This window comes from Peromyscus californicus, unplaced genomic scaffold (genome assembly GCF_007827085.1).
Source record: "Peromyscus californicus insignis strain IS unplaced genomic scaffold, ASM782708v3 Scaffold_11__1_contigs__length_118956290, whole genome shotgun sequence".
NCBI classification, from domain to species: domain Eukaryota; kingdom Metazoa; phylum Chordata; class Mammalia; order Rodentia; family Cricetidae; genus Peromyscus; species Peromyscus californicus.
The window spans coordinates 108,820,300-108,889,701 of record NW_026294402.1 but is presented as its reverse complement, the minus strand read 5'-3'; the positions used below and the strand labels follow the sequence as shown (position 1 = coordinate 108,889,701).

Here is a 69,402-nt window from a genome sequence, read left to right as displayed (position 1 = left end):
TTCAAGTCTACATAGTGAGTTTGAAGCCAGCCTGGGCTACATGAGCCCCATCTCAAAAAAAAAAAAAAAAAAAAAAAAGGGAAAGGAGAAGTGGGAAAGAGAAAGGGGAAAGAGGAGGCAAAAGGGATTTAAAGCCATTCAGTGTAGAACATTCTTTGATAACTCATCCCATGTGATGGCCTAAAAATATTTTTGTGTTCATTTGTTTATTTGGCTGGCCTGGAACTCACTATGCAGCCCAGATTGGCCTTGAACTTACAGAGATCTGCCTCCACCACAGCTGGTCCTAAGAATATTTTCACTACCATGTAGACCAGGTCGGCCTGAAGCGGGCGATCTTCCTGCCTCAGCCCCAAGTGCTGGCGCTAGAGGCCTGCACTGCCACAGTCAGCAAGCATGGTGTTTAAATCTATCCTCTACCTCTCCAGAGGGCAAGCACACTGTTTAAACATATCCTCTACCTCTCCAGAGGGCAAACACGCTGTTTAAACACATCCTCTACCTCTCCGGAGGGCAGCCATGGAAAGGAGCAGGTTTGTTCTTCCAGACTCCTCCGACCACACCGCCCAAGGGACAGCGAGCTCCTCCAATGAGGGCTTATCTAAACAAGTCTATGCAATGAACAACTGTGAATGCATCAACACTAGACTTAAGAGGATTTATTTAAAAGATTATAAAAGTTGACATTAAGAGTGATAAAAAAAAGACCCATAGGCTTTAAATCAACAAATACAAAAGTGATTGGATATAAGCAATGTAAAAATACATTTCCCAGTCCCCACATAAAGCATAATTTAAGTATAGTAATTATAAAAGTCTTGTTCTGTAAGTATATTTCCCTTCTAAGTCTTAAAAACCATTCTAAACATCTGTATAAAATACAGCAAATCCAATTTGCCACAGCTGTGAATAAAGACATCTTTTCTGTGCTGACGGTCTCTGATCCCAGTTCTTCTTGAGCTGATTTGGTGTCACAGTCTTTAACCCCATCTGCCCCCGAGAATGCAGAAGCCAAGCAGCCACAGGTTCCCCAAGAGAGAAAGTTCTAAGAGTGACCACAGACAAAAGTGACCAGTGTACCTTCTTAAAGGGAAGAAGTAGCCGAGTCAGAGTATGTCTGTCCATCTTGATCAAGCCAAACATGGGCAGAGGTGCACACTGAGATGAGTTGTCCCCAAGGGCTCTCCAGGATGGCACTATTGAGAGGTGGCAGCAACCTTTAGAGGTGGGGCCTAGTGTGAGGTCTTAGGTCGGCGGGGCGTACCCTCCAAAGGGAACACAGGACCTCCAGTCACGCCCACGCTTTTCTTGCTTCCTGGAGGCACAGGACCAGCAGCCTGCTCTACCAACCCCCACCATGATGTGCTGCCGTCTAAGACAACAGGACTGACCGGGGGCTGAAGCATACAAAAATGCATGCCACATAAACCCTCTTTTCCTTTTACAATTTACTTTATGTGTGGATGTGCAAATGGAATGGATGTCATGCATGTCTGGGTGACAGAGACCAAAGGCGTTAGAGCACCAGGCAGTCACATGCCATCCCATGTGGGTGCTGGAGAACAGAATTCAGGTCCTCTGAAGAGAAGGAAGAAGCACTCTTAACCTCTGAGCCATCTCTCAAGCTCCAATCCTTCCTCTTTTTAAGTTGTCTCGGTATTTTGTTACCATGACAGACACTAAGTTGGTAACACTGAAGTTGCCCTGATTGGCTGTCAATTCTCAGCAGGTCTAGATGGTACTTACTGTGACTACAGCACAGCCTGATGTACAATCTAAACTGTCTGCCATAAGCTGGTTATTTTGAAGTATTCTGTCCCTGGTTTAGGAGCTACGGTCCATTCCCCTAGGCGGCACGCCCTACAGGAAGGCAACATCCATGATTGGTTCACGGTCTCCCAAGCAAGTGTGATGCTGTCACTAGCATGTAACCTCGATGCCAGCAGGTCAGGCAGTGAGTCGGTAACAGCAGAAGCTGTGTGCCCAGACTTCTCCACTTCCGAGAAGGAAGGTAAGAAAGGTCCCCTTTGGGCACAAAGGTCCCCAGTGGCTCTAAGATAGCCACACAGAAACAAGCAACCCTTCCCAAGTGTCAGGAACAGCCTGTGGCCTCCTTAACCACCAACAGTATTCACTAGCAGGGATTCTCGGATTTGCTTTCTCCAGACACCTCCCCTGGAGAGAAACTCAAGCAGAGGCCTATGGGAAGAAGAACCTGACATTCCTGCCTCAGACTTTTGGTGACAGGAAGGGCACAAGTGTCTGGATGGTCTGGAGACAGTTGAAATGAACCTGACTGAGAAGAGAAGGGAAGAGCAAGAGTGAAGGGTCCCATAGCAGATGGTGATGCGGCACAGGGACCTTCCAGAAGGTCAGAACGGAGGCGTCTCAGGTGGGTGAGCAACCTCAGCCCAGGACTCGAAAGAGAAGCCTGCAGAGCTGTGTCACTTGAGTGGGAATAACCATCTGCCAGGAGGGAGACCCTTCACATCTCGGCCAAGTGGTCCAGGCCTATCTGGGCAATCAGGTCTGCTGGACAGGACAGAGTCTAATCTACCTTTGGTCTTCAGATGTAGGATCAGTTTCTACAACTTTCTGCATTTCATAACAATCCTTCCTTTTTCTTTTAAATGTAACCTCAACAACCAGAGTGCAATGTAAAAACCACAAGGCTGCTGATGTTGTTTTTATATCATATAAAACACCACCAGCCCACGCACTTTCTGTTAGGCAATGCATGGGTCAGGAATAATTGCCTTTAAAGGTTAGCACTTAAGTGTAAAGCTGAGTGAGATACAGTAAAGACAAGGATCATATATTAAGGAAAGAGGCCTACGCCAGCATTTTAAATAAAAATTAAATCTCCAACAACAGAACAGAATTTAACTATCAAAAACTAACAGCGAAGCAAATGATTTTAAAATGAAACGGTTCCTAAAAAGGACAGAGAATGCATGGTCTGGAAGCTAAGCCTGGTGATGGGTGTCCTGTAGCAAATGACAGACATGCAATTCAAAGACAATGGTCCTCATCTTTAAAAACAAACAAACAAACAAAGCCTCCTCCATTTGAGACAAGTTCCTACAGTATTAAAAAAAACCCTCTGAGCTAACTGACGGGCCGCCATCCAGCCCAGCACTGAGAAGCTGCCCTCCTCTTCTCTCCAAAAGACAGGTGCACACAGGTCACACGGGAGGAGCCTCTCCTAACCATTCAGTGGCTCTGTGAGGGTTCCAGCCCTGGTGTTGTTCTCAGGTTTTCTCAGCTGGCTCTCCTGCCGTTTCTCATACAGCATGAGGCCAAAGTCAAACAGGAACATCAGACTTGCCATAAAGCCAAACACCTAAGGAAGAAAAGAGGGATTATATGAGGACCTGCGGGTTATAATCATGTGTGCCTGAGAGTTCATATCCATTCTACCTTATAACTACTTTCTAAAAAAAGTTTTAATTGTACCTATGTATATGTGTTTGTTTGTAGGAGTGAATGCCACATGTATGTGGGTTCTTTTGTAGGCCTAAAGAGATCACAGCATTCCCTGGAGATGGGAAAGAGCCATCTGATGTGGGTGTGGTAGGAACCGAACTCTGATCCTCTAAAAGAGGAACAAGTGTTCTAACTGCTGAGCCATCCCTCCAGCCCCATACTTACTATTCTTTAACAGAATATAAAAGTCATTGAAAGAGGAAAGTAACAAAAGAAAAATTTCCAGGGGCTGGAGAGAGGGCTCAGGGGTTAAGAGAGCACTGTCTACTCTTCCAGAGGACCCGGGTTCAATTGCCAGCACCTACACAGCAGCTCACAAGTGTCTGTAACTCCAGGTCCAGGGGATCTGACACCTTTACATATATGCAGGCAAAACACCAATGTACATAAAATAAAAATAAATAATTCTAAAAAAGGAAAGAAAAATGTCTGGACTACAGGTGCTACTCAAAGTCCCCCAAGACACAGACGCCAGTTCTGCTGTGGTGAGGGGCCAGGTCCAGAGCCCAGTGCTACTGCACACCAAGACACAGACGCCAGTTCTGCTGTGGTGAGGGGGCCAGGTCCAGAGCCCAGTGCTACTGCACACCAAGACACAGACGCCAGTTCTGCTGTGGGTGAGGGGCCAGGTCCAGAGCCCAGTGCTACTGCACACCAAGCGAAGCACTCTCCATCCCACAGAGTGGCAGAGCCAGGCCCAGGCTTAGTTAGGTGCTGCCACTAACGGAAGAGATGGCAGCCCAGGAGAGATCTAGATCCCTGCTCCTCTATCTCCATAGCTACCGGAGAAGTCCCCAATCCCACCGCTCTACCTGACACCTCCAAGCCATAGTCCCTGTAGGATAGCATGAGTCACCTTGGCACACTACCTCCTCTGGAAACTTATGACAGGAATTCCCTTCATTCCCAACTGACTTCCGGTTGGGATTTGGAGACTAGTCCCTACAATGGTTATTTAAGAACCAGATTTCCCATCCCTGCTTCCCAGCTGACCCCCAGTGCATGGTGGATAAGCTGCCTCCAAACATACTTTCCATGTGGCAGGAAGGAGGGAGGGTTTCTAACCACCAAGAGATCACCTGTCACTCAGAAGCTCCTAATCTAACTAACTGATGCAGACTGCTTCCACCTCAACCAGCAGCTACAATCCACTACAAGAGACACTAAAACTCCCTATTAGCCTAGGAAATCACAAGGCTGATGTGAAGGCCGAACTTCAAACCAGATACCTCTCTCCCTTCCCAGTTGCTCTGCTTCTGAATCCTTTCCTGAAGAAGAAAAGCTGCCAGGAGGGGCCCACCCAAAAGGTCTCAGATACTGGGGTCCACGTTGACACTGAGGTGGGGTTTATTATGAGTTATGAATGCCATGGAAAATGGGGGCTCTGAGAAGAGTGGAGTCCTACAAGGCAGAGAGAGTGTGGGTACCTCGCTACAGGTTTCAGAAGGGGGAAGTTCTATGCCATGTGGGTGAATAATAGGCCATAGTACGTGCTTAGAGTCCATCAGTCTCTTATTCTTGTGTAGCAGGGAGAGAGGAAGGGAGAGCTGTATGACCTTGAGGATGTGGGAAAGTAGAAGGAGGGGCTCCCAGAGAACAAACCTCTGGCCCAGACTGGCAGGTGTTACCCATGTGGCATCTATTAAAAAGACCAAACATGTACTGGTCCTGACCCTTCTGAATGGGTCACATCCAAGGCAGCTGGCACAGTAATGGATATCTTAAAATAGTATCCAAATTTGGGCCCCCCTGCCTCCATACAAACTGGCAATGGCCCTGCACACATATCTAAAGTCAGACAGGGAGCCTGCCAAGCTCTCCACACGACCCGGAAGTCCCATATCCTGGACAGGCCTCCGTCGTCATCACGCAGAGCAGAGATGAACGGCCTTCTACAGAAGCATCGTACTAACAGTCCAGGGTCAAGTGTCTGGAGCAGCTCCACATGGCCTAAGTCCTTCCGCACTGGCACACGGAAGGCTCCTGTGTTAGATGACCCTGCCTTCCCCACACACCCCAGGTGATTACATCCACGCTCTCGCCCACCTGACATTTCTAAGGCACACACACTGCTGCCAACCGTTCTACCAAGCCTTCCTTTGACCCACCGTCTCTCCCCATCCACTTGAGGGAACAAATTCTACTTAAAAATCCTCACCTCTGAGCCCCCCTACCCCTTCTGGCCCTTCTCACCTCAACTGCTGCTGAATCATTGGGTCTTAGCTCTTGTTCATTTTTCCAGGTTAAAGCGGCTCACAGGCCACAAAAGCAAACACCCTGTGTTAAAACCAGACACCAGCCCAACTCTTGGCTCCACACCTGAGGAATACCTCTCACAAGTCCCCCACATCTAGTCCTCTGACCTCCTGGAGGACCTCAAACTCTTAATCAAACTCTTAATCTCAAAAATCAACCAGACGAGGCCATTTCCTCCCATAGCCTCACCTGCCTCTGTAACACAGGAAAGAATTCCTCCCAACCTCTCCTCACTGAGCTCTGGTGACCAGCCACATTGCCCACAGAGCTGTCTCTGACATTATAGCTGACTGCTGATTACAAGAGAACTTGATAAACGTCACTAGATGAAACTGTGTTCTCTATGTGTCCTTGGAACCTTGGCCTACTCTCACAAACAACAAGCACCTCCCCTTCCTATACACTCTTTTTGCTTCCCATGCCTGTGAAGTCTCTATTAAACAGGTACTTCTTTTATTCCGGCCCCAGTGCTGACCTAGGGATATCCACTCGGGTTCCAGATGCTGCTCTTCTGACAGAAGACCTCAGATTATATATAGGATACATATATCCAAAACATGTCCTAATTTTCCAAACTTACAACTCAAGAGTCCCCATCGTCAGGTCCATCTACCACAGTACTTCTTTGGTGGCCCATGTATCCCTCTGCTTTACCAGACAAGCCTTTCAAGGGGCACCAACGCAGGACATCCAGATCCCTCATTGTGTAAGCTCACCATAACTCTCAACATTTCACTGGCTGTGAGTAAGATGGTCGGTCCTTCTACCAAGTCTCCTCTCCCCCCTGGGCTGAATATATACCTCTTATCTCTTGGCTCAGAGGCTGGCTGAGCCATACTGTCAGGGATACCCAAAGCCACACAGCTGTCTCTTTCTAAAGCTGCCTCAAGATGAGAAATCCATCTAGCTATTAAGAAGGTCCCCCCTTGCCAGGCATGGTGGGTGACACATGCCTTTAATCCCAGCACTTGGGAGGCAGAGGCAGGTGGATGGATCTCCGTGAGTTTGAGGCAACTACCTGGGCTACCAAAGAAACCCTGTCTCAGGGGAAAAAAACAAACCACCACCACCACCACCACCACCACCACCACCACCACCACCCACACACACCCACACACCCACACCCACACACACACACACACACACACACACACACACACACACGATCCCCTGCTTCATTCTGTTATCCACAGACACATCAACACTTCCTATTCTCTCAAGAGGTCTCAACCCTACTAGCTGTATCTGACAGAGCAGGACAGACCCGGGGCAACATCTCAATCCCCTGCGCCCCACCCCTCCACCTGTCCTGTAAAGCCATGTCTTTCACACAAAAGGCTGGAAAGGCTACATCTTGGACCTGCTGTTTTAAGATCTGGCCACTTTAGGAGTCAAGGTAGCATGGAAGGGATCTAGACACACCACTCTGCAGCCCTGCCAGCCCAAGCTGGCCTTGAAGTGTGGTCAGACTTCTCTCTGTCCTACAAACCCCACATTCCTCGAGTGGAGCCCTATTTTCTCTTACAGCATCCTACTCTGAAACCTGGAAAAGGAAGGCAACCCCCGTTCCCTATCTTTTCGGTGGATTCCAGGTCAGGTCTCCGAGTCCTATGGGGAGGCCAGCGTTACTAGCTGCAATGTCGCAGCCTCTGCTCCATCTAACATCGACGCAGGAGTCTATGTGGGATGTCAATCAATGAGACTAAGGCCTGTAGATAAATGAGATTCCACAAAATGGTATCAAACACATGATTATTAGCAATGGTTTGACTGACCCACAGATGTGATAAGGGAAATGTGATTTACAACTCAGGTTAGGTGAAGACAGATGAAGTTATTCATATCAAAACAAAAACTCCATTTTAAAAAAAACACTACTCGGTTAAATTACCTAAAATACATTTTCTAGTTACTTGCCACACTGTAGTAACACAGTGTTACTTCCTCTTCCTTAAATCACTTCCTCGTTGTATTATTCTAACAGATGACTAAACATTCTGAGAATTCTGTCAAGAGACAAAAGACCACGCTTCAAATTTAGCTTCCTCACCAGCAAAACCATGGAGGAAGTGGAGACCAAACAGGAAGGAAAGAACACCAAGTCTCTTGCACCTCCAGCCTGCCTCCCCCATGACTTTGTGCTCTCTGGGGGGGAGGAGTGCGGCGGCGGGGGTGGGGGTGGGGTGGGGTGGGGGTGGGGTGGCTTCCTAGGTAGCTGGCCTCAGACTCAATCTCTGCCTGAGTTTCTAAAATGCTAGGGCTGAAGGCAGGACCACAGCTGGCTCACACTCCCATGATGACCGGGCCATCTCTTGTGGTCTCTGGCTTCTTTCTCTGCTCAGCTCCTCCACTCTGAAGGACACACTGTTCATCTCACCACAGCAAACCGAGCTTGGCATTATTCACTTGATGTCCCCAGCAGAGCAAGACAAACTAATTTATAACTCACTGCCATAGGCAGGTCGGTCCCCTTTTGGAGTCTGCTGTGGCTTGACTGTACCTGTCTGTCCCTTACCAACCAGGCTGGCGAGGCACCATCTGCAACTCTCTCAACGCTTTCTTTTTTAAGGTTTTACTTCTGTTTCTTTTCTGTGTCTGAGAATTTTGCCTGCATGGATGTCTGTGCACCATATGGAGTAGTAGTTTCAGGGACAAGGTAATAGCTCACTCAATTAAATTCTTGCCTCGCAAGCATGAACACCTGAATTCAGTCTCCTCAAACCTGAATTTTAAAAAGGGGGCCATCGCCTGATGACACACGCCTTTAATCCCAGCACTTGAGAAATAGAAGCAGGCAGATCTCTGAGTTCAAGGCCAGCCTGGGCTACAGAGTAACCTCCAGGACAGCCAGGGCTACACAAAGAAACTTTGTCTTGAAAACCCAAAAATAAATAAATAAATAAAAATGAAAAAGGGGGCCAGCAAGATGGCTTCATGGGTAAACGTACCTGCTGCTCTAAGCCTGATGACCTAAGTACGAGCCCACATAAAGATGGAAGGAGAGAACTGACTCCCAAAGTCTTCTGACCACCACATGTATGTTATGGCGTGCAAACACACACACACACACACACACACTTCAAAAGCTAGATGTTGTGATACATATTTATAATCCCAATACTGAGGAGGCAGAGAAAGACAGATTGGCAGGGCTTGCTGGCCAGCCAGCCTAATCTACTTGGCCAATTCCCAGTGAGAAACTCTGTCTCCAAAAACAAGGCTGTGGGCTAGAGAGGCAGCTCTAGTAAAGAAGATATGCTGCTGCTCTTGCAAAGGCCCCACGGTCAGGTCTCAGCACTATGCTGTGAGGCTGACAACCTCCTCTAACTCTGGCTCCCCGGGATCTGACACCCCGGCCTGAGGGCACCTGCACACACATGTACACACACCCACACACAGATGGAACAGTTTTTAAATATTAAAAAAAAAAAAATGCCGAGTGGTGGTGGCACACACCTTTAATCCCAGCACTCGGGAGGCAGAGCCAGGCGGATCTCTGTGACTTCGAGGCCAGCCTGGGCTACCAAGTGAGTTCCAGGAAAGGCGCAAAGCTACACAGAGAAACCCTGTCTCGAAAAACCAAAAAAAAAAAAACCACCCACATTGTCCTCTGACCTACACACCACACACACACACACACACAAAACACCCCAAGGCTTAACAGCCGACAGCTGCCCTAGCTGAAGTCCCCTTGTTTACAAAGCACTGGAAGCTGCTGACTTGCAGGAGGTCTGTCAGCCTGTGTCAGTCAGTCATTCACACTAGCCACATTGCTACCAGTCAGTACAGCCCACTACCCTTCATTCACAATTCTGACCTGTAAAGCTACAAAACTCAGCTTTCCTGATTTGCTTGGCTCAAAATTCACACAAAGACTATTTAGTCTTCACTTACAGATGTTCATGTGTTTCCCTTCATAAATATTAAAATTGGATTATAGAGTTCTGCCCCAGGCCTTCTAAAGGTGTTGGATAATACAGAACATACAAAGTACTACCTTTCTAAAATCTAGAATAATACAAATTAAAAAAAATAAATAAATAACCTTGGAGCCAGGTAGCACATGCCTTTAATCTCAGCACTCAGGAAGCAGAGGCCTGAGTATCTCAGAGTTTGAGGCCAGTCTGGTCTATAGAGTGAGTTCCAGGACAGCCAAGGCTACACAGAGAAACAAACAAACAAAAAACCCCACAACACTTGGCCCAAAGGATTCCAATGAAATTAGCTCTTCCCCGAACCCCTCCTTTGTCAAGGCGTCGTCACACAGCAGCAGGATTTGGGACAGGCAAGTGTACCTGTCACTTTACAGTGGTGAGGAGGATTAGCAGTGCTATGGGGAAGGAAATGGGAGAGAACTGGTCAAACTCCTCCACCGGAAGAACTGTCACGGTACTAGTTTCAAGAATGATTGATTATGCTGGGCATGATGGTGCCCACCTTTAATCCCAGCACTCAGATGGCAGAGGCAAGCAGATCTCTGAGTTTGAGGCCAGCCTAGTCCACAGTGTGTGTTCCAGGACAGCCAGGGCTATACAGAGAAACCCTGTCTCAAAAAAAAAAAAAAAAAAAATTGATTCCATGTAAAGGTTAAAAACCTAAAAATGGACTGACTTCCTCAAAAATTATTTCTGCCTAGCACAAAGTCTTGATTAGACTTTAAAGATATGTGTAGCCTGCTAAAGATTGCTCCAGATGGCCTTAGCAGCATATGCCTGGAATCACTGTACTCAGGAGGCTGAGGCAAGAGACTTCTGAGTTTGAGACCAAAAATAAATAGTGAGTTCAGGGCTAGCCTAGACTATAGAGCAAGACTCTATCTCAAAGTCCAAGACATAATTCTGGGGTTGTAGCGCAGAGGTAGAATACTTTCCTAGTATATATAAGGTCCTAAATTCAATCCCCGGTATTGCAACAAACAAACAAGAAAAGGGGGGGAGGAGGGAGGGAGGGAGGGAGGGAGGGAGGGAGAGAGAGAGAAAAGAAAGAAAGAAAGAAAGAAAGAAAGAAAGAAAGAAAGAAAGAAAGAAAGAAAGAAAGAAAGAAGAAAGAAAGAAAGAAAGAAAGAAAGAAAAACAAAATCTAAAGAAGCAGTCAAGGAAGACTGAAGCGCACGCAGACAAGCTTCTCCAACAGTCCATCCCAAGGTGCCTGGCTAACCCCACAAGCCTCTGCCCCGGAGTGCCTCTGCACCGCACCTAACGCAGTACTAAAGGGCAAAAAAAGTGTCTGACGACAAAGGCCACCTTGCCATTTGCATTAGCAGACACTTGTCTCTATGCAGCGTAAAGAAACTTTGTAACAAAACTCAGTCAAATTGCAGGCAGGTTCCTAGGTTCCGAAGACTACCGAATTGGTTACTTCAAGGTCTTCTAGTCAGTATTACATTTGAAGTAGAAAAAAAAACTACTCTCGGGCTGGGGAGATGGCTGGGGGGGGGGGGGGGGGGGGGGGCGCTTGGCACACAAGCCTGAAGATCTGAGTTCAGGTCCCCGAAGTCAGACACAGTATCAAAAGCAGATCCCAGAACACCTACAGGAAATGGGAAGTGGAAACTGGACATTCCAAGAAGCTAATGGGGCCAGGTGAGCTGACTCATGCCACTGATACCAGCACTTAGATCTCCGTGAGTTCTAGGCCAGCCAGGGCTACACAGTGAGACCTATCTCAAAAGGAGGGCTGGTTGGCTACACAGTGAAAAGACCGTCTCAAACAAGTTAAAAAGACAGGACCAACCTGAAGCTCATCCCTTACCTGCACACAGATCATGGCATACAGGTGCCTACCCCACACAAACACACACATCATGAATATAAACAAATAAGTAAAAATTATACTCCTATATATAACTTACCAAGAACTTTCTAAATTCACTATTTCTAAGGAAACAAACATAGTAAGGTTAAAAATGCGAAGTACTTACAATTGCAGCAATTTCAGGTGAGGTCCCAGTATGGGTAGAAACAAAAATGATAGACGCCAATAGAAATACACACCCTGTTCCCAGGGTGATGTAAAAATCCTGCACATGTAGAGAAACCAAGAACACAATAGGTTAGAAAAGCAGACACAAAGTTTAACATTTTTAATTCCAAAAACCCTTGAACGACTTACATTTTCTTGGTGCAACCCAAATTTAAACATGCTAGCCAGGTACCTTTTCAACAAGACTGCATGCAAACACTATCCACTTTAAGTTGAACATAATAGTATATTACAAAAAAAAATTTTTTTTTTGAGGGTTGGGATTTAGCTCAGTGGTAGAGAGCTTGCCTAGCAACGCAAGGCCCTGGGTTCAGTGGGGGGGAGAGGGGGAGGTATTGAGCCAGGCTCTCACCATGTAGCCCTGGCTGTTCTGTAACTTAATATGTGAACCAGGTTGGCCTTGAACTCACAGAGCTCTAACCACTTGCCTCTGCTTCCTGAGTGCTAGGTGCATATGCCACCATACCTAGTCCATTTTCATTTTTGAATAGGTTTTTCTTTTCTTTTATGGTGTTACTAGGGAGTGAACCTATGGTCTTGTGAATGCTAGGCAAACACTGCCACTTAGCTAAACTTTTGTTTGGTGGTTTTATGCTTATTTCTCACAAGTTCTCATGTAGCCCAGATTAGCCATTAACTTCTGATCCTCCTGCCTCCACCTTCCAAATGCTGGGATTACCATGTCTACCTAGGACAAACATCTTGATAAAGAAAAATGCACTATTGGGGCTGGAAAGATGTCTCTCCAGCCTCCTATTTTTTTTAAAAAAAAGATGCAGTGTTCAATTAAACATAGCTTCTAAAGGCAGACTACCTCAGTTCAAATCCAAGCTATACCACTTTCTAATCACCTAACTTCTTGTTTCTTTTTATTTATTTATTTATTTTTTTTTTTTTATTTTTTTTGTTCGTTTCTTGTTTCTTCAAGACAGGGTTTCTCTGTGTAGCCCTGGCTGGCCTGGAACTCACAGATCCACCTGCCTCTACCTCCCAAGTGCTGGGATTAAAGGTGTGCACCACCAAGAAGCACTGCCTGGCTTCTTGTTTGTTTCTTATTGTTAGTGTGGGGGGGGGGGGGGGGCAGAGCATGCCATTGCCTGTGTGTGGAGGCCAGAGGGCAACCTTGTGGATTAAGTTCTCTCTAGAACCTGACTGCTAGGATTACAGACATGTAAAACCACACCAATTCATAAAGCTCAGGCTTCACTGCAAACCCAGGTAAGTATTCTATCAACTCAATTATATTGAGTCAGTTGGGGGGGGGGAGGGTGTTGCTGTTGTTGTTTGTTTTGCATGTATATGTGTGCGTATGTTGAGGCGGAGGTAGATGTCTTTCCCAGATGTTCTTCACCTAATATCAAGGTAGCATCTCTCACCGGAACACAGCTCACTGACTTGGCTAGTCCAGTCTGTCTCCAGCACTGGGGGAAAAGATGTGGTCATGCGTGAGTGCTGAGGACGCACATCCCTGTCCTAACATCTGTGAACTGAGTGTTTTACCTGCCGAGCCATCTTCCCAGCCCCATTTCCCAACCTTTTTAAGACAACAGATTCCTACAGAATAAAATTTGTGAGGTACAAAAAGGAATTCAATTTAAATAGTTCTCCAGCACCACAAAGAAGACAGAAAAAAGTATATTAAGCATATGATCAATTCCTGACCTTATGCCAACGTCTCATCAATTTAAAATATAAGAATCATATGGCTTCTTTTTATACTGCTCTCTCCTGTTAATGGTTAAAAATATAATAAACTTTTTCATCCTTGCCTGGAGATGTCAACTCTTTAATTATGTCAATCCTGACAACACATTCTCCACAAGCGACTGCTGACAACCCAAACACTGCCTAAGAAATCAACTGTGCAAGTGTGCCCTAAATAAATGAATATAAAGGGGATAAATGAATTATTTCATCTGTCAGCCATCAAATCTAAATCATATGCAAGCACCATGGGTCAGCAGATTGCCACTAGAAAGCTTAGCACCTCTAATGTGAAAATGAAGCTTTCCCAGCATTATAAGGAAAATATATTTTTTCTTTTCTTTTCCTTTCTTTCTTTCGTTTTGTTTTGTTTGTTTGTTTGTTTTAGATAGTCTCTTTACAAAGCTGTCCTGGTTTGTTTGTTTGTTTCTTTGTTTGAGATATTTGTTTTAGATAGAGTCTCTCTACAAAGCTGTCCTGGAACTCACTGTGTAGACCAGGCTGACCTCGAACTCACAGAGATCTACCTGCTGAGATTAAAGATGTGTGCCACCATGCCCAACCTAGGAAACATCTTAACAGTGAACCAACAAATACATTCTATTTATTTATTTATTTATTTATTTATTTATTTATTTATTTATTTATTTTATTGTGAACTAGAGAGACAGCTCAGCAGTCTTTTCTCCCCTGGAAATGGGACAGTTGTGAACTGCCATGTGGGTACTGGGAATTGAACCCAGGTCTACCAGAAGAGCAGCCACTGCTCCCAAGCAGTGAGCCATCCCTCCAGCCCCAAATATCTTCTTTATTTACCTAAAGACACCCTTTTTTATATAAAATTAAATGAAAGCAAAATACAGACCGAATCACTGTTGCTCTGTTTAAAAGCCTGTGGTGTTCATTTATTCATCACTACGTCCCGGACACAGTGTGATGTCTGGAAGGAAGTAGGCACACAACTCCTAACTAGAGAGTGCATGAGCGACACCCCAAAATGTAAGGAACAAAAAGTGACAAAAATCAAACTTCTAAGAAATGTTCAGGTAAGGCATGAGAGCCCAAGCCTACAATGCCAGCACTCAGGAAGCTGAGGCAGGAGGATCACAAGTTCAAGTCTAGTCTGGGCTAGTGAGACCCTGTCTTAAAGAACAACAAAATGTCTAACATGAATTATGTGAAGGCACCAATAACCACACATCACTGGTGATTTCTGGCTCTCATTCTAGACTCACTTCCCATCTCCATCTTTGAAGGGGAGCCCGAGTTGCTAGGGCGCAGAGTGCTAAACACGGACAGTGCTCTTCCCAGAGCTTTGCTCTGAAACATGACTACTGCAGCACTAAACAGGTGTGACGACAAGCCAGAGGCCTGACCGGGGCCGTGTCTCCCCACTTACCGATGATTTGACTTTTCCAGCATCAACCCTGTCATACAGTGGGGTGCAGTACACAATCAGCAGGAGGAGGCTCAGGAGGAAGGCGCTACAGCTCACAAATTCAAAGAAGTACAAGCCTCCACACAGCGTGCACTCGAACACAACCTCTTCACAGATGAAGGCCAGCAGGGACAGCAGCTGCAGAAGGAAACATGTGACCTCAGGGAGGCAGATAACCCATGACAGTCACAACCACATGGACGCTGTGCCTGGTGGCACGTGCCTGTAAACTCAGACACTTGGGAGGCTGACACAGGAAGATCAAAAGTTCAAGGCCAGCCTTGCCAAGACAGTGAGGCCATCCCCTTCTAAAAAAAAATTAAACTCACTATCTGTTCAGTCAAATATTTGTAAAGTAGAGACTGGGGCAAACAAGATTGGCGGACACACTTGATCAAGAGAATTTACAGTCTGCATACACTAGTTAACTACTGTGTGTCAAACACAGAGACTCATAAATGAGAGCATTGTAACAGCCAAAAAAGGGGACTTCAGGAGAGAAGGCTGAGCGCCACCATGCACAGCAAATCTTTTTTTTTTTATGTGCTGTAATGAAGGAATCAGTGGGAGAGTTAGGCAGAGGTATAGTGGAAGGCAAATGGTGAGACTAGTCTAGAGCTCAGTGGAAGTGTGGCTACAGAGAGAGAGAGAAATCTCAGCATTTGGGAGGTCAAGAATCAAGAGTTCAAGGACAGCTTCGGCCTATAAGAGACTCTGTCTCAAAAAACAAGTTATATCCAAAAAAGAAAAAAGCCCTGTGAAAGTTGTTCAACTCCCAAAAGGGTTTGCAACCCACAGGTTGAGAACAACTGTTCAAAGGGAAACTTCCCACCTCACAACTAAAAAGATTTTACGCCAGAACAAAAACAGACATCTTTGCTCTGGTTTCCTGTGAAGTTAACCAGACATAAAGTTGTTATGTGATATTTTGATTGTGTTCTGTCAAATAAAGCTCGCCTGAAGTCAGAGGGTGGAGCTAGCCACTAGCTGATCATAGAGGTTTGGAGGACTATAGACAGAGAGGAAACGGGAAGTAGTAAGGCACGGCAGAGAGAGTATCTTGGCCTTTTTGGACAGAGGAACAGTAGAGACAGGAAGCAACTGGCAGCTGCTCCCTGTTTCTCTGATCTTTCAGGTTCTTACACAGATATTTGACTCCCAATTTTTTTATTGATAAAGATTAATTAGATTAACACTTCATAAAGTAGACACCCCATCACGAACAATGTTGATGGAGTCATTCCCTACCATCACATCACAGGATACGGAGTGACACACTGAGACAAATCACACGTAACTGTTTCCTTAACCTCCTGTGCTGGTAGCAACAGTATGAAATTTCAGGATGAGAGTCCAATGAATCCTAATGGCTAAGGTTCTACTTGCTGTATTTGTATATGTTAAGTTTATCCAAGTTTAAGAGTCTAGGAAATATCTGAAAAACATACCTACATGGGAGTGGAGAGATGTCTCAGAGTTAAGAGCACAGACTGCTCTTTCAGAGGACCCAAGTTCAATTCCCAGCACCCATACTGAGGCTCACAACTGTCTATAACTCCAGTTCCAAGGGATCCAACACTCCCTTCTGGCTGCCCTGAGTACCAAGCATGCAAAAAGTACAGACATATATGCAAACAAAAAACTCATATATATAAAACAAAAATACACCTATGTGTATAAAAGTCAGTTGAAGCCAGGTTGGTGAGAACTCCTGTAATCCCAGCACCTGAGAAGCAGAAGCAGGAAGATCAAGAGTTCGAGGTAATTCTTGGCTAGAGTTCTAAGCCAGATGACTGAGTAAACTTTCACTTGAGGATTCTGTTTGGCTGCTCTTGACACACTCCTGTGAGAGCTGCAAGACAGTGATGCCTGACCTGCAGCACAGACACAGGGTGCCTGTCTGGAAAGAGGGCAGGACTGCTCCCCAGAAGCAGAGGGTCCCAGGCCACCAGGAGCCCTGCTCTATGTACTAACAAGAGGCATTCTTACTGACAAGAGGCAGGCTCTGCCTGGCCATCCTAGAAGAATGATGGGGTTCAACATCCAGGCTGAACACTTACTAGTTCTATCTCTAGGTTTTAAAGGCCAAGAACTTAACATCACACACTACTGTCAATGTGAAACTCTCCTCCCTCTACAGTTCTTTTATAACCCCCTCAGCATTATTCCCTCTTTAGTACTGAGTGTGCTTTAATACTATGCAACAACAATGGGTTTGTATATGAGCTGTAATGATAGAGCAACACAAGAAACAATAAGCAACAATGCTTTATACCACACAACTGAGCAGTCCTTGTGAAGTTGAGAAATTTTCAGGGAAATGCCCAGAGTAGCTAGAGAAGGATGGATGAACACACAGGACTCAAACCAGGGTTGAGACACACATGAGTAGGAGAAGACATTCCCAGTTGGAGGAGAAAGGACAGACTCATGAGGGCAAGAACTTGCCCGGTGAGTCCAGAGAGGTACTGACCTAACTAAATGGGAATGGCAAGAAATTTGAAAGGAGTGGGTGTGGCTATGTGATGAGAAATACAGGACTCTGGGAATTAAGGGAGTCCCCCAGTTCAAGAGTAGGAGTTAAAGGGGCTGGTAGTGGCGCATGCCTTTAGTCCCAGCAGGGGTAGAGGCAGGCAAATCTCTGCGAGTTCAAGGCCAGCCTGGTCTACAAAGCCAGTGCAGGACAGCCAGGGCTGTTACACAGAGAAATCCTGTCTTGAAAAACAAAAAACAAACAAACAAAAAAGGGTAGGAGGTAAAAGCTGAAGAGCACAGAATAAGTAAGTCAGGATATGTTGGTTTGGTTTTGTTTTTAAAATAAAAAGGGAAACTTGTAAAGCAAGTAAAAACACTCCAAACAATTTACCCAACAGTGATGCCTAAGAGTGAGTCTGATGGGGATGTTTTATTTTATTTTAATCATATTTTAGTTGTTTGTTTTGGTAAACAGATACCTTCTGTATTAAATAAAGAAAAAGAATGTGCTCAATCAGAGAAGGAAGAATTTCAAGAAATAGTGGTCACCAGCATTTCACAAGTGGTCAGAGGCAGGAAGTAAGAGTCCCCTATACAGCAAAGAAACAAATTCGATTAAAGGCTCCTCGCTGTTCTCTTGGTAAACACATCCATTACTAACAGCAAGCACTTATCATACTAGAGACTGTTTAGTGAGCGCTGAGCCAAGGCCCAATGCAGCTAGCTCTCTAAGTCTCTCTACCTGGGCATGACTAGAGGAAACAGCATTCAGAGCAAGGATCGTCGGGAGAACAGTTTCCCATCTGGGCTTACAGTAGAACCTGAGCTAGTCCTGTACGGTGTAAGTCTGTCCCCTTAAACATCTTTAAGTGTCTGGCACTAGTTAGAAGGCATCATCCTCTATAAATTACATGTACTTAGAGAAGAACACACTATTAAAAAATAGTTTTAAGAAGCTGGGAAGAAAAGCCGGGCGGTGGTGACGCCCTTTAATCCCAGCACTCGGGAGGCAGAGCCAGGCGGATCTCTGTGAGTTCGAGGCCAGCCTGGGCTACCAAGTGAGTTCCAGGAAAAGGCGCAAAGCTACACAGAGAAACCCTGTCTCGAAAAACAAAAAAAAAAAAAAGAAGCAGCTGGGAAGAAGGCTCAGTAGTTAAGAGCACTTACTGCTCTTGGCAAAGGATGTATCTGAGCTCAATTCCCAGCATCCACACAGGGTGACCTACAATCACCTGCAACTCCAGACTCATGGGAGCTGACATCTCTGACCTCTGCAGGTACCTGCATTCATATGCACATAGCCTCACAAAACACACAAACACACACACACACACACACACACACACACACACACACACACAGAATAGATCTAAAAAGAAAAAAAAATTAATAACATATAACTGAAGCCAGGCACAGTGGACATGCCTATAATCCTAGCACTCAGAAGACCAAGGTGGGAGGACACTGTAAACCTGAGCTACACAGCAAGCCTCAGACTAGCCTGGGCTACACTGTGAGATCCTCTCTCAAACAAAACAAAAGCTGGACATGGTGGTACACCCTACAATCCCAGGGCTTGGGAGATAGAAGAAGAAGGATCCTGAGTTCAGGGACACCTTCAGCTATTTTCTGAATTAAGGTCAATCATTTAAACAGGGCTACCTGAGACCCTGTCTCAAAACAAGAAAAACCAGTAAGGCTGTGCAATTACAAAGACCTAAGTTTGATTCCCTAGAATCCACATTAATAAAAAAAAGAAAAAAAAGCTGCAAGCTGAATGTGAACAACTATAATCCCAGCACTCAGGAGGCAGAGGCAGAATTTAAGACTGTTTCCCAGTTACATGGGGAATTCAAGGCCAGTTAGGGCTACACAAGACTTCGCCACCAAAAAAAAAAAGAGGAAAAGGGGGTGCAGCTACACCACCCAAGACCAGAGCCTGGGGAGGTAGAAAAAAGCCAGCCAGTACAACCCAATCAGCAAACTTCAACTTCCAGAAGAGACCTGTCTCCTTGAGGCAGACACCCAGCATTGACTTCTGCCTTCCACACACACAGCACATGTGGGCGCACACACAAACCAATATAGTTCACACAGCTCACAACCACCTGTAACTCTAATTCCAAAGGACCTGTCTCAAAAAACAAAACACAACAACAAAAAAAGATGTGTTTAAAGTTCTGTGTTAAAAAAAGCATGCCTGTAACATTACAAGTTACCCATAACGAATGAATTTAACGGAGACAGTGTTTTGTGCTATCCCCATTTCTCCTTAGGAATGATGGCAAATAGCTAACAACCTTTTCAAGGCAAACTGACTTCTGTGGTCCAACTGTAAAGTTCGGGCAAAACTTCTGGTTGGGTCTCTTCTGAAGACAAAGAACTAAGGCCTGCTGAGTTAATAAAGTAATGAGAACTTTTACTTTGGCTTTAGCATTTTTTATTAGAAAGAAAAATAAAAGCAACTGAAAATAAGAGATTTAATGGACAGCAGACTCATAGGGATGATTTCCTTGGAGCAGCGAGAATGCTTCGGCGGTACAGTAATTTCTCTCTGTCCAAAAAGTCTCATTAGAAACATGTGTTTTCCTGCAGAGAAGCACAGCAGGTATCTAGAAAATATGTGAGGACTACATAGAGGAAGAGAAAAAGAAAGTGAACCTGGATCTATGGGAATGGCTCAGTTGGTAGAGTGCTTGCCTAGCACACACAAGGTTCTGGGTTCAATTCTCAGCACCACATAAACTGCATGGAGCACACCTGTCATCCCAGCACTGAGAGGTAGAGGCAGGAAGATCAGAAGTTCAAGATCATCCTCTACAATATAGGAATAAGTGTGAAGCTAATCTGTACTACTAAGACTCTATGAAGAAAGTGTGGGACAGATGGAGTGGAAAGAGGGAGAGAGGAGGAAGGGAGAGAGCAGGGAGGGAGAGAGGGAGACAGGGAGAGAGGATGAGGGAGAGAGGAAAGAGGAGGGAGGGAGAGAAGGGTAAAGGGAGAGGGAGAGGGGAAGGAGAGAAGGGGAGGTGGAGGGAGGGGAACAAAACCACACCCATCCGTGTAAAAGGAACTGGTTCTGTAAAGGAGCAATGCCAGGAGGGAACCCGGGTGCCTAGGAACCTAAAGGTGCCCACTGTGGCCATTCCAGGAGGGCGTGGAGGGACACACAGGACCAGATCCTCTAGGGTTGCACACACCATTTTATCCCCCACTGTGGCCATTCCAGGAGGGCGCGGAGGGACACACAGGACCAGATCCTCTAGGGTTGCACACACCATTTTATCTAACTTGTCTCCACATGATTTCCTCCTCTCCCCAGCTTCGATCCCTCTCGCAACTAAAAGCAGTGCCAGTTTTCTAACTGCTGTTTTTCTACTCCAGGAAAGTAGGTCAGCTGAGTTCCAAGAATGTTGAGTTCTGGTTATCAGAGTTTTAAGAATTTCAAATCTTCCCAAGGAAACCCATGGGCTGGTTTTTTGTTTGTTCGGCAAAAACGGTTCAGAAAACAAAGCAAAAACCATAAACATTCTAAACAGTCTAGCTTTTCCTAGAATTGTCTTCTTGAAAAAGGTAATATCCATTGGCAGCTGAGTTAGAACCCTGAAACGCCACATGAGTATCAATTAGATCATAATTTAAATATCAAAGATGTCTATTTTCACACCTTGGCTTAACTGCCAAAAATAAAGAGAAGCATGCTGTAATCTAGTTCTGTCCCCGGCACACGCGAACCAGAAAAGATGCCCTTTTGACTCTACCTCGAACCCACTGTACAAGTTAAACCCAAACACAAATTGTCCGACAAGTTAAACTGGGCGAGCACCCGGAAAACCGCAAAAGCCAAAAAAGATAAACAGAAAGCACTTCGTTGTCTAAAACACAGGCTCTCACGGAGACAATGAAAGAGTGTTAGCCGAGAGAAGGGAAAGGAGGTTTCGGTGGATGGGGGAGATGAACTAGGGCCCGGCTACGGGAAGGAGGCGGACGGCAACGCCCCCTTCCCTACTGGAAAGGGAAGGAACTGCGGTGTGGAAACGGCTGCTTCCAGAACGACGAGGCCGAGCAGCAGCCTCGAGGCATCCTCCCTAGCCCACAGGTCCCGGCCCTGGTTCGGGCCCTGGCCCTGACCCGACCCCCGACCCAGCGCCCGCTCGTCCTCCGCCGCTGTTGACCTCACCAGCTGCAAGCCCTTGAGAACGCGCTGAGACTTTGGGAGCCGGCCCAGGGTGAAGCAGGCGGCCAGGCCGCTGAGCGCGCCCCTGCCGGCACCCGGGGCCGCCTCGGTTGTGGGACCGTACACCGCTCGGTTCTCCATCGCCGGCTAAAGGTCGCCCGCTTAGCCAAAGTCTCCGCGCCGCAGCAGGGGGCGTCACTTCCTGGGACTCCGCCCCCGCTTCCGGTCAACTCCGCCCTCGTCACGCCTTTGTCACGCCCACTCTCTCGCCACGCCCCAGCTCGTAGACAGTCCCTTTGTTTGTCACGCCCCTTGCTTCGCCACACCTTGTTCGCCACGCCCCCTCCACCTTTCCGGCTCTCCTTTAACTCTTAAAGTGCTGGTAATTGACAGTTCCATGTTTTCTGTGGACTTTTTTTGTTTGTTTGGTTTGGGTGGGTTTGTTTTTTTTTTAATTACATTTATTTTTTAATCTACGTACTTAGTGAGGGACGCCATGTGGAAGTCAGAAGACTATTCAGGGAGTCAGTTCTCCTACCCTTTGAGTGGGACTGAATCATCATTAGGAGTGGCGGCTGGTGCCTTTAGCTACCGAGCCATCTCCCCGCCCTGACTTTTATTTTGGTTTCGGTCTGATTTTTTTTTTTTGAAACAAGATCTTATCTGCCCAGACTAGCCTAGAACTTGTAGTAGCTCCAGGAACTAGTACCAATCCTCCAGCCTTGATCTCTGTAGTGCTGGGATTACAGGCATGCACCCCTACATGCTCGACCTGTTTGGTTTTTAAAAGGTGCCAGGGTTCGAACTCAGGGCCTTCTGCATGCTAAAACCACACACCCCTGTTGATGCACCCCCAACCTCCTCCAATGGAGTTTTGGTTTATTTCTCACTTCCCACTGTTGCGGGATATTTGTTCACTGTGTGACGATGTATTTGCTGTGATTGGTGTAATAAAAAGCTGACCAGCCAATAGCTAGGCAGGAGGTATAGGTGGGATTTCCAGGGAGAGAGAGGAAGAGGAGGGGAATCTGGGCATACCAGAGAAGCCAGGAGACACGGGAGAAGCAGGAAAGGCAGTACATGACAGAATGTAGATTAATAGAAAGGGGTTAATGTATGTGATAAGAGCTAGCTAAAAACAAGCCTAAGCTAAGGCCAAGCTTTCATAATTAATGAGAAGTCTCCATGTCATTATTTGAGAGCTGGCTGGCGGGACAGAGAAAGACTTGCTACATCCCATGCTCATCCATTTTTCAGATAGTCATCTTTTCTTTCATTCATATGGGGTGGTGGTGCACATGTGTATGAAGGTGCAGGCTCATGTGTGTGAGTGTGGAGATCAGAAGTCAACCTTTGGTATTAAGTTTACTGCCATGTGCCAACCAAAGACACAAAATCCTTCCTGGCAGGACACTAAGTAGAATAATGAAAGTTCCAAATGACAATTAATAGATTAATCAGAATATCAGATATTGATAAATGACGTGAAGATACTGACCATGCCAACCTATAATGATTCAATTTTAGATTTTAACTTAATGGTAGTATGGAATCCATACATATTCAGCAGAAACCACTTTTTAGAAGTTGGCTCTTTTCAATAAATTATATGAGATAGTCAACTATTATTTTAAAAATTTGGATTTATTACTTGAAATTTTTCCCAAACATATGCTAATGTAGCTGTGTTTAGGGGCGGCTAAATAAATATACTATATTTAACAGGGTTAGACACATTTGCAACTGTTCATAATTTTTATGAAACAAATCATTCTATCAATCAACAGACTGCTGAACTGGCCAGACAATTCTCAAAAGAAAGACAAGTGGCCAATGAGTACTTGAAAAAGTGTTCAACATTCTTAACCATCAGGAAAATGCAAATTAAGACTGCTGTGAGAACCCATCTCACCCCAGTCAGAATGAGCATCATCAAGAAAGCAAATGTCGTGAAGGACTAGAGGAAAACAAAACTCTGTTCTCTGCTACCAAGAGTGCGAAAATGTTAGTCACTATGGAAATCAGTGTGGGAGTTCCTGACACTAGAACTCCATTCGACCACGTACACCATTCCTGGGTATACACAAAAGCCTCTAAGTCAGCGTACCACAGAGACTCTTACCCATGTTCCCAATAACCAGGAACTGGAACCAGCCTAGGTGTCCACCAACAGATGAACGGGCATAGAAAATGCAGTACATACACACAGTGGAATTTTACTCAACAGTTGTTTTTCTTTTTAGTGAAATCATGACATACGCAGGAAAATGAATGCAACAAAGTATATATGGTAAATTCAAATATATAAGGTAAATTCAAATATAAAAGGTAAATTCGAAAGATGAAGACCATTATGGTCTCTCATATGCAGATCCGAGATTTAAAATTATATAAATAGTGCTAGAGAGATGGCTCAGTGGTTAAGAACAATTTCTGCTCTTTTATAGGAGCTGAGTTCAGTTCCCAGCACCCACAGAGTGGCTCACAACCAACCTGTAACTCCAGTTCCAGGATATCCAATGTACTTTTTTGGTCTCCCCTAACACACTCATACATACATGCACACACACACACACACACACACACATAGAGACAGCGAGAGACAGAGAGACAGAGAGAAATACAAAGAAAGAAGTTAAACAATAAAATTTTAACTTTAATGTTTGCCTACATGTGTATCTGTATACCACATACATGCCTGCTACCTGCAGAGGTCAAAAGAGGGCATCAGATTCCCTGGAACTAGTGTTCTAGTGTAGTTGTTTGTTATTTTACTTTGTGGCTCTTTGCTATTTGGGGGGGGGGACCACCCAGCTCCCAAATAAATACACATGGAGACTTATTTAAATGCCCAGCCTTAGCTTGGCTTATTTCTAGCCAGTTTTCCTTAACTTAAATGGGATTATTTACCTTTTGCCTCTGGGATTTTTCCTTTTCTTACTTCTGTAATCTTACTTTCACTCTTACTCAGTGGCTGGCTGTGTGGCTGGGTGGCTGGGTGGCTGGGTGGCTGGCCCCTTCTTTTCTTGCTCCTTGATCTCTCTTGCTTTTTCTCCATTTCTTCTCTCTGCCTGCCAGCCCCTCCTGTCCTTTCTCCTGCCTTGCTATTGGGCTGTTCAACTCTTTATTACACCAAGCAGGTGTTTTAGGCAGGCAAAGTAAACAGCTTCATAGAGTTAAACAATGCAACATAAAAGAATGCAACACATCTTTACATCATTAAAACAAACGTTCCACAGCATAAACAAATGTAATACATCTTAAAATAATATTCCACAACGTTATAGGTAGTTGTAAAGTGCCATGTAGGTGTTGGGAATCAATCCTGGGTGCTCTACCAGAGCAACAAGTGCCCTTAACCACTGAGCCATCAGTCCAGTCCCAGGATAATTTTTAATTTAAATTTGTGTGTGTGTGTGTGTGTGTGTGTGTGTGTGTGTGTGTGTGTGTGTGTGTGTGTGTGTTTACATAGCTGTATTTGTAGATCATGAAACTAGAAAAGGGCTCATGAGAGGGAGGGAGATGCTGAGAGAGGTAGGAAGGAGGACAATGGAGTGCACAAAAGCAGAACTGCAGCCTGAGGGAAGAGAGGGAGCCAGCTGAGGGGGAGGGGAATGAACGAGGCCCACGTACAATGACATACATGTAAGATGCCACAATGAAAACCACACTTTGTATGCTGACCTAAAATATTAAGGTAGGGCTGGAGATGTAGGTCAGTTGGTAGTGCTTGCCTAGCATACATGAAGCCCTCCCTGGGTTGGATCCCCAGCTACACATAAAAGCTAGTTGATGGCACACACCACTAATCCCAGCACCCTGAAGGAGGACCAGAAGTTCAGGGTTACCTCTGGCTACACAGCAACTGAGTTTGAGGCCAGTCTGGACTACATGAGACTCAGAAGCAAAAAAAAAAAAAAAAAAAAAAAAATTAGTCCAGCAAGATGGCTCAGCCAGGAAAGGTGTGAAACCTCACAAGGCAGTAGACCTGAGTTGAATCTTTGGAACTCATAGTGGAAGGAGAGAACTGACTCCTAAAAGTTAACCTCTGTTCTTGGTTTCGGAATAATCTGTGAGGATGCTGTGGGCCACAGAAATATGAAGTAGGAATTCAGCTGACTATGACAAAGCTATACCTGGAAGAAGCCAAGGGCCTTCCAGAGGATAAAGCCAAGGCTTAAGGAGTCTTGATGATGTTGGCTTTTAAATATTAGCTGTTTCCTGCTATGAATTTCTCATGTGCTATTGTAGCTTTTCCATTCCTAGAATAGTGTGTTTGATCATCCATTGGGCACAATTTCCCCTATACAATGAAAGTATTTGGATATACATTTCCCAATTGTGCTGAAAGCAGTCACACAGTCAGACCCCTAATTTCAGGCCTTTCTGTAATTATCGTTACTAGCAACACCAGCTAGGGCCATCTCTGGACAAAAGGATTTTATCTGAGGCCGGGCGGTGGTGGCACACGCCTTTAATCCCAGCACTTGGGAGGCAGAGCCAGGCGGATCTCTGTGACTTCGAGGCCAGCCTGGGCTACCAAGTGAGTCCCAGGAAAGGCGCAAAGCTACGCAGAGAAACCCTGTCTCGAAAAACCAAAAAAAAAAAAAAAAAAAAAAAAAGGATTTTATCTGAGATACCTCTCAGACTTTCTAAGGACAGATTGTAGATAAGACAAGCATCCAGACCACCTACTAGTCTCCTGAATTAAGGTAAATATCTATATGGAGACAACCGCCAAGGCCAGGAGGATGTTAGGTACAAACCTTTGCTTCTTGTGGAAATTAAGCTTACCCCTTCTTTCTCTCATATCCCAAAATGGTACCTCTAGACTTCCCCTTTAACAACTAACTCAGAACAAAAGGGCTTCACATACCAGATGCATCAAGCTATGACACAGGCTTCCTAGCTACTGAGCAGACTTGGCCCACCCAAGCAGAAAGAGGCAGAGCCAGAGAATTGTGGATTATATGTGTGTTTAAACTGGACTGGGGAGAGACAAAGATGGAAGGAATTTAGAACAATGAGAGGAGAGGAGAGGAAGGGACAGAGAGGAGCTAAGTATGAGAACAGAACTGAAGCTGTGTAGAGAGATTTTGACTTAGAAGAATAAAGTGAATGGACTAAAGGGTTTTGTATGTGTGGTGGTATTTTACTTGTACTGAAATGTGATTTTAATTGTATGTTAATAAATAAAGTTGCCTGGGGGTCAGAGCTATTAGAGCCATAGCAAGTGCGTGGCGGTGGTGGCGCACGCCTTTAAGGACCTGGAGGGCGGTACATACAGGCAGTGACGAGGCAGTCACATGTTTGGGTTTACAACCAATGAGAAGGCAGAACAGCTAGAGTATATAAAGACATACACACAGGAAGTAGGTCTAAGTCCCTTTTGGAGAGCTCTCTTGACTGAAGAGGATCGCTGAAGCAGGAAGGGTGAGGCTCTTAGCTCTGACCTCTTGGCTTTCTTCTCTGAATGGGCTCTGTGTTTCTTATTTGATAAGATGGTTGGTTACATCTACATGTATGCCTAGATTTATTTGAGAATCACAGATTAATTAATCCACTGCTCATAGCGTCTCTTCTGGAACTCTGGGAGAAGACTTAGAGGGGTTGGACCCCAATAGTCTTTGTTATGAGGATATGTCACTCTGATTGGTTTAATAAAAATCTGAACAGCTAATAGTTAGGTAGGATTTCCAGGCAGAGAGGACACTGGGGAAAAGGTAGAGAGGCCAGGAGACACAGAACAAGCAAAACAAGCAGGATGGGCAGTACAGAGTAAAGGTAATAAAGTCATGAGGCAGAAAGTAGATTAATAGAAATGTGTTAATTTATAAGAACTAGTGAGAAACAAGCCTAAGCCATTGGCCAAGCTTTCATATTAATAATAAGTCTCTGTGTCATTATTGGGGAGTCAATGAAAAAGTCTCACTACAATCCTCCATATGCACAGTGTGTCATACACACACCCACACTCATACCCACACTAATAAGAATACATTTTCATTTAAAAGTTCGATATTTGGGGCTGGAGAGATGGCTCAGCGGTTAAGAGCACTGGCTGTTCTTCCAGAGGTCCTGAGTTCAATTCCCAGCAACCACATGGTGGCTCACAACCATCTGTAATGAGATCTGGTGCCCTCTTCTGGCCTGCAGGCGTACACGCAGGCAAGGCACAACATTGTATACATAATTAATAAATAAATCTTTTAAAAAAAAAGTTCGATATTTTAAATTCATGGTGGGTTTACAGAGCCCCTGTCCTGGTGATACGGTGAAGAACACACACCTGCAAATGAAAAGGTCCCTTCATAAATGGGCGGTGGGGAAAGGTGTCTCTGAGCACCACAGTATTTGTGCTGAATGAGACCCAATGTTTGGGGAGGCCCTCAGGTTTACACTTTAGAGTGAGAGATAAACCAAAGAGCAACCAGGCAAATACACAGACAAACAAATACAGAAATATTTAAAGGAGTTGGGGAAGAACACAAGAAACAGTGTTAGGAAAGGCAAAGAAGGAGTCTGAGGTTTAATTCCACAGAATGGATGAAGGAGCCCTTTAAATGGATCAGACATCTGAATTTAGCAAAGTTCAAGCTAAGTTCCCAATCTGCATGCTCCATTTCTACCAGCAGAGGGCGACAAAAAGCAAAGGACTGACAAAGAGGCCTGTGGGCTGGTGTGTTTATTCACTGTGCAAGGTGAAGGCCAGAGTCCTGCTAGGGAAAGAAGAGGCTGAGGGATCAGCTGCCTCCTGTGAGCACTTTAGTGCAAAACAGTTTGACCACTTTGGGTGGGAGGGGGAGTTAGCTGCTAGTTACCTGGGGATGGGAGAGGATGGGGATTCAGTCCGGAGTTTGGATTAGAGGGAGCTTGGGCACTATTTTGTAACTATTAACAGGAAGCCTTGTCTCAAACAAAGTACCACCCCAGGAAGCTAGAAATCCACCGTAGGGTGGTTGGTTTGTTTTCTTTCCTTCTTTTCTCTACTGATTACTTTCAGTTCTTAGGGGCTAGAGAGGCGGTTCGAAGGTTAAGAGCACTGGCTCTTCTTCCAGAGGACCCAGGTTCTGATCTCAGCACCTGCCTGTGGCTCACATCTGCAATTCCAGTTCCGGGGGCCCGATGCCCTCCTCTGGTCTGTGAGGACACCTGGCACACAGCGGTCCACAGATATGTGCAGGCTAAACATGCATACACAATAAAATAAATAAACGAATAAGAAAAAATTCAGGTCTTGAAAATGTGAAGCATTGATACGGGTTAAAAGGTGAAAGGAGCCAAGCATAAGTGGCACACTTTTAATCCCAGCCTTGGGAGGCAGAGGCAGGTGGATCTCGGTTCCAGGCCAGCCTGGTCTAGCAAGTTCCAGGACAGACAGGGCTGTTACACAGAGAAACCCTGTCTCAAAAAACCAAAAAAGACAATAAAAAGTCAGACAAGGGCCAGGGGTTGGCTCAGCAAGCAAAGGTGCCTGCTATACAAACCTGCCCAGGTGAATTCAGAGCCCCAGCACCCACATACAAGCTGGAGAGATGCAGTAGTGCTTGTATCTGAATTCTCTACCTACCGCTCTGGGAAGGTCAGAGGTAGAGACAAACAAGTCATAAACTCGTGGGCCAGCTAAAGCAGTGGACAGGATGACCCTATCACAAACAACGTGGACGGTAAAGAGCCACGTCTAAAGTTAGCACAACTCTGACCTCTACACGAATGCTGTAGTGTACGCACACCTATACTCACACACAGGAACGTTTACACACACAGCACACATGCATGGATCCTACTGCAAACCACTCATATACTAAGTGAAAAAACAGGACCAGATGTGGTATACACCTATAACCCAAGCACTCTGGAGGTAGAGGCAGGAGAATCCCAAGTTCAAAGTCATCCTCAGCTCCATAATGAGTTCCAGGCCAGCCTGGGCTACTGCATGAGACCCTGTTTCAAAACAGAAAAACCAAAGCAATTGGTCAGGTGATGGTGTACACCTTTAGTCCTAACACTCAGGAGGCAGAGACAAGCAGATCTCTGTGAGTCTGAGGCCACCCTGGTTTACATAGTGAGACCCTGTCACACACACACTTCTCCCACAAAAGGAAGCAACTTCAACAATGAAAAATGTGAATCAGAATCCCTTCTGCTGCATTTCTGCCCAACCCTCTTCCATAGGTAGCAAAGTTGGTTAGTTTCTGGTCATCTTCCTTTTATTTAAGATTATTTTTTATTTATGTGTATGTGTGTGTTTATGTGAACCATGTACATGCAGGTACCCACAGAAGCCAGTAGAGGGCATTATATCTCTGGAACTAGAGTTATAGGTGGTTGTAAACTGCCCAGTGTGGGTGCTGGAAACCAAACTGAGGTCCTCTGTAAGAACAGTAGACACTCATAAGAGCTGAGCCATCTCTCTCCAGACACCTTTCTTGTGTTTCTCTAATAGAGACACAGAAATGTGTGTTCATTGGTGTGAGCACACACATGTGGGCTGAGAAGTACATTAGAAGCTTTGGTGCTGGGAATGTTCTCTTATCTTGGTGTGGGTTATATGTGGTCATTTTGTGATATTTCAAATCATAATTGTAACATACACTTTTCTGTATTTGTACAGTTGACCAATATGCTGGAAAAAAAAAAAAAAAAAAACAACAAAAACAAGATTAGCTGAGTGTGGTGGTACCTGTCTGTAAACCCAGCACTTGGGAGGCAGAGGCAGGAGGATTAGGAGTTCATGGTCATCCTTCGCTCCTAGCAAGTTGTAGAGAACAGCCCGGGCTACATGAAACCTTGACTAAACAACAAAACCCCAAACCAGAAACAACCTAGTTTCAAAACAAAATTCTAGGGCCAATGAGATGGTTCTGATGGCATTTGCCAGGCCAACCTGACCGCCTGAGTTCGATCCCCAGATCCCCCAGTACAAGAGAACCAAATCCTGGATGTTGTCCTCTGGCCTCCACACATGCTGTACCCTCACAATGATAATTATAATAAAATTCTAAACCCCTGTATTGCTAAAATTGCAGAATCCTTTCTGGTCTAGATTTTATCAATGACTCTACCTCAACACAATACTGAGTATTTAATCTGTATGCCACACATGTTCTCACTGAGCTAAACATCACCAGCCCATTTATTTTAAGATGAATCTCACTACTAGATAGGCCTTAACACTTTCATCCTTCTGCCTGAGTCTCCCCAGCAGCTGGGATTACAGATGTGTATCATATCCAGCTTTAACAGCTTTTTTCTTTTAGATCAAATAAAAAAAAATGTTTTCAAAATTTTTTCCTATACCCAGAAAGTTTTCCCCATGTAGAAACAAATTATTATTCTCTTGTGTATTTATCTTTAACAGTTACATCAAATTACAGGGTGTCGAAATAGCACTGTAAAACTGCACAGATTTTAAAGAAGTTTCTTGTTTGGTTCTGCTTGAGGCAAGATCTTACATTACTATATAGTCCTGGCTACCTGGAACTTGCTATGTAGACCAGATTGGCCTCAAACTCAGAGATCTGTTTGCCTCAGCATTCCAAGTGACAGGACTACAACTGTGAAACACCATATACAGCCTAGATTTTAAAGTTTTAGTTAACAGATAAGGCTATGCCATAGAAGTTTGTTTTGTCTGGTTGGTTGATTTTTCAAGACATAGTTTCTTTGTGTATTCCTGGCTGTTCTGGAACTCGCTCTATAGATCAGGCTGGCCTCGAACTCACGGAGATCCTACTGCCTCTGCCTCCCGAGTGCTGGGATTAAAAGCATACACCACCACCACCAGCATAGAGACTTTAAAATCAAGTATTTATTTGGAAAAAGTCTTTGGAATATAAAAGCCAGATATGGTGGCTCATGCCTGTTATCCTAGCACTGGAGAGGCCGAGGCAGAAAGATAACTGAGAGTTTAAGGGTAGCCTGGGACACATAGTGAGTTCTAGGACAGCAACTTGAGTTACAGAAGCACCATCTCAAACAGATCTTTGGAGTATATGAAGCAGGAAAAATGACTGATGTCACATTCCATCACCATGACAAAATACCTTGGAAAAGAGCATAAGTATTTATCTTTTTATTAATTTCTTAAATTTTTTTAAAGATTTATTTATTTATTATGTATACAGTGTTCTGCCTGCAGGCCAGAAGAGGGCATCAGATTTCATTACAGATGGCTGTGAGTCACCATGTGGGTGCTGGGAATTGAACTCAGGACCTCTAGAAGAGCAGCTGAGCTGTCTCTCTAGCTCCCTTTTTTATTAAATTTTAAAAATTTCATATATTACAGAGTGGTACACATCCCACAGATGATATGTGGAGATCAGAAGACACTTGCAGAGGTCTGTGTTTCCCCTCCACTCTATGGACGCAGGGATTAAACTTTAGTCCTCAGGCTTGGAGGCAAGCCCTTTACCCACTGAGCCCTCTCGCTGGCACCATAGCGTGAGGATTATTCCAGCCCACGGCCACTTGTCCTTTACCTCCATTGTGGCAGGCAATGCGTGGAGGGATAAAAAGGCTCAACTCGCTGGCGGTGGTGGCGCACGCCTTTAATCCCAGCACTCGGGAGGCAGAGCCAGGCAGATCTCTGCGAGTTCGAGGCCAGTCTGGGCTACAGAGTGAGTCCCAGGAAAGGCGCAAAGCTACACAGAGAAACCCTGTCTCGAAAAACCAAAAAAAAAAAAAAAAAAAAAGCTCAACTCACGGTAGACGAGGAGGCAAGAGAGAGGAGCCTGGGGACAAGATGAGCCCTTCAAAGGTACATCTCCCATGACCTACTTCCTCCAATAGGAATCAACTTCTAAGGAATCAATAGCAGCCACCACCCCCCAACTCACCCAAGAGCACTACCAGGGAGAGCAAGTATTTAAAAAATAAACCTATGGGGATATTTCAGATTTAAATCATAACAATAAAGACAGCAAGTCCATCTGAAATGAATGACTAATAGGTCAAATGTGGATGTCTTTTCTCAGCTGAATTTCAATAAAACCACCACCTTATTAAGGACATTCTAAAACAAGCATTAAAAACTGAGTTCTTTAAAAGGGCAGAACTGGTCACACTTGGTTTTACCTATTCACTACTCTAGTGCAATTGCCAAGTTTTAAAAATAACTTCTAATTTGGGGTGGGAGCAGGGAGGTACATGTCTGTAACCCCAGCATTTGGAAATCTTAGGCAGGACAATCCCCAATTCTAGGCCAGGCTGGGCTACATAGCGGGATTTGGTTTCAATGTTAGGCAAGAGGTACCAACTAATGCAGCAGTGGTATGAGTGTTAAGGGAGTAATCAACCACTTTCTGATTTAATCTGGGGCCCCACTCCCCAAGAGGATATCCAAGCCTGGTTCTGTAAAACTGGCCAAAAGCCCTTGGCCAGGGAAGTCATGTTCTTATGGAGAATCCACTATTGTTCTGCAAGATAGTCATGTTGTCCAACTGCTGTCTAAGTATTATATTTATGGCTGAAGATTTATGCTGCTCTCAACCTTGGTCAGGGGAGCTTCTGTTTGCAGTGAGGAATGGTTAATTCAGAGACTTGTACCTTATCAAAGTGATGGCTGAGTGTTCAGCTCTGAATGGGACACCTAGATCAATATCTGCTCCTCAAGCTCAAGGAAGATCACCCAAGATGGGGCAGAGATAATGTAAACACTGGGCAGGAGTGTTGTTGAAGGCTGTCTTCTGGATTTGACATAGCTGCCACACCTTCAATTCACAGTAGCCATGCCTGCAAAGGTCATGGGGTCAACATTCCAGCAGGGATGGGGAGGGGATCACAAGGCCCCACTCTTAGCTAAGGACTATGGACGATTTTGTTGCTGTGGGAAGGAATCATTTTTCTCCAGGCAGTGGTGGCGCACGCTTTTAATCCCAGCACTCAGGAGGCAGAGGCAGGCAGATCTCTGAGTTTGAGGCCAGCCTGGTCTACAGAGCTAGTAGTTCCAGGGCAGGCTCCAAAGCTACAGAGAAACCTTGTCTCTAAAAAAAAAACAAAAAACAAAAAAAAACAAAACAACAACAACAAAAAAACCACAACCACAGAAAGCAAAAAGCAAAGGGGTGGGGAAAAATTAGTACTGATCCGGAACTCCCAAATTACATTTGCCTCTGAGAAAGATCAGAATGCTTTGTAATCCTATTAAGTCAAACAGCTGAAATTACTAACAAATTTCATTCCTTATCTGACAAATCAACTGGAATACAAGAAAAGGCAACACGTTGTTTGACCCTGACTGCAGAGAATAAATACTTTATTAACTGATTACAGTTGAAAGTCACGAACAAAAAGGAGTCTATTAAGGCAGAGCCATATATATATATACATATATATATATATATATATGTATAGACAACTGCAAAGCCGTTCTCTCTTTACATGTTCATAACTTCCGCAGCTCTCACACTCAGGTGGTGTGCTTTCTTTCGTGATTAGAGGTGCATCTTGGCCAATGGTTCTTGTCCTTTCGATGGTGACTTCAGAATCACGGAGTGAGACGACTGTGCCTCAGGTGTGACTACACTGCCGTTGGTGTGAGACCTGACAGCTGATCAGTGTTCTTCAGAAAAACATGGTATCTTTAAAAATGATTGGAATAGTCTTACCTAAAACAAGTTTAGACTTCTGAGTTAATCAACTGCCCAAATTACATATTTTTCTGCCCTTCCCTAAATGCTCCTGTATGGCTTATATGGCCCAGAGAACAGGATCACCTAGTTCTATTGCAGTCTTATACAGTTTGAGATTTTTTTTTTCAAAATCCAAAATTACTTCCTTTTGCAGAACAGCAATGCAAACAGTTATTCTACATAATGTAAAATTGTCTTTCTTCTGTGTAGCTCCTCTTTTCAAAATGGGCAGCCACAGGGGAAAAAAAAAAGGACATAAACTTTGTCTGTAAAAGCTTCCAGTCCCCTAATTCCAACTTGGAGGGAAAAGGCAGAGGCAAGCTGACGTTACCCAGAAGAAGGAACAAATGGCTTTGTTTGGTATCTTCAGGAGGCTTCTCCTTCCGTAGGAGACGTAGGTGTTGTAGGAGAAACGGAAGCAGGTTTCCGTGTGATTCTGTCTAGCTCTGCGTGAACATCTGAGAGCACAGGCTTCTGGCCTACAGTGCATTTCAAAACGAACAAGAGTTAGACACAGTCTTCTCCCTAAAACTGGCCAAGGCTTTCACTGCTTTACACTTTCTCCTAAGGCCGCCCTTAGCGGCTACGGCAGACAGCTGCCGAGTTCAAGGCTGAGGAGGCTCCACAGCAAGACCCGGTCTTGGGGTGGGGGTGGCAAGAGAAAACAACAGCTAAGCAGGGTGGCCCATACCTATAATCTCAGCACTCAGGAGGCTGAGAAAGGTGAACTGCAGTAAGATCACAGCTAACCTCAACTACATAATGAGTTTGAGGCCCTATCTCAAAAAACAAAAACAAAACCCCAACAATAAAAAAATGCTATGTAGCCTACTAAATTATATAAACATCCTTAAAAATACAGGTCCTCCTTTTAACCTGAGGGGCAGTGCACTGGTAGCTATCATTTAACCTCACATGTGGGGTTGCTGTTTCTATTTTAGGGCACAAGGCAGTGAACATCCAGTCAACAGCAGAGCTGGAGATCTGGAGAGAGGAGCGAGAACTGCCTCAAAATGAGCAGTGAATACAGGTCAGGGGCCCAGAGCCCCCCTAACCTGCCGAGGGGTAACAGGTCCAACTCTCTGAAACTCCAGCCATTCTCCAATCTTTAAATATAGAGGTTGGTGTGAAGGCTCAGCAGGTAAAGACACTTGCCAACAAGACTGATGACCTGAGTTTGATCCTTGGGACCCAAATGATAGAAGAAAACTGAAACCAGAAAGTTGTCTTTTGACCTCCCCACACAAATTTAACATAGAATCAGGACAAGACCCAGGAACTCCAATCTCAAATATTGTCCCAACTAATTAAAAATGTAAGTTCACATAAAAATTAACATTCATAGCAACATTATTCAAAATGGCCAAAAGAGAGAAGGAAGGAAGGAAGGAAGGAAGGAAGGAAGGAAGGAAGGAAGGAAGAAGAAGAAACAGCAGCCAAATGAAATGTGGCTTTTATGTACATCACAAGGGTGTGTTATTGAGCCATGGAAAGAAAGGAAGCTGTGACACAGGTCACTACATGAAGGAGCCTGAGAACACAGAGAACAAGACACACTGCTAAGACTGCAGGGGCAGGACGGCCAGCTAAGCAGCCCCAGACAAGGCGACCAGCGGCCTAGACACTGGAAAGCATGAAAAGTTTGAATTTCTTCTGAGAGATGAACATGATCTGAAATTAGATTCTGGGACAGTTTCTAAAGCCACATGTGACTTCATCTGTCCGTCATACCCAGTAAGGCTACACTCCAAGAATAGTGCCCTGCTCAGGAAACTCTACCTGACTTTTTGGCGGAGGGTGGCAAGCCAGTGCTTCCCCCTGGAGCCCCTCCTCCAGGACTGCCCCCGACCCCGGGGCCTCCAGGGGAGCCAGTCTTCTTACTCAACAGACTGTTGAAGAAGTTGGCCAGGACACCTTCGCTCGTTGCTCCAGCTTTAAAACAACAAACAAAAAGCATTTTAGAACAAAGATTCCATTTTTTCATAAGTTATTACAAACTACTTATACTTTCATCTACTCATACACAAAAGTAATTGCAAGGATAGATTTTTACTCTCAATTTTATTCTTTATTGTTGTATATGTGTACTGTCTGTCCTTCTGTACACTGTGAATGTGTTGCTCTCACTGGTTGATAATAAAGCTGTTTGGCCAATGGTGAGGCAGAATAACGTCAGGTGATACAATCAAACTGAAGATGGAGATGAAGAAGGGCAGAGCTGAGGCAGATGCTGTGAGCAGCCCATGAAGCAAGATGCAAAGGCACCAGTAAGCCAGGGGTCATGTGGCGATACATAGATTAATAGAAATGGGTTAATTTAAATGTTAAGAGGTACTCAGTAATAAGCCTAAGCCATCAGCCAAGCATTTATAATTAATATAACCTCTGAGTGGTAATTTGGGAAGCAACTATTGGGTATAATCAGTCTTACAGGACAGAAAGCTCCACCTCCAGTTACATATGTGTCTGATCTATAGATCTATGTGTGAGCATGCGGGTGGTAGTGGATGTGGCAACACTGTACATGTGTAGGCCAGAGACAGCTTGATGGAGTTGGTTCTCTTCTTCACATTAAATATATTCAGGGTCTGTACTCAGGTAGCTGGGCTTGTGCGGCAAGGACTTTATTTGCTAAGCGATCTTGCCAGCCCTAAAGCGGTATTTTAAAGGGCCAAAAGTATTTTTTATTTTATTTATATTATAGTGTGTGTGTATGTATGCATGTGGACCACATTGTGTAGGAGCCCACAGAGATCAGAAGAGGCATCAGATCCCCTGGATTCAGCAGCCATGCAAGTAATGGGAACTGAACCCAAGTCCTCAACAAAAGCAGCCAGTGCTCTTAACCACTGAGCCATCTCGGCAGCCCTGGTCCAAACTCATTTAAACATATGTGTTAGATGCTAATGTATCTTTCCCTTCCCTTTTTAAATTCTTATTTACTCATTCATTCAGGGATCCACCTGCCTCTGCATCCAGAGTGCTAGGGTTAAAGGCATGTGCCACCACTGACCAGCTACCTCTCCCTTCTAAAAGAGCTTCATAATCTTTTTTACATTTATTCTGTGTGTGTGTGTGTGTGTGTGTGTGTGTGTGTGTGTGTGTGTGTGTAGGTTACAGGACAACTTGCAGGAGTGGTTCTCTCCTTCCACCATGTGGGTAGTTCTAGGGATTTAACTCGGGTTGTCAGGGTTGGTGGCAAGTGCCTTTACCAGCTAAACCATTTCACCAACCCTAGGTTACCTATTAACTATCAGAATTAATTTCTCCAATGTCTCCCATAGGAGAATAAGTAAAGCTTTCATCATAAACACAGTGATGCACTGAGAAGACACTGTGGTGTTTACAGCTGATTATGAGCTCCTATCTACCAAACAAAGCTAAGGAGTATGGAGCAGAAAAGGAAAACATTTTAGTAGATTCCAGACAAGCATATTCATTATAAAATGTACTGCACTGCTTCCTCCAAAAGACAGAGCTATACCTTTCATGTTCGGATCAATTTTTTTTGATCCCGCAGGGATGGGGGACACACTGGCAACATTGGATGACACAGATCTGTTTGGTGTTCGAGGGGAGCCTCCAGGGACTCTTGGTGAGGCATCCTAGGTAAAAATGAGAAAAGCACAAATACTAAAAATTAAAACCTTCACAATATTAAAAAAACATTCTGCTACCATCCCCACCTACACTACTAGCTTTTACACTACAGCTCATTGACAAAAATGCCAATAATCTCGGCCTCATTATTAGGAACAGCACAGACCCATCATGTTTAGGATACCAATCACTGCACTAGTGGAGAGGGAGTAATGCATTGGATAATGAAGTACAGCTCTGAGCACAAGCTTGGGAGGCAGAGCTCGTTTCCCAGCTGCATGATCAGGAAGTCATGATGTCCTCCTAGTCCCACGACCCATCTACATCGTGGAACTATTCTATAACAGGACTCCTCTGTAAGGCTGTCTTGAGGGTTTGTAAAAGAACACACACACACAGTTTGTGTGGTGACATACAGTAATACGCAGGTATAGAAGGAACATGGAAGAGATTTTTACATTTCAATGTTCTACAAAGGAGTACAGATTCTCTAAAAACATCTCACAATTCCAGAAGAATTACCAACTGAAGTTTATATTGAAGCATACACACTGTGTGTGTATGTGTGTGTGTTTAAGAGAACTACAACAGCATGTATTGAACATTAATAGTTTTGTCAAAGTCTATAATACTGACCACAGGTCTTCCAGCTGCAGTTGGTGGTTGCTTTGCTAAAAGGGACTGGGGGGAAAAAGAATTCTAGTTTAGACATGCATAGCTTACATTACTGTCTTTTTAAAGACAATAGACACAGTTTTTTTATTTTTTAAAGACAGGGTTTCTCTGTAGTCCTGGCTGTCCTGGAACTCATTCTGTAGACCAGGCTGGCCTCAAACTCAGAGATCTGCCTGCCTCTGCCTCCCGAGTGCTGGGATTAAAGGTGTGTGCTACCAGCACCTAGCCACATCTTAACTTTTACATCTGTATGCACATTAACCTTAAAAGTAACCATGGGCCAGGCATAGTGATATACCTTTAATTCCAGCACTTCTAGCCCTCAAGAGGAAGAGGCAGGTAGATCCTTGTGAGTTCCAAGCTAGCCTGGTCTACACAATGAGTTCCAAGCCAGCTGGGACTACACAGTGAGACCGTGTGTCAAGAATAAATAAATTAGCCAGGTGATGGTAGTGTCCAACTTTAATGGAAGATAGAGGCAGGTGGATCTCTGTGAGTTCAAGGCCAGCCTGGTCTACAAAGCAAGTTTCAGGACAGCTAGGACTGTTATACAGAGAAACCCTGTCTCAAAAAGCCAACCAACCAATCAATCAATCAATAAGTAAATAAATAAGAGGCTGGGAAGGTGGCTCAGCAGTTAGGAATACTAGTTGCTCTTACAAGGACCCGGGTTCAATTCCCAGCACCCACACAGCTCACAACCACCCAAACTCCAGTTCTAGGAGATCCTATAGCTCTCTTCTGACTTCCTTGGGCAGTAGGCACACACATAGTACACATACATATGTGCAAGCAAAAAACTCATATACAGAAAATATTTTTAATTAAAATAATTTAATTTTTAAAAAAGTAAAAGCAGCTGGGTGGTGGTGGCACATGCCTTTAATCCCAGCACGTGGGAGGCAGAGGCAGGTGCATCTCTAGCCTGGTCTACAGAGTGAGTCCTAGGACAGCCAGGACTACACAGAGAAACCCTGTCTCACAAAACTAGAAAGTAAAATAAAATAAAAGCAATCTCTGGCATGATGGTTAAGAGGGTAAAGACATCTGGCATCTAGACTAATGATCTGAATTCAATTCCCAAGAGGACCAACCCCCAAAACTCATCATCAGTGGCATGCATGCACACCTCACCCCACCTCATACACATTAAATAAACAAATAATGTAATAAAAATTTAAGGATATGATAGATATATAGATATGCACAGGGCTTGAAGGCAAGTTAAATCATCTTTGCATAATTAATTCTACAAAGACCACCTCTAACATGACTTCATACCTGTAACTTCATAAGAAACACTTGGTCATCTTCTGCCATGATCTCCTTTTCATGCACAAACTGAAAGGAGTAAGGTGAACGAAAGGAGTAAGTTGAATACATTTTGCTACCACCAACCATAACTGTGTGTCTTAGACTAACTGAAAGATAGTTCAAGAACTTGAACTTTATCTCTTCTTACATAAGTCATGCCCTAGCATGGTGTGTAATTTTGCTAGCTTTATACTGAAAAGCTACACACAACCAGTGACCAGGACCGAGCTGTATCCCCAGCTCTGACACTCTCCCTTCCTGTCTGAGCAGCCACTCCTACAGCAGACCCTCAGGCCTAGTCTTCTAGTGGCACCACACCCTGCTCATCTCCACACTTTCCATCACCACTCACGACCCATGTATTAGAGCTCATGTCGTTGTTTTAAGGCAGCATCTCACTCTGCAGTTCAGGCTGGTTTGGGACTCATTACGTAGAACAGGCTGGCCTCAAACTTCTGGCAATCCTCCCAGCTCTGTTTCCACCAGGCCCAGTTATATACCTTATTATTATTATATGTGTATCCTTCTCCTTCCTAGTTAGCACTTTGTACCTAAACAGTGCCCGAGTGCAGTGAATGAAAGAGAAGGACGCCATAAAGTGTAATCATGATGGCTAAAAGGGGGGTGGGGGAGGCGGCTCAGCAGTTAAGAATGTGGACTGATCCTGCAAAGGACCTGAGTTAGGTTTCCAACACCAACACTGGGAAGCTCGCAACTCAACTCGCTCTAACTCTAGCTCCAGGGCATCCAATGCCCTCTCCTGACCTCTATAGGCAACTATGCTCCTGCGTACATACACCCACACCAACAAACATGCCTATATACAAATAAAAAGGGGAGTATTTTTGTATGGTTTTCTTTTTTTATTTATTTAATAGATATCCAAACCAAATTAACATGCTGATTCATTTTTCACTGGAGCTTGCTTTTCTCACTACTTAACAACCCACACACAGACAGAAGGTTCACAATATTTATTATAGCAATATTATTTTTCCCTAAAATGCTGCATTAAATCTGAGGAGAATTACATGTAAATATTCATTTTATGTCACTTCCAGAAACATCTATATCTGTATCTACTGAACATTACCTATGTACAGCTTAATACAAAGTCATGATGTATACCTTAGAAAAGTACCTTCTGGAACCTGATTTAACAGTCCTAAAGTAAAACCTTAGCCAAGACTAAAACAAAATGGGAAGTTTTAGATAGCCATGAGCCAGTACGGTGAGTATGCCTCAATGGGTAGAGTGGAGGAAACTACTGTAGCGTTGCCTTGGCTCTGGGAAGAGCTGTAGCCTCCCAAGTCCACAATCGCCATGTACTCTAAGTGCCCAGGATCCACACGTCCACTCACGTGGCTTCCAAAGTATGTTAGAAAGTGATTCAGATCCAGAGTATGAAATATAAGGAGGGAAAGACTAATGTTCAGCAGTTGAGTAGTCAGCTGACATTTGCTGGGACAGGTGCATATAAGACACACACTCAGCAATTCTCAGAACAGCTAAGGGGATCTTCTTCTGTACCCTTAACATTACAGACGACAGATTAACTCTCAGCTTAGGTCTAGATACTAAGACCATTTCTAAAGCTTACCTTTCGGACAGGAGGTTTGGTTATGATGTCTTCAAAATTATCTTCTATTTTCAAAGTTTGAAAATTTTCATGTAATATTCCTATTTTCTTATCATTATCCCACCCTGCTGGACTGGAGAGAAATGCACATAAAACTATCAAATATTTACACTATCATTTTTTTCACTTAACCCATGGAACATTTTTGGGGAGTTAAGGGAGCACAGCACTATGGACTGGACATGTGGCAGCTTAGTGCATGCAGTGAAGTGCTCTACCATTGAGCTAGAGCCCCAGGGACCAATCTCGGGACCTCATGCATGCTAGAGAAGCATTCTAGCAGCCCCTCCCACAAAAGACTGTAAAACCAAGTCCACACTCCATTTCGGTCATCATATACTGTAACAACTGAATACACAGATGCACTAAAAAGGCACCTCACAGACAATTTAGCTAAAACAGCACAGAACTTGCAAAAGACAGGCAGTAAACTGAAAGGCAGTGAGATGTAGGTCCGGACAGGTTATAAACAAACTATCTATCCCCACCCACTTGTCACGAGGGCCTCCCAGTCCCATCTCAAAACGGAACACGGAGCCTGAGCAACAGCACATTATAAACTGTGCTTGAGCACACTTACATAAACACTGCATCCTTTTCCACCACCACCGCAGGGATCTTGTAGGGGAACCCGTACAGCTTCTGGACGATGTATTTATAAACTAAGTCTATGTTCTTGTTCTCTTTTACTGAAGTGTAAATAAGTGCTGCACCATCTAGTCATCTCATTAAGGAAAAAAGCATGAGATTCATGAAGGTACCATAAACCATGTTTTCAGCTTAACATGCACATTCATATGCACAGTGTGGCTTAGGAGGAAGTATACAGGGTATCTAATATGATGATACACTTAGCAAGAAGTTCTGAATTACCCAGCACTGAAAAGGAGAAGCAGGAGGACCAGAAGTTCAAAGTCATCTTCAGCAATACAGAGAGTTTAAAGACAGTCTGTGATATGTGAGACTGTCTCAAAAAAATTTTTTTTCAAAAGTAAAAAATACTTATGTGCTATAAGGAAAATAAAATATTTTTTTATAATTTAGTTTAGGAGGGTAGGTGTTTCATGAGGCTAAGAACTATAAGTAAATTTAACAATAATGACACCACTACCATATTTAAAGTACATGAAAATGCTGGGCATGGCAGGACACATCTGGAATCGTAGCACCAAGGAGGCTGAGGCAGAAGGATCATCAGTTTGCAGCCAGCCTGGATCACAGAGTGATGCCTTGTCTGAAAGGGGAATGAACGGGAGCAGAGCCTTAAGAGATGGTATGAGGGGTAAGAGTGCTTCCTGTGAAAGCAAGAGGACCCAGGTTCAAATCCAGCAACCATCTGGATCTAAAAGCTAAACATGTGGGAGGCCGAGACAGGTGGACCCTAGGAGCTTGTTGGCTGGCCTGGCCTGACTGGTGATCTTCAGATTCGGTAAGAAACCCTGTCTCAAAAGATAAGGTGGGCAGCAACAAAGAAGACTTCAGCATTCCCTGTCTGTTACACATATATGGCATGGACAAATACACCACACACACACACACACACACACACACACACACACACACACACACACACACACACACACGGATGGACGGAGAGACTGACTGGACGGATGGATGGATGGATGGATGGATGGATGGATGGATGGATGGATGGATACAGCTTTTTGGATTTTGAGACAGGGTTTCAGGATGTAGACCAGACTGGCCTTGAACTCATTATACAGCCCAGGCTAGCCTCAAACTCCATTCTATTGTCTCAGCCTCCTGGGTGCTGGGATTGCAGGCATGCTCCACCATGCCTGGCATAGTTTTCAGTCAGGTAGACTGACAATATACTACATTGTAATTTTCCACATATACCTGTGTATTAGTTGCTTTTTTGTTGCTGTGGTAAAGCACCAGAACCAAGGCAACTTATAGAAGGAACAGTTTATTTGGCTTACAGTTCCAGAGGGAGAACAGTCTGGCATGGCAGGGAGGCATGGCAGCAAGCAGCAGGATGGAACAGGATGCCAGTTCACATCCTTTACCACAAGCACAAAATAGAAAAAAAGTCTGTGCGTATTTTAACGCTAAAATCAATCTATCCATTTATCTATCTATCTATATCTATCTATCTATCTATCTATCTATCTATCTATCTATCTATCTATCTATCTATCTAAGGCATATACTATCTATCTATCTATCTATCTATCTATCTATCTATCTATCTATCTAAGGCATATACTTATAGGTATCATACGTAATTTTAGGTAAATATAAAATACTGTGGTTCCTAGGCTCTGTTGGGGGCTTGCTTGCTTTTTCTCTACAGTTTGGCTGGTTGATATGTGTGGAGTGTGTGTGTGTGTGTGTGTGTGTGTGTGTGTTTTGGAAACAGACTGTGTAGTCTAGGCTAGCCTAGAACTTAAAACCTCCTGTGTCAGTGTCCAGGTGCTTGGGTTACAGGCTGTCCCTCTACACAAAGCCCATCTGCAGTGACACACTTCCTCCAACAAGGCTGCACAGTCTAACCTCCTCCACCAGCACTACCAACTGGGAACCAGTATTCAAACAGACGAGCCTATGGGGAACAGTCTCACTCAAACCACCACAACCTGCAATTACTTTCTTAAGCACAATTCTTTAAACGTGGCAAATTAACGTTACACATGTAACAGAGCAGGCAAGAGCCATTAGTTGTGCCCCTCTTCCCAATCTTCCCCCCAATTTTTTAATGAACCATCCCTTTAGTGTGCTACTATAGACAAAGAGGCTTCTGTAATGACCCTTTTTCTTCAGTTCACATGAACTGACTTCAGAAAAACGACGTGTCTGTTTTAAAAACAAGAAAAAAAAAGTCAACACTGTAGATGCTGACCCAGATGGCTTTTTTCATGGGGAGATGCCCACCCAGAGCTGAATGTAGAGGTACAGCCCATAATCCCGACACTTAGAGGCTGACTCTCTCTCTCTCTCTCTCTCTCTCTCACACACACACACACACACACACACACACACACACACACACACCAAAACTCCAGAGAAAAACAGCCAACCCCCTCCCCCAGCCTCGGGATGTCCTGCTCATTCTCTCACTGGCCACCTTTTGTGTCCCATAAAAGCCCTTAGTATCTCTGTGCCCTTCTCCCAAGACAGAGACTTGAGAACAAACCTGCTCAGGACCAGCTTTGAATAAGTCTGTTTTTTCCCATTTACTTCTGTCTCCATCTCCCATATTTTCAACAGAGCAGAGAGAGCAGCACAAATTTAACACTACAGCAACACCTCAGACACCTGCATGTAAGTGACCTGGCAAGTGGACCGGTGGACTAATACTCACAGACTTTCTAAAGTCATCCTAATGGGTCTGCTTGTGGGGCACTGTTAAAGGATACACTGTAAACAGAACTTGCGGATGTGTGACTGGATAAAATCGAAGTGTTCATCTCTGTAGTCATGCTCTTTCTCCAATACACTAATGGCATCACACTGTGGATATAAAGCAATCATAAGACGGCATTACAGTAACTTTAATTTAAACACTGAAATCCAATAGGATAATGTAAACAACAAACAGTTCAATGTTTGAGAAGAGAACATAACAAGTTACCAGTACACTATGGTAACCGACTAACAGAACCTGGAATATCAAGAGACATCCTAAACAGCACTGGCTTCTGTGTTACACTCCATCTGGCCAGGATGCTGCAGACAGTTCCACTACATGAAAGAATAAAGACCAACAGACTTATGTCCAGTGGTCACATCTGCCATTCAGCCACCAATCTCCTAAATGAATGAGCTCATCCAACCCGACGTCAGCTCTACAGAACACAGCTATGTATTCCCTTCCACCCGTGGCCCTTCCCTCTTTCCTGGTGCTTCAATCACCTCATCACAGACTCACCATAACAAAGCGAGGCTGCCTGTGAACCACCACCTGCACAGTTAACAAGAATAGTTCTTCCTTGCTACAGAAAAACACTAAGGACAATACCACAAGGCATGTTCAAACACCATGACATCCAAATAATCTCACTGAAACCCTTCCAAATTCAAAGTGTAGAATATATGGGCTGAAGAGATAGCTCAGGGGTTGAGAGCACTGGCTCTCTTCCAGAGGTCCCGGGTTCAATTCCCAGCACCCACATGACAGCTCACAACTGTCTGTAACTCCAGTTCTAGGGAACCTGACACCCTCATACAGACACACATGTAGGCAAAACATCAATGCACATAAAAAATAAATAAATCTTAAAAAAAAAGAAAGTGTAGAATATAAAAAAGTAAACACTGTATATTGTTAATTATTATACGCAACAGTCTGGAGTCAAATTTCATATATAGATTTGTTACACATACATACATTATAGAACAGTCTTCCTAGATAATCATGAACACTAGCTTGACCATTTTAAATACTACTGGGTGACATTTCAAATGATTAAAGACATTTTATTATACTGTTGACATACTGGTGAAGTTCGGCAATTTAGTAAATAGCTTTTAACCTAAATAAGGGACTGGAGATGTAGCTCAGTGGTAGAGTATGTGTTACCTCCCAGCATCCTCTCACTCCTTAGAAAGGGTTAACCGAGTCAGGCGTGGTGGCACACTATATTTCATAAAATCTTAAGACACCGTGAGGTGTACTTTATATACATACTTTAGCGCATGAGCTTTAAAAAAGTGTGTGTGGGGGGGGAGAAAACAAAACAGAACCTGGAATATCAGTATAAGAACACCAAGACTGTGTGTCCTTAAAGGGATGGAAATGTGACTCAACTACATCAGCCTAAAGAATGACAGTGCAGAGGCTGCTGAAGTGACTCAGGGGGTGGCACTTGCCAGTTGACATCAGGCATTCTATCCCAGGTCCCAAATAGTCGAAGAGAGAGCCGCTGCCCACAAACTGTCCTCAGACAATTTGGTCACTATAGAAAAACTCACACACACATAAGACACAAATGCTTTTTATGCACTAAATTGTAGTTCCAAAATACTGATGTATTTACCAATAACCAGGGTCAAACAAACATGAACTACACACAGATTCCAGTGTATATAAAATAATGTTCTATAGAAAAGATGTAACAATGCATTACACCCAAATCACCACTTGAAAATCAGGTAACAGGTTTTTGGTTTTTCTTTTTTTTTTTTCCTAAGATTTATTTATTTATTATGTACACAGAAGAGGGTGCCAGATCTCATTACAGATGATTGTGAGCCACCATGTGGGTGCTGGGAATTGAACTCAGGACCTCTGGAGGAATAGTTGGTGCTCTTAACCTCTGAGCCATCTCTCCAGCCCGGTTTTTCTTTTTCTTTTTTTGGTTTTTCGAGACAGGGTTTCTCTGTGTAGCTTTGCGCCTTTCCTGGAACTCGCTTTGGAGACCAGGCTGGCCTCGAACTCACAGAGATCCACCTGCCTCTGCCTCCCAAGTAGTGGGATTAAAGGCGTGCGCCACCACCGCCCGGCCAGGTAACAGGTTTTAACTCATCTAAATACTTCCATCCTACTCCTTAGTTACTGATAAGTTTTATAAAATTTAAAATAAAACTTAAGCCAGGTCATTAGGGGTTTGTTTTGTTTTTAATCATTTTTATCCCAAAGATGAGCAGATTTCTGCACTTTCTTCTCATTATATGCACTTTTCCATAGTATAAAAAACAGGGATAAGGCTAGAGAGATGGCTCGGAGATTAAGAGCATTGGCTACTCTTCCAGAGGTGCTGAGTTCAATTCCCAGCAACCACATGGTGGCTCACAACCACCTGTTATGAGATCTGGTGTCCTCTTCTGGTCTGCAAGGACACATGCAGGCAGAACACTGTATACATGATAAATAAATATAAAAAAAAAAAAAAGCAGGAATAATTTCAGGCCTTTAGGGTTCTGTTAGTTCAAGGAGTGGGGCTCAATGGCAGAACATTTGCCTAGCATATTCAAAGCCCTGTGTTTTGATGGAATGGAATAGAACAGTTTATGTCCTGACACTTTCTCAACTATTCTACAATAGACAAATAGTAAAAACACATTACTTAGGACTAAGTGGAGAGAAAATGGGCTTAGCAGATAAGTTATACTTCAAAAGAAGTATCTTTTCATTACAAAATATATTCAGTATAAGATAAGGTCTAGCTATGTAGCACAGGCTGGTCTGGAACTCATGAGCTTCCTGCTTCCTAAAAGCTGGAATCCAGGTGCATATGCCACCATGCCCAGTAAGCCAACAGACTTTGAAAACGTGATTCTGTCAGCGCCTTTTAATAAATACACAGCTAACAAGTTCTTAATAACGGCATACCAACATTACATAACAGGGGATGAAAGTCAGCTGGAGGCGGGCAGCGGTGGCGACGCCTTTAATCCCAGCACTGGGAGGCAGAGGGAGATGGAGCTGTGACTTCGGGGCCAGCCTGGTCTACAGAGTGAGTTCCAGGACAGGTTCCAAAGCTAAACAGAGAAACTCTATCTCAACCCTCCCCACAAAAAAAAAATCATCTAGGAAAACTAACACTCCAAAAACAAAGCAGCTGCGTGCTGTTCGAGACTCCCAGGAAGCAAACTGACCTTTGTGCAGACCACGAGTACCGGGAGACCCAGGTTGTGTGTGAGTGTGTCTGCACCCAGCGGGAGGACAACGCTGTCATCTCTGTCCTCCTGCGCAGCTGTGGCTCTTCGCTGAGGGGAAGCTGGGAAGTCTTCTCCTGGCTCCACGTACTCTTGGAAGTCTCTAATCACTGCAAGTCCAAGTAAAGATGGTTTAGAAACGGCACTAGGTGAGCCTCCGCTATTTCTGCCACAATCTAAATCTACTTTTTCTGGGCTTAGATACCATCTTACATAGGAAAAAAAACAAACACTGACTTTATGGGCCCATGTTACTGGTTTTTTGTTTGTTTGGTTGGTTTTTTGGTTTATGGAGACAGGGTTTCTCTGTAGCTTTGTACCTTTCCTGGATCTCACTCTGTAACCCAGGCTGGCCTCAGACTCACAGAGATCCACCTGCCTCTGCCTCCTGAGTGCTGGGATTAAAGGTGTGGGCCAGCACCTCCGCCACCACCGCCTGGCTCACATTACTGGTTTTACAGCACAATTCCCCACTGACGACTCTACACAGTGGGGCTCTGTGCAAGGTCAGTTAGTTGTATAGGACTTTGGAGGCCAGAGAGATGGCTCAGTAGTAAAGGTAGCTGCTGCCAAGCCTGGTGACTGAATTTGATACCTGGGACCCACGAAGTGGAAGGAGAGAACCAACTCCTACCAATTGTTCTCTGACCTCTGACCTCCACAAGCACTTGCACCTGGATCCACACACACAAGTAAAAAAGACAACTGATTGTATTTAGTGTGTATCCTGCATATAGTCTCCACACGTGCGCACACGCACACGCACACACACACACACACACACACACACACACACACACACACACACACACACACTGAACCTTACACCCTCTGCCTTCTTTAAAGGCCAGACACTGCAGGAATTAGAGAAAACTAAATAAGGTAGAAAAAAAAATCTACAACTCAAGCATAGTACTGGGGCTGGAGAGATGGCTCAGCACGTAAGAGCACTGGCTGCTCTCCCAGAGGACCTGAGTTCAATTCTCAGCATCCACAAGGTGACTCACAATCATCTGTAACTTCAGTTGCAAGGGATCTGATGCCCTCTTCTGGTCTCCATAGGCATTCCACACACATGGCACAAAGACAGACATGCATGCAAAACATCCATACACATAAAATAAAATTTTTAAATAAAAAAAAAAAAAACAGTGCTTACTGAGCATGGGAGAATACACCTGTTTTTCTAGCATAACCTGAGTGGGAGTAATTCAGACTGTCCTTAAATCCTAGAGCTGGAGTTACAACATTGTGAACTGCCCATGGTGCTGAGAACCAAATTCTGCAAGAGCAATATGTGCTTTTAAATGCTGAGCCATCTTTCCAGCCTCTCCACTTTATGTTTTTTGAGACAGGGTCTCTTGCTGAACTTGTAGCTCACGTCTTCAGCGTGGCTAGCTTGTCTCTGCATCCCAAGTGCTTAGATTACAAATATGTTGTAACTCCAGCTCTAGGGGATCCAAAGTCTTTCCCTGGACTCTGTTAAGGATCTGCATCACATGTGTACATTTCTTAAAACATGCACACGAAATTAAAATAAAAGGGATCTACATGCACAAGTCTACACAAACTCACACATAACACACACAAGAGTATGAACTAGAAGCAAACACAGTTCTAGTACAAGCATGGATTAGGGGTTAGGGGAGGGAAACGACTCTACAGGCTATGACCATCAATGAAAGAAAACTACAGACTAAAATCTTTTAGGACAGTCAGGTGTGTGGCATATGCCTGTAATCTCAGCATTGGGAAGAAAAGCATGGAGATTTCAAGTCTGTGTCCAACCTAAGCTACAAAGGGAGACACTGTACCAAAACCAAACAAACATATACGTAACACTCTAATGTACTCTATAAATAACAAAACCAACTTAACGTCTTTTTATTTATGTTAACATCTTTTCATATTGACAAAGTTGATAAGACTACTAGTCACAAAACCTCTGGAAGTGAGCAACTGAAGAAAGGTTCACATTTTAGCCATAAAAATGATCTTTCAAAATGAATACACAGCAATAAAACACACTTCTACCAAGGAATTTACTATATTATATATACATGTAATATATGTATATATTAAATATTAAAAGTCAGTGCATCATTCAAGTTGAATTTCAAAATGATAGTCACATTATATTTCCTTCACTGAATCTTGTTTGTAGAAAAGACAATCAAAATGACTTTTATAGCCAGCTAAGATAGCTCCATCAGAAGCCCACGTTAGTATTTCTGACCACTCACACTTCTGCTCCATTTCTTTCATCTCCTCAGGGGGTATTTTCAGCTTGTCAACGTGCTCTCTCACCACACTTGCCCATTTCTGTAAGGAATCCAAAGCAGTCCAAGGCTTTGACATATCAACGACCAGTATAACCAGAGTGTCCTTCAGAGAAAGAGCATCCAGGGAGAACTTGAGTAGCCCTTTGTGATACAGGTCTCCATCCAAGATCCATACATTACATCTCGTTTGATCTATAAAGACAAAAGAATCCACACCATTTCTTCTAGCAGCACTATTAAGTCATTTGATTATCCACAAGAGATGTCTGTTATAATCGACAAAGTTCAACTATTTGGGTCAAGTATGGCAATTCAGAAAGGCCTAAAATGATGTAACAGGTAACTATAGGACAGAGCACCCCTTCTCTATTTCCTATTCCTTACTCGAGGGCGAGACATTAAATACCACGTTCACATTTTACCATCAGCAGATAGAGATATACACACTCAAGAAATTACACAAAAAGGACAATGGCCTATAGAAGAAAGAAAGACTGAGCAAATGAAAACAACTATGGGGATGATTACATTATTACGGGAAAATGAGGAAGAGGTGAAAAGGGGGTAGGCAAAACAATCACCACTGTGCAGGAGAACCAACTTCAAAACTGAGGGTTTTTTTTTTAAGGATGGCGAGAGGGCTAACATTCCACATGAGGGTGCTGTAAGATGCTTAAAGCCATACAATCTGAAACTTGACTTCACATCATTAGATGTCTAGACATAACTATTCACTGACCCAAGTGACATCCCAGATCTGCTGAGCAATGACAAACTGGAGAAAAGCCAACTGCAGTGGAGAATAGCAGGGTCCCCCCAAGTTGACTTCAGGAGGCCAGTGTCACACAAGCCACACTTACCATCCCGGTCTTCATCATGCACGTTTAAATACAAATACTCCAGGCCTCTTCCTTTCTTGTACTCCTCTATTCCCTGAATTTTTCTTATTAAGCTTGTTTTTCCAGCTCCATCTTCACCTAGATAGATAATTTTTAAAAAAGAAGAGAAAAAGTCTGTTTTAATTCTAATATGGACCAAGGACACTTCCTGGCATCATGTGAAAAGCCAGCTCAAGTGGCATCAGCCACAAAAGTAATCCGATGGAAGATAGATGGGCAGCTGTACCATTGAAAACAAAGTCTCCATACCAGACTCTCTTCTCCCAGTACTGCTATCACTCTTGGTAAATCTTTTCCATCCTGCTATAAATGGTGTCTTCTGTGGGGACAAAGTGGAATGCCATGGCATCAGGAAATGCTACATTTACATCATCCTAGTTTAATCTATAAGGAGCAAGGGGTTCCCTCTTAGCCTTCAGTCTGAAGAATCTCAGCTACAAAGAGACAGCATTTTTGTTATGTGGTGTCTCTTCACAGCAAAGAAAACAACCACATAAACCTGGAATGATGGTGCACGTCTGTAATCCTGTACTTAGTAGGTAGAGCAGAAGGTTCAGAAGTTCAAAGTCATCCTCAGCTACGAAGTCTGAACATAGGCTACATGAAACCTTGTATATTTTTCTTCACTTTATTTTTATTTTATGTATGCAGGTACTTTGCCTGCATGTATGTCTGTGCACAAGGTTCATGACTGGTGCCAGTGGAAATGAGAAAAGGCTGTCAGATCCCCTGGAACTAGAGTTACACATGGTTGGTTGTGAGGAGCCACATAGGTGCTGGGAACTGAACAGGGGTCCTCTGGAATAGCAGCCAGTGTTCTTAATGGCTATCCCATCTCTCTAGCCTATTTTCATTTTCATGTTGAAAGAGGAGGAGGAGGAGGAGGGTTAAAGGAGGAAAAGATGATGAAGCAGCAGCAGCAACAGCAGCAGCCAAGGCCACTTGTGTCATAGATCTGAATGACTGCCTCTATTCTCTGAATGCTGACACAAGATGATAGTGGCCACCTGTCCACTGTTCATTAGTTTTTTCTTCCTTCCTTCCTTCCTTCCTTTCTTTTTGGTTTTTCAGTATAGCCCTAGCTGTCCTGGAACTTGTACTGTAGACCAGGCTGGCCTCGAACTCACAGAGATCCACCTGCCTCTGGCTCCCAAGTGCTGGCATTAAAGGTGTGCATCACCACACTGGGCTCACTGGTGTTTCTAATCATGGTGTCAAGAGGAAACAGAGGTGAGACAGGAAAAAGAGAAGAGAATGGCAACACAGGCACATCCAACTCAAAACAAAGTGTTCCTGGGGGGTTATTGGAAAGATGGCTCAGTGGTTAAGAGTACCTGAGTTTGGTTCTCAGCACCCACAACAAGCGGCTCAGAGCTATCTGTAACTCCAGGCCCAGTGGGATCCAACAGGCATCAGCACATACTCATACGAAGACACACACACACACACACACACACACACACACACACACACACACACAAATTAAAATAAAGTAAACCTAATTAAAGTTTAAAAAAGCAAAGTATTCCAGATGCCAAGTGTCTTAGGTTTCTAATGCTGTAATAAAGACCATGACCAAAACCAACTTTGGTGTGTAGGGGTATTTCACCTTAGAGCTTTGAGTCATCATTCAGGGAAGTCAGGGCAGGAACTCAAGACAAGAACCTGGAAGCAGGAACTGAAGCAGGGACCATGGACCAGTGCTGCTTACTGGTTTGCTCTTTCTGCTTTCTTTTTTATATCTTTATTTTATTGAATGAATGTTTTGCCTACATGTATGTCTGTTCACCATGTGTGTGCCTGCCCTGTGGAGGTCAGAAGAGGGCATCAGATCCCCTGGAACAGGAATTACAGGCTCTGCAAGCCTGTATGCGTGTTGGGAATTGAACCTGGGTCCTCTGCAAGAGCAGCCAGTGCTTTTAACTTTTGAGCCATCTCTCCATCCCTCTTAGCTTTCTTATAACCATAGGACCAACTGTCCAGGGAGGGAATGGTCCATAGTAGGTTGGGATTTCCACATCAATCAAAAAAATGTTATACAGCTTGCCTACAGGCCAATATGACGGAGGCATTTTCTTAGTTGAAGTTCCCTCTTCTTTGATGACTCTAGCTTGTATTGAGTAGAGAAAAAAAACTAACCAATACACATCAGAAGTAATGATGCTTGTGTAGCTGGACTTTTCTTGCGGGGTCCGTGATGCTGGGCAGGACTGGAGAAAAATCCAGCTACATGCATGCCTATAATCCCAGCACTTAGTAGACTGAGGCAATGGAATGAGAGCTTGAGGCTAACCTGGGCTACACAGTTAATTCAAAACCAGACTATAGATACTACAAGCAAAAGAAGGTACCTCACAACATTTACTACCATATTATATCTGTAGTTGAAGACTGGTTATTTCCATGAATCATTTTCCAACACCTCATTATTAGTAAATACAACCATAAGTATCTCTCAGAATTTTGACATGATATACATACTTACATACATATACACATAAATAATACATACGTACATACATATTAAATGAGATCGGCATGTTGAAAAGGCATTTGCACTCCATTGTTCATTGCAGCATTATCCACAATGCCAAGATATGAAACTCAACTTAAGAGTCATCATCAGATGAATAATAGATAGAAAATTCAGTAAAACCAGGCATGGTGGTACATATCTATAATCACAGCATTTAGGATTTGGAGGCAGGAGGATTATAAATTGAAAAACAACCTCAACTTTATGAGTTTGAAGCCAGTTAAGGCTACATGAGACCCTGCCTCAAAAAATAAAAAGAGGGACTGGAGAGATGGCTCAGAGGTTAAGAACGCTGGCTGCTCTTCCAGAGGCCCTGAGTTCAATTCCCAGCAACCACATGGTGGCTCACAACCATCCCTAATGAGATCTAGTGCCCTCTTCTGGCATCCAGGCATATATGCAGACAGAACACTGTATACATAATAAATAAACAAATTTAAAAAATAAATAAATAAAAAGAAGCATATAGATATACAGGAGATTGCTACAGAGTCATAAAAGAAATCCTAAATTTGTGAAAACATGAAATGAACTAAGAGAACACAATGTTAAGTGAGATAAGCCAGGCACAAAAGACAAATACCACAGGAATTTCCCTTCTATATGGAGCTAGAGACTGAGCCCACAGTGTGCAATGCTTGTTCCCAGGATCTGGGGAACTGGTGAGGCACAGATCACAAAGATCACAAAGTCTCAAGTAGAAAGGGAAAGTAGTATCAGGGTTCTCCTGCGCTGCTGTAAGCACCAAGACTTGCAGCACCCTGCAGCGTGTGTGAGGACTGCCCAGAGCATGTGGAGGCTTCTCATCACAAGACCGGCAACATACAACATGACAAGCCATTGCCCAGGGTGCATATGTCCCACACAGTATGTTGTGCACAGCAAGCATGTATAATTTTACCTAATTAAAAAAAGAATGTGGCAATTAAATGAGTATTCCATGCTACTTTTATGGTATACTATTAAACTAGCCATCAAAACAATAGATTAGGTTAAAAACAGTAATATCTATGATAATAACAGTAATTCCCATGATAAATCATCATGCTTAAAAGCCAGAGATAAAGCTAACTGCTGTAATGTGGGATATGTTGAAAGTGTTTGCTATATTAGTCTTGCGATTGAAATTCTCTTAGCTCTATATAGCATTATAGCATTTAACTTACAGCTTTCAAGCATTTAATTGTTTGAAAGCTATAAGGAAGAAAATTTCTATCCATCACCTCAGGAGGCTGGAGTAGATCCTCACACTAAAGATAATTTGAATCACCATGTTCAAAGAGCTATAGGAAAGCTTAAGAGATCTGTGCCTGCCTACAAACCACCAACTAGAAATTTAAAACAAAACAAAAAAAAAGCTGTGTTAGTTTTGGCACATGCCTTATAATCCCAGCACTTAGGAGGCAGAGCCAGGTTGATCTCTGTGAGTTCGAGGCCAGCCTGGGCTACAGAGTAAGTTCCAGGACAGCCAGGGCTACACAGAGAAACCTTGTCTCGAAAAACAAAAGAGAAAATACAAAACTCCACCTGCTCCAGTCACTGTCCTAAGAAGTAAGGAGCCTAGCGATGCCTGAAGTCAGACAGCTCTGCAACTAATGCAACACTGCAGCCAAAGCCTGCAGGCCTCATTAACCACCGGAGTTAATCATTCAGGAAGAGAAAAGGAGTGCAGAGACCCAGGCAAAGGAGTGTCCTTCTAACAAGGACAAATAAACACTTGGCATGGTGGCACAGCCTATAGTCCCAGCACTGTGTGAAGTGAGGTAGGATCCCAAGCTGGAGGCCAGCATGCCAGGCTATGTAGAAAGTAGACCAAGGAGGCCAGCTGGAGGCCAGCATGCCAGGCTAAGAAAGTTAAACTGTCCTTAAGACGACAGCTGGGGAGCCACCAGCAGTTTAGATATTTTAGAAAGATTGCGTGGCAGAAGCCAGGAAGCCAGACTCACCCAAGATTAAGTCTGGGACAGGCCTAGTGGCACAAGTCTGTAGCCACTGCTATTCAGGAGGCTAAGGCAGGAATATTTCAAGTTCAAGTCTTGCCCTAATTACAGAGTGAGTTCAAGATCAACCTGGGCAACTTAATGAGACCTACCTAAAACAAAAACAAAACTAAGATGGCCAACAGGAGTAAAGGCACTTGCCACCAAGCCCAACAACCCGAGTTTAGTCCCTAGGACCCACAAGATGGAAGGAAAAGAGAACTGAGTCCTGTAAGTTGTCTTCTGACCTCCTCAACATGCCAGGGCGTGCACACCTGTGTACAGGGGGTGGGGGACGAACATATATGTATACACAGATACAGACACACACACACACACACACACACTTTCTCTCTCCCCCAAAACAAATTAACGAGAGAGAGAGAGAGAGAGAGAGAGAGAGAGAGAGCGCTAAGGCTGTAGCTCTGTAGCTCTGTGACAGAGCACTTAGCTAGATGAATCTGGCAGCACGTTCTATCCCTAGAACCACCACAGTAACAACAATAACAAGTCAAACTAACCGACTTCGCCTCTGCTGGCTCTTCTCACAGAACTCCCCAGCACACACATGCTGCACTGAGTCTCCGACTGGAAGCTGCAGAAGGCCGAGTATTCTGATGGTTTTGCTCACTGCCCCACTGCCTACACAGTGTGACAAAACTATCCACTCACCTCTGTCTTTGTAGAGTGGTCACTGAAAGGTGCCATCAACTCAGTACTAGCCCAGATTCTTGTGAGTTTCACAAATCCCCTTTCCTATTTTAAAGACTAGTTTAGGCTAGATGTGATGATATCAGCATACCCTTAATCCCAGCACTCAGTAGGCAGAGGCAAGTGGATTTCTATGAGTTCGAGGCCAGCCTGGTCTACAAAGCAAGTTCCAGGACAGCCAGTGCTGTTGCACAGAGAAACCTTGTCTTGAAATTTTTTTTTTTTTTAACTGTTAACCAACCAAAGTGCTGAGAAGCCAGGGCAAAAAAGATGACATGGCAGGAATGTTGTCATGCATGTTTCCATTTCCTAAAATACTACTCTTAAAGTAGGTAAGTGGCCTCTGTAAAACTGGGATATGGGAAGGGAAAGATGGCTAGGCAGTTAAGAGCACTTGCTGATCTTGCAGAGGACTAGAGTTCAGTTCCCAGCCTGCCTGTAGGTGGTTTCAACCACTTGTAACTCCAGCTCCAGGAAAGCAACATCGTCTTGGAGCCCCCAAGGGCATCCCATCACACACAAACATACTCAAGTACAGAAACATGCACATACATACACCCATTAAATAAACAAACAAACAAACAAACTTATGCTGGGTGGTGGTGGCACACTTTTAATCCCAGCACTCTATAGGCAGAGGCAGATGGATCTCTGTGAGTTCAAGGCCAGCCTGGTCTACAGAGCAAGTTCCAGGACAGCCAGGCTACACAGAGAAACCCTGTCTCAAAAAAGAAAATTAATAATGAGACACAGAATTGGGATATAGCTCAGTGGCAGAGGGCTTGCCTAGCACACACAAGGCACTGGGTTTGATTTCCAGCAACAGAAAGAAAAACAAATGTATACAGTGTTCAGCCTGCATGCCAGAAGAGGGCACCAGATCTCATTATAGATGATTGTGAGCCACCATGTGGTTGCTGGGAATTGAACTCAGGACCTCTGGAAGAGCAGTCAGTGCTCTTAACCTCTGATCCATCTCTTCAGGCCCCTCACTTTGGTTTAAATTTGAACTGAGGAATAAGAATTGAGAGCTGTGGTTGCATTAGAAAAAAAAAACTGAAGTCCGGTAAGTGCTGGGTCTTGTGCGTGGCTCATGTGAGCACAGTACTGACAAACGACTACAGTCAGCTTACTCACAGTGGAGACTTCACTGTGAGTAAATGCAGCAGTGATCAACAAGCCTGTACTCCTTTGCTCATCCGTTGGTCAGACAAGGCTCTTCCCTGGCCGTGGCTAGGGCAAAGCAGTTCCCAACTGACATTCAGGGACTGTCCCCTGGTGATTTTGAATGGCCAACAAGCTAAAAATGTGTGGTGTCGGAGAATAACTTGAAGGGCTCAGTTCTCTCCTTCCACCATGTGGATGCCAGGGATTTCTTTTTTTCTTTTTCTTTTTCTTTTTTTTTTAGATTTCTTTATTTATTACATATACAGTGTTCTGCCTGCATGTAGGCCTGCAGGCCAGAAGAGGGCACCAGATCTCATTATAGATGGCTGCGAGCCACCATGTGGTTGCTGGGAATTGAACTCAGGACCTCTGGAAGAGCAGTCAGTACTCTTAACCTTTGAGCCATCTCTCCAGTCCCGGATGCCAGGGATTTCTAACCCAGGTCATCAGGCTTGGCAGCAGGAGCCTTTACCCACTAAGCCATCTCACCAGCCCATATTAAGATACTTTGTAGCCTCAACTTACATATGAAGAATGTGAAGATTTGGATGTGACCTCTAACTGTGACATCCCATCACCAGCTGTGTGAACCTGGACACATCAGGGACTATGTCCACAGTGGTGGACTGAAATTCTGTTACTATTATTATTTATTAGATCCGTGACAATGTAAGAATGAAACTCCTGTAGGACCAACAGGAGTACTTTAAAAGAACATCAAGGAAACATGAAGCATGTGAAAGTGAGAAGCCACACACAGCAGGTGATGTGACTGCTGTCCTAAACACTGAAGCATAGCACTGTTCCTAGGGTTTCACAGAAGTTACTACAAATCGTGCTCACAGGCTAGAAAGTGGGTGGCACTGTCTGAAATGCAAAGCAACTCATGAGCACACTAAGCCACATTACTACCTTGTGCCTGGATCAACCCCCTGTCATTCATGACAATGAGTCAAATTAAATAGCACTCTGCATTCTTTTTTCTCTTTCTTCTCTTTTGCTGAGACACTGGACTCCTGCTTAGCATAGGTTTGGTGCCACAAACCTTCTCTGCAGAGCTTTAGCTGGCATCTCCACACCCCTGATAGATACATCAGGGTACACATCATGATAAATAGGTGAGAAGGAATCCCCAACCTGCCATATAAAAACAAGATGCAATTTTATTTGGTCTTGCATGATATAACATAAACCAACATGTTTCATCTGAACCTTCTAGTGACAAAAGCCATGAGGGACCTTTCTTATTGTTTTTTTGTTTGTTTTATTTTTTGAGACGGGGTCTCTCTACCAAGCCCTGACTGTCCTGGAAATCCCTATATAACCAGGTTGACCTTGAACTCAAAGAGATCTACCTGCCTCTGCATCCTGGTGTGCACCACCACACTAACCTCACGAAGGACCTTCATTCAACTACTTTTAGCTCAGATCTTCCACTTAGCCCTCCACAGGTTATATGGAGGATCCAGAGAGATGGGGGCTTTTGATCTGCTCCCATCTCTCAGTGGGCATCTCCCTCCCTGGTGGGGTAAAGTGGAAATAGGCTGTAACCCAGCTGCAGCCATGGGTAACATTGGTGCACCTGTTCAGAATGAATGCTCAGAAGCATCAAGGAGTATCTGTAGAGCAAAAAGACAAAGCCAGTCTTGAATACTAGTGAAACTGTGAACCCTGAGACACAAAGCCCTTGTCTGTAAAACAGCAGAAACACTCACTAAACATCACATCACCTAGGAGAACCTCAGCACGAGTAACTGGCATAACAGGATAGTTCCCATCACATGAAAATTAGAAACTTATTCTCAGTTATTTTTCTGACTCTCACAGACTGATAAAAAGGAAATTAAAAATCAGTTTAATTCAATAAACACCAAGGCCAGTAAATGCTGATCCCAATGGCTGTCACTAGCTCCTCTGCTCCAGAGGTCAAAGTCTTACTGAACTAAAGGCTCTTTATCAGAAACTATGGTATGCATTACTTAGCAATGTCACTCGTAGGGATTTATTCCAAAGATAATACTGGGTACATGGAAAATAAGATGTAACAAATAATGGCCTGTAATCAACCATAATTACGATACAGCCAAATATACTATTATTCAATACAGAAAGATAAAGCCGGGCTGGTGAGGTGGCTCAGCACATAAAATGCTTGCCAAGCAAGCCCAACAATCTGAGTTTGATCTCTGGATCATACATAAAGGTGGAAGGGCTTCCCATATGTGGGCTCTTGCAGAATTTCTGGGAGTTTCAGCTTTATTTTCAACCAACACTGATTTTACATGCTTATGCATGCTACTCTGCTACACCTTTTGGTTGTCATAAAGATGTGCAAGTAAGTTAGCATACACCAACTCAAGGGCTTTATTTAATGACTAGTATTTGGAACAAATACCTCTTTCCATTCAGCTTAGGAAATGTTTTGTAGAAAAAAAAACCTAAAATGTCATAATCTGCTTCTTATGTTCTTACTGTTTTAAGTTATTTATTCACTGCTTTTTGCTGTTGTAAGAGGGCATCTTGCTATGTGGCCCAATTGACATACAACTCTAGCACAGGTTGGTCTCAAACTAAATTCCTCAGCCTACAGAATGCTCAGATCACAAATATGTAACACAAAACTTGGTTGTGATGCAATATCTTTTAACAATTCATAATAAAAACAGTGTCAATTTTCAAAGTAAAAAAAGGTAGGAGGAGAAAACTGGCTCAACAAAGTTGTCCTCACTCCACACCACACAAATAATACATATTTAAATATATAGTTATATAAATAAATAATTTATATGATATATATGTAGTTGGTTTTGTTTTTTGTTTTGTGTTGCGTTTTGGTTTTGTGTTGTTTTGTTTCTGATAAGACCTCTCACTATGTTGACCTGGATCTCACTCTGTAGACCAGGCTGGCCTCGAACTCACGGAGATCTGCCTGCCACTCCTCCCAAGTGCTGGGATTAAAGGCGTGCACCACCACGCCTGGTAGCTGGCTTCATTTTTTTTTTTTTAACATTTTATTTTTCTTTCTCTAGCATGAAACATGCACAACTTTTAAGTTAGTGACTTCCAACTTTAAAGGTTTCTAGACATAATGTCTTTTTGTTCTTTTAACATCATGAAGTATGAAATTATCTCAATTTATAGGTCAGGAAGTGGTGTCCACAATGCCACAGCTTCCAAAGACGGACAGAGTCTCCTCCAAGCTGCCTGGCCTCTAGGTGGACTCCTCCACCACACCTGAGGTCCCTCGGCCTTTCTCGCAGGTATTCGCACCTTTCCACTGTCCCTCACCATCTCCTCCCCAGTGCACTTCCAGCAACCGCCTTCTCATGGGCACTGCTTCACACTGACATTTCATCCAACTCCTGCTACTCTGTCATCTCTCCGTACGACTTTACACGCTTCTGGAGGGCAGAAAGGGAGTCTCAACCCAGTTTTCCTTGGATGACTCTGCACAGTGTAATTCTAAAACTGCTGAAGAAATGAACAAAGAGGTGATCTATTAAGCCAGAGAAGATAGGTTTGCCCAACAATTCAGGGTTCTGCTGTTCGGTTTTTTTGGTTTTTTTTTTAAGTTGTTTTTGAGACAAGAGTCTCATGTAGTCCAGGCTGGACTCTGATTCACTATGCATTGAGGATGACTCTGAATTCCCAATCCTCTTGTCTCCACCTCCCAAGCACTGGGAGTGTATGCCACCACGTCCAGCTACTCTCCTGAATGTTCAGAGTGCTTCCGCTGGCACTCTCTTTCAGTGAACTTCACTGCAGCTGAAGAACCATTCTACCGGTCTGTATCGATCACTCTTGCAGTTCTGCTCTCTGTTTTGACAGTTTATACAACACTGCCATATTTCATTCATTCAGGTATTATCTGTGGCTGTTTGGGGACTAAAGAGCAGAACTAAGGAATTGCAAGAGACTATATGACTCACACGGCATACAGTATTTAGTATCTGATCCTCTACAGAAAACTTTGCTGGCCTTGACTTTTTGTTTCCCAAGACAGGGTTTCTCTATGTAGTTTGGCTGTCTTGGAATTCACCCTATAGACTAGGCTGGCCTCGAACTCAGAGACCCACCTGCCTCTACCTCCAGAGTGCTGGGATTAAAAGCGTGTGCCATCTAGCAGCCCTGACTTTCTTTTAAAGATTTATTTATTTATTATATATACAGCATTCTGTCTGCATGTATACCTGCATGCCAGAAGAGGGCAACAGATCTTATTATGGATAGTTGTGAGCCACCATGTGGTTGCTGGGAAATGAATTTAGGACCTCTGAAAGAGCAAGCAGTGCTCTTAACCACTGAGCCATCTCTCCAGCCCCATGCCCTATTTTAAGATAACAGTATGCCATCTGATCCTCATAACATTTTGTATTTGGTATTTTTTTTAGTAATAACATATACTAAACACATAATTTCATGCTAATCCTCATCTCAGGATATGAGAGACGCTCTTCTTTGTATCATTCTATCACTGGCATTATAGTCTCATAATCACTAACCCAGAAAACAGCATCGACATAACTAATAAAAACCTGTTTCCTATGGTTACAGAACCCTTGTGATCTTTAATCCCTGCTCCTAAAAGAGTAATAGTTCAGGGGCTTAGGATCATCTCAGTGGTAAGAGTGTCTGCCTCTTATGCGTGAGGCTCCGGGTTCAATCCCTACTACCCACCCCACCCCCACTAAAAAAGGAATAAGATACAGATATAGGTAGAATGATTAAGTACTATCATAGTCCTTCTGGGCTTCACTATGAGCCAGGCCTAAGTAGATTAATAAGTCTGTTTATTCACAAGTGTCATGACCAGTTATATCCCTCAATAAGCCACATCCAAAAGCCCAATAAGCACTTGGATTTTCTTCATCTTTTCCTGTTAGGTATTTTTTGTTGTTGTTGTTCTGTTTTTTAGGAGTTATTTTTTGTTTGGGTTTTTGGGGGGTTTGTTTGTTTTACGTTTATGAGCGTTTACCCTGCACATGCGTATGTGCTCCACTTGTGTGCCTGGTGAGGAGGCCAGAAGAGGGTGTCAGATCCCCTGGACCGGGAATTACAGATGGCTGTGAGCCACCATGTGGTCCTGGGCCCTCACTCTTGGTTTGCTTTGGGTTTTTTTGGTTTGTTGTTGTTGTTGTCTTACTATGTAACTGGGAATGGCTTTGCATTCCCGATCCTCCTGCCTGAATCTCCAAATACTGGAACAATAGGCACTCACCACCAAATCTTTTTAAAGACAAGGTCTCCCTATACAGCCCTGATTTATGTTTCTCATGCTTTAGCCTCCTGGATTAAGACCAGATTTTTTTCCTTTAAATAATTACTGGTATTTTGGGTCAAAAATAACTAATGACTAGTAAGAGTTTTGTATATGGCATTGTCTTCCTTGAAGGGACTTCAAACCAGTTGGAAAGCTATACCAGGGCAACACCACACAGGACCCTTAACAACAGTATGCGTTTGGAGAACCTACTGAACATGCCGGGCGGTGGTGGCGCACACCTTTAATCCCAGCACTTGGGAGGCAGAGCCAGGCGGATCTCTGTGAGTTCGAGGCCAGCCTGGGCTACCAAGTGAGTTCCAGGAAAGGCGCAAAGCTACACAGGGAAACCCTGTCTTGAAAAAAAAAAAAGAGAACCTACTGTACTGTATCTAAATGCCATCACCTCGTCTATAAATTGGTGCTATCATCTACCTTCGAGATTGGGCGATAGACCTGTAGATGAGATGTGTATGAAAATGTTTTTGAGAGATAGCTCAATGGTTAAGAACACACACTGCTCTTGCGGGGACCTGAGCTTGAATCACAGCATCTGTATCAGGCAGCCTACAATTGCCTGTGTAACCCCAGCTCCAGGGGACCCTGACACCTCTGGCCTCTGTGGGCACTTGCATTCATGTGTATATAACCCCACCCACCCACACACACATAGACATAATTGAAATAATAAAAATAAATCTTTAAAAGGCAAAAGAAATACTTTTGATAATCCCTTACATATAGTTCTGACTCCTTTATCCTTCTAGAGGAAAGGTGAACTAGCAAGCTAAGGGTTAAACTGTGGTGTGTGGCTAATGCAGTATAGCTATGCAAGGGATTCAGACAAAGGCCTACATCATCCCTCCTTACTAGGTGAATTCTGAAATACAAAGCCTTGTTAATGGGCTCAGACTTCTTTTTTCTTTGAACATAGACTCCAAAACACCACCCTCACTCATGAGTGACACAATAGAGTCAGGCACCTATCTCCCTGGCCTGACTGTCTCAAACTCATAACAAAGACAACTGTACACCTACTGTGTGTTTCCTTCCTCTACCACCACAGACTGAACACTGCTATAACACCTGATAAGTAAATGTCTCTAAGAACTCCCTAGAGGAATTTTGGAAAAGTAACTGTATTTTTGCATAAACAGCATTTGAAAATTAATGATTAGCTTTTTCCAAAGCTGAAAAAGACTCAAGAAAACCCGAATAGTACTGAAAGAAAAACATGACATTTCAGGTTTATATAACTTGACACCAGATGGAGCTTTCTGAACTATTAAGTTCATAAGAAAGAAAATCTAGCCTAGGTAGAGGGGAGTTGAAGGAGTGTGTGGTCTCCAAGTATACCAAGTCTTATAGACTGACCTAGTGTCAGAAGGATCTAGAAAACACCAGAAAGAAACAAGACTGCCACTTTTTACTGGTGAGTTTCAAATGAAAAGAAATCTATATAACAGAGTAATTAAAACAGAATCCACTTCAAGGGGGTCATACAGTCTTAAATTCATTGTAGCAATTAGTAGTAACCTGTCTACATTAGTAATTAAAAGCATGCTCTGGAACTGGTTTTGTTTTGGTTGTTTTGGGACCCTCCTTTACCTCTGCCCTATCAATACTGCTTATGTAGGCAGCAATCCTTTCTTGTTTTTAAGGAAGAGGACAGGTTTACTGGGCACACTGCAACAGCAGCAGGCACAAGAGCGACTCAAGTCCATCACACAGTCTCGGCTGCCGGCTTTCCAGTGTCTCATTTGACCCTCCCACAATTCCAGGAGGCAGGCACTGTTATTTCCACAGCTCGCATTTGAAAGATGAAGGAACCCAGGTTTACAGACAGCAATCGACTTGCTTAAGATCACACGGTTAGTATGTGACGGGGCCTCTATTCAATCCAGGCTATCTGCACGTGGTGCTTTCAATCACATGAAAAGAAAGGTAAGGTACAAAGCTGATTTTCCAACTAGCTTGACCACAGCTTTATACAACACAAAGATGTACGCATATAATGACAGGTCATAGAAAATGAGTCATTTCTTCCTACCTACCCATTCACAGTCAACTGCGGAGCCTCTCAGGTAGCAATTCTTAGGCACACATAACAAAAACTCTTCAGGCACAGCTTCCCAGCCTTTTGGCTAAAATTCAAGAGTCTAAAGTCTTGAGACACCCATATCAAAGTTTTAAAATCTGTCATCTTATTATACACTCCAATATCTTGCATGTATTTAAAAAAAAAAAAGAAAAGAGAAGATAACAAGAAATTTCTCCTGGAGCTGGAAAACTTGCAAAAATGTGAGGCTGGGATTGTCTGTTGGCCTTCGGTCCTTTATCCCCACTTTCCAGCCAGCAGAGACAAAAAAAAAAAAAAAAAAAATACTTAAGAGAAGGAGGAGAGACAGGTCTCCCTTATTCTAGCCATTCGGCTGAAGGAACTCAATGAGAACGCTGTTCTACTGCCCTTTACAAATTTCAGAGTTATTAGGTGACAGTTAAAAAGCCAACTGCAACCCGAGCACACAGCACCGAGAGAACGGGAGAACGCTGATTCAAATAACACTCATCACGACCCAGTCTCTGGCTCCTGTCAATTACACAAAAGAGTCAGCTATTAAATATTAATGGCATGCATTTGCGCTGGAGCCCTCCTGCTACCAATCTCTGTTATGAAAGGAAAACTGTCCCCGTTTGTCTAGGTAGAAGCTCAGACCACTAGGATTCCCTTGGCTGGTTATGTTCATTCTGCCTCTCCCAGGGGAGATGACACGGCCACCCCACATCCCAGGGAGGAGAAGGGACGGGAGGGTCCAAGCCGGGAGGACCTGGTCCCCTTGTCCCCCAGCTGTCAGCCGCAGGCTGGGAGGCGGGGCGCGGCCGGGCCCCGCTGTCCGCACAAAGGGAGTGGGCGAGCGGATGGGTGACCCCGCAGCCCCGGCCAGGGCGGAGAGCACTTACCCAGCAGCAGCACGTTCTTCCCGGTCGGGAGCTTGGAGCGCGAGCGCGTGGACACCTCGCTGAGGATGCAGGACCTAACGGGGGAGCAAAGCGCAGGCTGAGGCCGGGCCCGGCCGAGGACGGGAACCGCCGGCCCCAGCTCCCGGGAGGCCCCGCCCGGCTCCCTGCTCCCGCGGGGCTCTGGGATCCCGAAGGCGTCCGCCCGGGCGAGGAGATAACCCGCGGGGGACCAGAGAGGGGTGCGGTCGTTACCAGAGGTTCTGTCCGTCCTCGTCGTCGCCCGCCGCGGGGCCGCCGCTGCCCGACGCCAGCTCGTTGGCCAGAGGCCCGCTGGCGTAAGTCGAGGCTAACCCGGGTGGAGATGAACCGAACGAGCCGACTCGCCCCACGGCCGCCATCTTGGTCGGGAATCACACCACTCCTGACAGGGCTGAAAGAGCGGGGCGGCGGCGGCGGCGGCGGCGGCGGCGGCGGCGGCGGGAACCCGGATATGGGCGTTCGGGGCTCTGGAGCTGACCGCGCCTGCGGGGGCGGGAACCAAGCCTGAGGGCGGGGCCTGGGGCGGGGCTGTCGGAGGAGCGGGACGCTGCTGCGCATGCGCGGTAGTCCAGACCCCGGGGGACTGCGCATGCGCGGACTCATGACTCGCTGTACTCAGTGGCGGTGCTGCTTTTTCCTGGGTCTCCAAGCTGAAACGCTGCTCCGCGTGCATCACCTGTCACCCGGGCTGCAGCGGTAGGGCGGGCAAGGTGTGTTAGGTGTGCGGCACAGCCGCCCACCCTTCGTTGGGCGCGGTAACCTGGGACCAGCGTGGATCCTGCGCTGCCCACCATTCAGTCGGTCCAAGCGGGGTTCGCAGCCTTTAACTGCGCCCAGGTACAAACCGGCTGTCCCCGTCCCCGCCGCCAGGGTTAGCGTCGTCCTGGATTTCTGGCCTTTCCTCTCTGCATTCTCAAGGGACGATGAGTACCTCAAGCTGGGCCCACATCTGGAGCCGGTTCTTCCAGTTTCTAAGCAGCTGCATGACAGATAAATGTTGGCAGCACTTGTACAATTAATGGTCTTGATGGGTTTCTGGTTTTGTTTGTTTGTTTCAGGAGGGGAATCTAATGTCGCCCAGGATAGAGTCTAAATCTTCCTGCCTGCTTGTCCTAAGTGCTGAGGTTAGCAGGTGCACGTCACCATGCCCGCCTCTGATCTTGATGTCTGAAATGTCCCCTGTGAGATTTGAAAAGACCCCACTCTCACCCTACTCCACCCCCGGCCCCAACACGAGTCGTCTTTCCGTCACCTTCACCGTCACCAGCAAGCACAGAGAACCTAAGCTAGCACCTAGATAATTATTTGTCACAACTTTATTGGCTAAATATATTGGAATGTCTGAGGGCCATTTCGAGAAAGAATCGATGGCTTTAAGGCTCTGTCATGCACCCTGTAAGAGCAATGGCTGAAAATAGTCTGGCTTTTGTACATTTTTTTTTTCCATATTTGAAGATCGTTTGTTCATGTGACCTGAACAATGCTGTTATGCTAGCAAGAAAGTCCACCACAAGCACTGTATTTGCTGCAGGTCTCTTGACATTTACTAGACTCTGTAGGCTGGCTAATCTGAGTTCAGTTTATTGGCTTTGTAACCTCATGATTTACCCTCTCTTGAGTTTCAAGTTTTTAACTGTAAGTTGGGTATAAAAGGAAAATTAAATGGGGTGATTCATGTAAAGGTTTAAAACATTTTCTAGAAAATCTTAAGTGCTCAAAGAATGTTAACTATTGTTTTGTTTTTATTTTTAAATCTTTTTGTAAAGATGTCTGTATTTTTGGCCAGGGCAGTGGTGGCCCACGCCTTTAATCACAGCACTTGGAGGCAGAGGCAGGCAGATCTCTTGAGCCTGGTCTACAGAGGAGTTCCAGGACAGCCAGGGCTACACAGAGAAACAAGCCAAAAAGATGTATTTATTTTTATTTTATGTGTATGGGTGTTTTGCCTGGATGTATGTCTGTGTACTATATGCATGCCTGTGCCTGGTGTCAGTGGAAGCCAGAAGAGAACATTGGATCCCCTGGAACAGGAGTTACAAACTGTTGTTAACTGCCATGTGGGTGCTGGGAATCAAATCTAGGTCCTGTAGAAGAGGAACCAGTGCTCTTAACTGCTGAGCCATCTCTCCAGCCCTGTTAATGTGTGTGTGAATGTGTGTGTGTGTGTGTATTCTCAGAAAGTCAATGTTTCATTCTGGTCTCTTGTGGTTGTTTATTTGTGATTTGCCACTGCGTATCTGCCAGGCTATTTGGCCCTGTAGCTTCCAAAGATTCTTCTGTCTTTGCCTCCCACCTGACACAGAAACACTACTCATCTGGCTTTATGTGGATTCTAGCCATCTTCCCTCAGGCCCTCTAGCTGCAGATGCCTTACCTACAGAGCCATCTCCCCAGCCCATTTTACTGATGTGGGAGACAATCTCACATAGCTATGGCTGGCTTTGACTGTCTTGTGTGAATGATGCTAATCATGAACTTCCAGCCTCCAACCTCTCAAGTGCTGGAATTACTGGTGAAAACCACCTCACCTCGTGAATTATTATAAATAATTGTCTTTTGTTAACCTTTCGAACCATATCTTGCCAACCCCTGGTAATGGCAGCCGTAATGAATTCCTGGAGCCAAAATTCCTGTCACTGTGACTAGGGGAGGAACCGGAGCCCTCCCATGCATCCTAGGTTTCTCATGATGCCAAACAACCTGGGACCTCCCAAGTCACAGCCGTCAAGGAAAGCTCTGTAGAGCTGTGGCCGGTCTGGAGATGATTCGCTTTCTGCCCTGCTTTCCTGCTTCAGTCCTCTTTCCTCAGAGCATTTTCTCAACTGTGTTTATACGGAGGGTTGTGGTTTCCAGATCAGATTTGCTTAGTCTGTGAAGTGTTTACTTTCATAACAATGTCAGGCCTTCAGATGGCTAATTAAAGACTTAAACTGAGGTCAAAGTTGTATTCCTATGGGCCTGGAGATGGAGCTCAGTTGGTAGAGTGCCAGTCTCCCATGCATGAAGCCCTGAGTTCAGTCCCCAGCACCGAATACACCAGGTGTGGTGGTATAGGTCTAGAATCCCAGCATATGGGAGGTGGAGGCAGGAGAATGGGAAGTTCAAGGTCCTCCTTAGATACACAGTCAACTCAAGGGCAGCCTGGGATACATGTGATCTCACTCCCAAAAAGAAAAGAAAAAGAAAAAAGGGGAAGTTGTGTTCCCATGACTTTGTAGTACTGATATGTATCATTCTTCTATTAAGATGCCTGATTAAAATAATTACTTATAAATTCCTACCGTGTACCGGGCTGCGTTCTATGTACTGTGATTTTGCGTCTTCATCTTTGTTTTTAAGATTTTATTTTTTTAATTTTATGTGTATAAATGTTTACTACATGTTTGTATCTATACCACATGAGTACCTGGTGCCTCTGAAGCCAGAAGGTGTTGGATCACCTGAGACTGGAGTCACATGGTTGTAAGCCACCATGTAGGTGCTGGGAATTAAACATGGGTTCCCAGGAAGAGCAGCCAGCAGCACTCTTAACTGATGAGTCATCTCTCCAGCCCCTCACTTAATGATTT

At 44.3% G+C, this 69,402-nt stretch overlaps 2 protein-coding genes across 7 annotated transcripts in view; both read right to left on the bottom strand.

The window, feature by feature from the left end:
- The window catches only part of Cmtm6 (CKLF like MARVEL transmembrane domain containing 6), a 173,912-nt gene extending 152,174 nt beyond the window's left edge, over positions 1-21,738 (bottom strand). For 2 of the 6 annotated variants that reach the window (XM_052723373.1, XM_052723380.1), the window contains exons 1-3: positions 21,522-21,737; positions 14,828-15,004; positions 11,663-11,761 (exon numbers count right to left, since the gene is read on the bottom strand). In XM_052723373.1, coding sequence (XP_052579333.1) covers positions 11,663-11,761; positions 14,828-15,004; positions 21,522-21,659 — 414 coding nt within the window. In that variant the 5' untranslated portion in view covers positions 21,660-21,737. Of the gene's footprint in view, positions 1-644; positions 3,344-11,662; positions 11,762-14,827; positions 15,005-21,521 lie in introns of those variants that run through there. The other 4 variants (XM_052723382.1, XM_052723390.1, XM_052723361.1 and 1 more) reach the window with 3 other exon arrangements.
- A 12,019-nt stretch (positions 21,739-33,757) lies between these two features.
- Positions 33,758-66,312, bottom strand: Dync1li1 (dynein cytoplasmic 1 light intermediate chain 1). Its single transcript, XM_052723334.1, has 13 exons — positions 66,047-66,312; positions 65,795-65,868; positions 51,142-51,258; positions 50,243-50,473; positions 47,940-48,109; positions 44,759-44,852; positions 41,959-42,094; positions 41,340-41,451; positions 39,707-39,766; positions 38,387-38,431; positions 37,635-37,755; positions 35,930-36,082; positions 33,758-34,629 (listed from the first exon to the last, which is right to left on the bottom strand). The coding sequence occupies exons 1-13, from the start codon at positions 66,190-66,192 to the stop codon at positions 34,517-34,519; spliced, it is 1,572 nt and encodes a 523-aa protein (XP_052579294.1). The 5' UTR covers positions 66,193-66,312; the 3' UTR covers positions 33,758-34,516.
- Between the last annotated feature and the right edge of the window lie 3,090 nt (positions 66,313-69,402).

Bases quoted from the DNA above. Each gene is read 5' to 3' on its own strand.
- Dync1li1 (XM_052723334.1), bottom strand. From the start codon at position 66,192: ATGGCGGCCGTGGGGCGAGTCGGCTCGTTCGGTTCATCTCCACCCGGG. The intron at 44,853-47,939 runs GTCAGTTTGCTT...TTATATCCACAG, and splicing joins TACTCGTGGTCTGCACAAAG to TGTGATGCCATTAGTGTATT. The intron at 34,630-35,929 runs GTAGAGTTTCCT...AATGCACTGTAG, and splicing joins ACCCTCCGCCAAAAAGTCAG to GCCAGAAGCCTGTGCTCTCA.